Source organism: Eulemur rufifrons, chromosome 30, assembly GCF_041146395.1.
Source record: "Eulemur rufifrons isolate Redbay chromosome 30, OSU_ERuf_1, whole genome shotgun sequence".
NCBI classification, from domain to species: Eukaryota; Metazoa; Chordata; class Mammalia; order Primates; family Lemuridae; genus Eulemur; species Eulemur rufifrons.
Genome location: NC_091012.1, coordinates 36835717 through 36907805, shown reverse-complemented (window position 1 = coordinate 36907805; position 72089 = coordinate 36835717). Strand labels below are relative to the sequence as shown.

Here is a 72089-nt window from a genome sequence, read left to right as displayed (position 1 = left end):
CAAAAACCTCGTAATTCAACAGACAGAATAGTTGATAATGAGGGAGGGAGGAGAATTGAGTGAGGTGTGGGGATGACAGGGAATAAATAAATTAAACAAGATACGGACGATGATAAATATGCCATAAGCTGAGTTTGATTAAGTCAACCCTCTACACCCAAGGCACTAGCTAAATACAGGAATAAATAAACATATAGAAATGCTTTCCTAACCTCTTGTGGACTCTGCTTCAAGCAAAGGACTGCCTGCCCCTCACCTCTTAATTGATATTTTCCAGCTTTATCAAGATATAATTGACAAATTAAAATTGAATATATTTGAGGTGTTCAACGTGATGTTTTGATGTCCGCATACATTGTGAAATGATCACCACAATCAAGCTAATTAACACACTCATCACCTCATATAGTTACCTTTTGTGTGGTGAGAATACTTAAGATCTACTCTTAAGGTCTACGTTCTTATCAAATTTCAAGTATACAATACAGTTGTATGAACTGTAGTCACCATGCTGTACAATAGATCCCCAGAATAAATTCATCTTATAACAGAAAACTTGTACCCTCTAACCAACATTTCCCCAATTCCCCTACCCATCCTACCCCTGGTAATCTCCCTGGTATCTACCCTTCTACTCTCTGTTTCTATGAGTTTGACTTTTTTGGATTCTACATATAAGTAAAAGTCATGCAGTATTTGTGTTTCTGTGTCTGGCTTATTTCACTTAGCGTAATGCTCTTCAGGTTCATCCATGTTGCTGCAAATGGCAGGATTTCCTTCTTTTTCAAGGCTGAATAATATTCCATAGTGTATCTCTACCACATTTTCTTTATGCGTCCATCCATCGATGGACACTTCGGTTGTTTCCATATCTTGGCTGTTTGCACAATGTTGCAACCAACATGACAGTACAGATATCTCTTCAGGATAGTGATTTGATTTCCTTTGGACATATAACCAGAAGTGGGATTTCTGGATCATGAGAGTTCTATTTCTAATTTTTACCTCACCAATTCCTTTATGAATGAGGAAACTGAGACCCTGATAAGAGAAATGACTTGGCCAAATTCACACATTTAATTGCAAAGCTTGGACTAGACCCAGGTCTCCTAGGAGTCCACGACTCTTTTACCTATACCATGCACACTCATTCAGGAGAATTCTCACTGGTTTTGTGGTTGTTGTTTTTGTTTTTGTTGTTTGCTTCTTAAATGAATTTGACTCCATTGAATTCTGCTTTCTTTATGATTTTTTAAAATTTAGAAACAAAAGCAGGAAAAAGGTATGCTGCCCTACCTTGCCTATATGGAGAAAGAGTCATTAAAAGCAATAAAACTTGCCTGATACCAAGCGTTGTCAACATTTTTTAATCTAGGGCATAATTTTGAATACTAGAATTTTTAGCAATGTGCTTGAAAGGATTTTAAAAATTTAATAAGTAAGTCAGTCATAATAACAATGTCATCTCTGCTTGTACTCTAATAATGCCTCACAGACCCTAGGAAACATGCCTCAGCCTTGTGTCACAGCTCCAGTATAGCAGTTCCCTGCCCTAACCGTGCTCACTTATATAACCACGAGGATGAGGCAAGTGAGAAGGCAGTCTTTCTGTGTGATACTGTTCTGTGATCTTTGTTTGGTTTTTACATTTTTTAAATTATTAATAGCTTTATTGAGATGTAATTGATATAGTATACAAATGTTTAATGTGTACAATGTGACGAGTGGGGACACAAGCACACACCCATAAGACCATCACTGCAACAAAAGTGTAAACATATCTGACACTTCCCAAGTTTTCTTGTGTTCCTTCTTTTTTTGGTAAGAACACATAACATGAGATCTACCCACTTAACAAATTTGGAAGTGCATAATACTATATTGGTTACTATAGGTACTACATGATATAGCATATCTCTAGAATGTATTCATCTAGCATAACTTATACCTTATACCCACTGAAAAACAAACTCCTATCTCCCCACCCCACTCCCAGCGCCTTGGCCTAGACACTTGTTTGATGTTGCCGCACACCTCTTCCCACTTACACTGAGTTGAATTCCAGTAGCCTGGTCAACTCATCACAATGCTTTGCATGCTTGGTTATAGCAACAATACATTGCTCCTTGGCTTATAAGAAGGGCTCAAAGCACCCCTGCTGAGAATCACTGCTCCATGCTCTGAGAGGAGGGAGTGCTCAACAGCACAGGGTTTGGTATCAAAGAGGCTGGAGTTTGAATGTCACACCCTGTCACTGTGTCATCAACCTTTGATAAGATACTTAAGCTTTCTAATTCAATCCAACAAACATTTATGGGGGCTGCTATATTCCAGATACTATTCTAGATGCTTGGGAGAACAGTAGTGAACAAAACAGATGAAAATCCCTACCCTCACGAGGCTTACATTCTAAGGGGGGGGGGAGATGGATGACAAACATTGAACATAAAAAATAAGTAGACTGTGTGATGTATTAAGACATGGTAAGTGTCATAGACTAAAGAAAAGGTTGAGCAGCATCCTCAGGCATGGGGCTGCTGGGAAAAGGGTGCAGGCTGCAGTATTAGTAGGGTGATCAGGGTAGGCCTTGTCAAGAAGGTGACATCTGAGCACAGAGAAAAGGGAACTAGCCACATGGCTATCTGTGATAGACAGAAGCATTGCTGGTGAGATCAAGGAGTGGGGAAGTAGCAGTGGAGGTGGTGAGGAATGGTTGAATTCTGGATATATTTTGAAGGTGGATCCATCCTGATTTCATAATAGATTGGGTATGGTGAATGAAAAAAAGAAAGGTGTCATGATGACAAGGTCTATGACCTGAACAACCAGAAGGATGAAGGATGGAGATACTGCCTACATCTGAGGAAGGGTGTAGTTTGCAGCACATTTTCCTTCTTTCTTACCTTTTAAAAAAAACTCTTTTTTAAAAATTGTAAATTGACAAATTATAATTGTTATGTATTATGAGGTGCAAAGTGATGTTATGAGATATGCACATAATGCTTTCCTACCTTTTCTTGTGGGGAAAGATCTGGAGCAGTGTTTTGGACGTATTGAGATGTTTATTGGAAATCCCCATGGAGATAATATAGAATAGGAATTTGGATACTCAAGTCTGAAGTTCAAGGGAGAAGTTCAACCTGGAGATATAAACTTGGGAGTCATAGGTATAGAGATGACCTACAAATGTACGATACCAGATGAGACCACCTGGGGAGTAGACATAGAGAAGAGATTAAAGGACCGAGTCCTGAGACCTTACAATGTTAAAAATCAGAGAAGTGGCATAACCAGCAAAGGAGACTAAGGAGTGATGAGTGAAGTTAGAGGAAAATCAAGAGAATGTGATGTCCTGAAAACTAAGGGGAGAAAATGTATTAAGGAGGAGGGAATGATCCACTGTCTTTAAAGGCTGTTGCTGGGTCAAGGAAGATTATGATTGAGAATTGACCTATGGATTGGGAATATGAAGATTACTGGTGATTTAGTTGGAGCAGTTTTTGCAGAGTACTAGAGGCAAGAGTCTGATTGGAGTGGCTCAAAGAAAAAATTGGACAAGAAAGAATCATAAGAGAGACAACTCTTTAGCGATGTTTGCTGTGGATGGGGACAAAGAAATGAAGTAGTAACTGCTAGATGAAGCTTCAGTTTTCCCCTCTGTAAAAAGGGATTGATAGTATTGTCTATCTCTTAGGATTACTGAAAGAATTAAAAGAGATTCAATAAAAAGTTTTGGAATACTGTGATAATGCACACAACGTGTCTCTCACATAGTAGGCACTCAATAATGGTAGTTATTATTTTTTATAATGTTTATGCCAGAATCAAAAGCATATTCCAATCGCTTTAAAAATCATACAGATTTTCATGTCTCAGACAAAGAGATGATGAGTCATTGTGTGGGGGAGCAAAAAAAAAAAAAATCTCAGAATAAGTTTTGCTGTAGTGCACATCAAACCACATCTCACATGATGACCTCCAAAGAACAAATCTGCTGAGTTTTCATCGCATTTGTGTTCCCTAGGATGCAGTAATTATATGTAACTACCAGAGGCCTAGGAAAAAAGCTTCTTTCAAAAACACAATCTTCTCTCAAAATGGGACAAGCATCTCCATTAGCAAGCATATCTCTTGAGTGTGACAAGGCCATAAACTTGCCCTCCTTGTTTCCTGTATATACATTATTTTTTTCTCTCCCTCGCATCCCCTAATTGCCAAGTTAAATGTCATGGAAGTAAACCGGCTTCTGAGAATTTTCTCCTGCCTAAACCAATGCTCCTAAAATCTTTTCAAGGTAGTGAACAAACAGTGTTACATAAGCTATGAGTTATGAAGACCAAGCAGACCTAAAGAGAGTTTAGTTGTGAAATAAAATAAAACTTAAAACGAGTTACCCTGACAAGTATATATTGCTATGCATAATTGCAAGGGTGCCGTATTTTAATTAGGCATAAGTGGTGAGCCGTTGGCATGAGAGATTGGAATTAGTTATTCTTTTACACAGCTGAGCCTGATTGCATCTTTCCTCTTTATTAATTCTCCAGGCACTAATATTTCTATTACTGACGAGGATGTTTTCCAAAACACCACATTCTATGGTGTCTGTTTGTTTACTGGTTAATTCCTTCCTACTTCAAAGGAAAAGATGTCCTTCCTTTCTAATATGTGTCCTGCTGTCACCTCCTCAGGGACCTCCCTCCCTTAATGCCCTTTCTTTCTCTCACCACCCAAATCTGTCCCACTGTGGTCAGCATGCCCAAGCCTCTAGCATACTAAAAGTCCTTTTCTAGAGCTTGTATCCTCCTCAAGACACCACCTCATTCTCCTGTCTTCTGTCACCAAACCCCTCGTAGTCTCTAGCTTTTCATTTTGTAGCCATTCTTCCTTCCCCTGTGTCACTGAAACTCCTCGGGCAAAGATCACCAAGCACCTACTAACTGACCAATCTGCTGATTTCCTCTCAGCCCTCATCCTCTGCAAGCTCTTGCAGCATCCGAGTCTCTTGGTAAACCCCTCCATCTTGAAACTTTGTTCTCTCTCAGCTTGACGCCATTCTGACCTGGCTCTTGTTGGCTTTTCCCATTGTTCTCTCCTGAGTCTTCTATCCTTGCTCTGGATATTCTCCCTGGGAGATGTAATTCACTTCCATGGCTTTCGTGAATAATATGCTCCTCACTTCCACATCTGTATCCCCAGCCCAAACCTCTCCACTGAACTCCAGCTCTGTATTTCCAACTTTTACTAGGCATCTGCACCTAAATTACTCATAGGCGACTCCAACTGAACATGTTCATACCCAGACTCATTATCTTCATCCCCTCAGCCCCAGCCTACACCACTGCCCAAGCTAGAATTCTGGGAGTCATTCTCAACTCTCCCCAATCTCTGGCCACTCACATTCAATTTGTTCTTCAGTTCTGAAATGCCTCTGGAATCCTTACTCACTCTCTTCTTCTTTTTCATGTACCACGGGCTTGGTTCAGGGCTTCTCCATCTTTCACATGAAGTCTCTTCTCCCCCTCCCAGCCCCCATCAGCTCTACTGACTCCAACCACCACTGAGCTCCTTGGCCTTCTCTGAATGCCCAATAATCTTCTTACAATAAGGATCAGAGTCTAGTTTACATTTCTGAAATGTATTTCTTATATCATAGAAAATGTCATCTGCATTCAACCTACAATATATGCAGGCTCTAAGCCAATTATGTGACATAACTGAATATTCAGGGCATGGAGGCTCTGGGGCTAATGGGTTACAATGTGCTTTGCTGCACTAACAGGGCTCACATGAGCCCCTTTGGGTCCCTGGCTCTCCGGCCTGTGATCCTTTCCCTCTGCCCCTCTCCAAAATTATTATGCAGATTATAAAAGAGACACTAGTAACTGGATAACATTCAGACAACTCCTGCCTTGCTCTGTGCAATGGAGATTTGTAAAAGGAAAATACTCATTTTCTTACCCAAAGCAAAATGGACCCCCACGATGAGCTGGAAAAAGTAGCCCTAATTCCTAGCCACAGCCTTTCCCAGTGCCCCTCACTTGGCCCATTTGCAGAGAATGGATCTGATTGATTGTGGGGGCTCACTGTTAAGGATTATTCAGATTTAACAAAGGAGTATTTTTAAAATGTCTCTGTCTCATTGTTACAATTTTTCTTTCAGACAAGAAATCCTGGCAGAATATGGTATTTCTTAAATCTTTCCCTAATTTCTCCAGCCACAGCCTACATGTAGATGTTAACTGCATCATTCCTGGGTGATTATAAGTTCTCTCCACCTCCATGTTAGTCTGCCTCACTCCTTTTCTAAAGCCATTCACTCATTTTTTTTCAGTCAGCCTGACAGTTCGTCAGTCAGGCAACAGCTGTGCATTGGCCACTGTGGTAGGAGGCCCTGAGACAGGGAGGGAAGTATAAACTAAATCAGACACTCCCCACCAGCGCCCCGATGCAAAGATCCACAATTCAGGGAGTGAGACAGACACCTCTGCCTGGAGAGACGCCCTTCTCCTCCTCTCTGGGTGAGCAATTCATCTTTCAACATCTAACTCAAATATCACAGGCACAGTTGTTTGCTGCTCCTCTGTGCTCCCTTGGTGCTTTGTGTACACCTTCGCTGGGGCGCTTGCTGCATTGGATTGAGTATTCTCTATTATCTCTAGACAGAGACCTCCCTGAGGACAGGGACCATGACAGACTGTGCTTTAGACATGTAGGGCTTAGTGCACCGGAGATGGCTCAAACAATGTCTGTCAAATCAAATAACACAAGATGAGTATGAGGTGCTGCTAAACCGAGTTGGAAGCAGCATGCATTGGAGGACAGGACCTCACTTTTACTCTGAATGCCTTTCTTCTCCAGCCAGACTAACCTGCCTGCCATTCCACGTATAATCGGTGATTCATCTAGCTCCAACTCCCAGAGACTCTGTTTTTGGCTTCTTTCCCTTCTGGAGCCCAGGGCGTCTCAAATCACGTGAGGATCTTACTAAAAATGCAGATTCTAGGGCCGGGCGCGGTGGCTCACGCCTGTAATCCTAGCACTCTGGGAGGCCGAGGCAGGCGGATGGCTGGAGCTCAGTTCGAGACCAGCCTGAGCAAGAGCGAGACCCCGTCTCTACTAAAAATAGAAAGAAATTATCTGGCCAACTAAAAATATATATAGAAAAAATTAGCCGGGCGTGGTGGCACATGCCTGTAGTCCCAGCTACTCGGGAGGCTGAGGCAGGAGGATTGCTTGAGCCCAGGAGTTTGACGTTGCTGTGAGCTAGGCTGACGCCATGGCACTCACTCTAGCCCGGGCAACAGAGTGAGACTCTGTCTCAAAAAAAAAAAAAAAAATGCAGATCCTGAGTCAGTAGGTTTGGAAGTGGGGCCTGGGACTCTGCATATCTAACAAGCTCCCAGATAAGACCTATGCTGCTTGTCCAAGAACCATGCTTCTAGCAGCAAAGACTCCAGCTAGCTTTCCCTGTTCTCAGGTCTTCTAGTCACTTAAGTCAGGACCACCATGTACAGTTGCGTAGAAATGCATGGTACCCAGGCACCCAGCCAAGGAGAACAGTGCTCATTGAAATCCAAACCTTGTTCACCAAGCCCTGCACCCTGGTACTGGCCACATCTGATGGGTGGAAATGACACATTCCTCCCCTGTTTCCACTTCCCACAAAGGTTCTGTAAGCTACCTGCACCCTCAGGACTGCATCTATCAGAAGTGAGCATGTTTTTTTTTTTTTTTTTTCTAATTCACACAAAAGTGCCATAAGGTCCAGCAGCCCTGGCCATGGGTGACACCTCAGCCCACCTCACCATTTATCTTTTGCTCCTTTCTGACTGATCCCTCCGGTTGATGGTTCTGTGTATGATTTGATTCAGTTCTGTGTCTTTCATGTGTGCCCCAGTGTTTGCTGATATGTGGGAAACAACAGGATGTAAAAGAGCACTGCATTCTTCATCAAAAGCCTTGGGCTCTAGCCCTGGCTTCTTTTTGTCACTAACTTCATGACTTCAGGCAAGGCACGTAAACCCTCCGAGCCTGGTTTCCTCATTTATCAAATGAGGATTGATGAGATCTACTTTACCGGCTTATCTGAGTTATTGTAAGGATCAAAAGTGATAACCTAGGGGAAAGCCCTTTGTAAATTGTAAGGTTCTGTACAAATGTTAAGGCTTATTACGAAGGGGTTAGGTGGCATATCTTTAAATCCCTTTGTAATTCTCCCCAGCATGGAAGCACAGTGCCCTGCACACGGTGGCTTCAGAGCCTACTACTGGTTGACCGACCACAGGAAAGAGTGCTCTTTGAATTCTTTCTAACAAAGCCCAGCTTACCTTGGTGAATAGTCTTGTGTGCTAACTTTTGTAGGAACTGTAACCCAACTCCATCAGCTTGCATAGTCAGCAAGTAGATAACATCTATATCCAATCACAACAATTTCATGGGAATTAGGCAGTAGAGAAACACCAAAGTGAAGACACCAAATTCCAAATGGATGGTTTCAAGAGTAATCTTGCACTGGAAAATTTTTTTTTTCAGATTTGGAGGGTTGACTCACCTGTTTATATGCTAAAAAGAACCCACTTATTTTGATTTCTGAATACTTTCTCTCCTAGTAGTCAAACTTATTATGGAATAAAACATTTTGATAATTGCTTTTTAATATGATGAGAGGTTGGAACCTTTCCCAATGACAAGGAAATGAGGGAATATAATGGAATGATGTCTTGTAATTTTTATAAGTTCCAAATAGCAAATGAGAGTCATTCATTTATTCACTGAAGTTTCCTTCCAGAATCACAGAATTACTCCTACACAGCAATTAGAAGGGGAAGATGAATGTTTAAGCGTTAGCTGTAACTTGTCTTTCTGGGGAGGAGGGGACTAGATTTCAGCTGTTGGCAATGGGAAAAGTTAATTAACAAATAGAAAATTTTAGATATTACTTTTCTATATTCTGAAAAGGTTTTCTAAGTTGAGAAATTAAGTGGGCCATCACTGTAATTTTCAAAGGATTTCTTTTAAAAAAGAAGCCAAGGTAAATAATCTAAACCCTTATGTTTTAACTGTTAATCTTTGCTTTAAAAAAAAAATATGGTTCTTTTGGAGGACGTGGTTTCTGTTTATCACTTTTCAAAGTCCATGGCTGGGCAGCTCAGCGGGTAGCAGCCACGCATTCAGTCCCTCATAGGCCTCTCAGCTTCTGTTCGTCACAAGGTAACAGCCAAAGGGAACTGGCCAACAGACAGGGGAGGGCTTCAAACAGAAGCAATCCTCACTTCTGAAGAAATCACTCAGAGTTGATGACTTACTCTCAGTACCATGTTTTCTTCCCACAAGGAGAGATTTGTAGCCCATCATGAATTACTTTCTTGATTGCCGGAAAGGGCAGAACCAATTTCAGCGTTCAGTTGCAGTGACTTCTTTATCTCCCCTTCCTAGTCCATTCATGTTCCTCCTTTTCTGATGGAGTTGCTGATTTTTCTTTCTTATCTTTCCTTTAACTCATCTGGGTATATTCTCTCTCTCATCTCTTTCTCTCTTTCTCTCCCTTACAATAGGCCCCTTCAAATCCTCTTTAAAAGTTGGTGGCTGTTCGATTTAAGGACAGCTGACTCACTTAATAGAATATCTCAGTGGGCAAAGGTTACTTCATCTTTTACCTTGAAACTTTATTTCTTTTTGACACTTCTCTTCTTCGTCTCCACTTGACATTTTTTTTCTCACCTATGTCCTTTACCAGTTAGCTCTGAGAAAGGAATAACAAAAAATTAATGAAAAAGGACAACATGTCTGTCAGTATCCTGTGTTTTTGAGCTTTTCCAAGAGCATCATTGTTTTGCTGAGTGTTGTGTGCCAAGAGTGAAAAAGCAGAAGATGGGCTTTTGAAGGTGTATTTTGTTTCTTACTGCTCTAAGCCAAGAGATTAGTTGTTACAACAAAATCACTCATTTGCTGTCCTCTTCAAAGACCTCCCTAATCCAAATATACATGCTTTTCAAGCCACATCAATTTTTTTTTCTGGAAAAAGATGGTGTGTAAATAAAATAGATATATATATATATTTTTTTTTTTGCCTTGCCTGCTATCTTAATGTTTTATATGCCATGGGTTGTCTCCATAATTCATTTGTGAACTCATCATTAAATAATAATTCATTCATTCAACATTTATCAATAGCCCACTTTGTGCTGGGTCCTTTGCCAGACCCTGAGGGCACAAAAATAAATAGGGCAAAAATTCAAAGTCCCTGTCCTCAAGGAACTGGGTATCAGGGAGAAACAAAACTGCCCTCAAGGAGCTTACATGTCAGTAAGAGACACAGACACATAGACAAATCACTACAATATAACATATAATTTATGTGCTATGAAGGATACAAGTAAAGTTTATGACAACACAGAGGGTGCAGTAAGGAATTCTAAGTTGGGGAGGATGAGGAAGGCTTCACAGAGGAGGTAGATTGATCCTTGAAGGATGAGTTGATTTGCAAAGTCACAAGGTGTGGGAGAAAGCATTCCAGACTGAAGGAAGAGCATAAGGAAAACCATGGGGGGATGGAAGTGTTTGTTGTGTGCATGTGATTAGATGAGGGCAAGATGACAAGAGAGGAGGCTGGAAAGGAAATTGGAGCACTCAGAAGACCAAGCTAAGGTTTGTAAGGATCACTCAGCACTCAGAGACCTTCTCAATTGGCTTTCAAACTTCTTTCCATTCTGTTGCAGTTGTTGTCTCACATGTTCTGCCCCACTGCTATTGGTCGGGAACAGTGACTGAACTGGTTTCCCTGGCTTGATTCTCAGGACTCAATAAGGACTTGTACTTTGGCCTCTTTCTGCTTCTGGCAGCCTTGGGCAGCCAGCCTTAGCCTCTAGCCACCTTAGTCTCTAACCCTTGGGATCCAAAGCCAACCACCTTTGGCCTGTATCTTGGTTAATTCTCTGCTCCCATCCCCAACTTCTCTGCATTCCAAAGGAGGGGCAGAGAGCAATGTATTCAGACAGGGTCTCTGCTAATAGCATGGTGCTGTGGGACTATGACTAGTGCAGTCTACCTTCCTGTTGCTAGAGGCTGGGTGGGTTCTTGCACCACAGATCACCCCAAGAGGCAGAATAAGAATGGAATTAATTTGATATTTTAGAAAATTGGGTTTTGAAACCTCAAGATTCTAATCATAAGGACAAATATCACAGTAGCATGGCACCAGCTGCTTCTTGGAGAATGAAATAGGAAAATGTGAATGATTGAGGGGCAATAAAGATGGGCTTATTTTCATTTGAAATATATCTCTTTTTCCTGAGCTCTTAAGTTATATAGGATGTGTGGAAAAGTTTAAAGACACATCATTGATATCTTTAGGCATTTTAGTGTAATAGTTTATATTTTATTCATTGCTATTTTTCTTAACTTTCTCTTCCTTTCTTCTAAGGTAGCATAGTGAATGACCCATAGTGTGGGTTTGGGTTGAGTAAGATGGATCTGGATTTGAATTCAGGTTCTGCCACATATGAGTCATGTGACCTTGAGCAAATCACTAAATTTCTCGAAGCCTTAATTTCTTCTTCTGCAATATGGAAACAATATGTAGTACCTGTCTTATAGGGATGTTGTGAAGATTAAATAAGGTAATGCATATAAAGCATTCAGTACAGTGCCTGATACATAGTAAGTGTTCCATAAGTATCTATTATTGCTCTTGGTATCATTCTCATTATCATTTCATTATGCCCCCTCTGATATCTTCATTCCCAATTCCATTCTTACGATGCTGTCTCTTCAATATCCCTAAGGTTACCAATATTAAGGAGGCTGAGAGATTCAGAAACCTTATAGGCTGAAGTAAGTAGAAGGGTCATTGGTCATCTCTACTTAGAAGTTCAGTACTGTAACTGACATCAGTGAGAGAACAGCCATTGATCATCAAGTCTCTATTCATCTCTCTGATATTATTCCCAAGAGATGATCCAGGATTGATGGATACGCAAAGCTATCAAATATGTCCTCAAACTTTTCCCTACCTCCTGTATACCTAAAAAGCTCAGGAAAAATATGATCCAGACTTAAACAAGAAACACCTGTTTCATTGTTCAGAGTTACTTATATAACCTTGTAAGGCCCCATAGTTTCAAGGGAGCTGTTACTACACCCTGGGATTCCTGCCCCCCAAAATGTAGGCACCCTAACTATTGAGCTCCTATCTGAGAGCACTGGAACTGACTTGTGTCAGACAGGATTGCTGCTTTGTCCCAAGGAATAATATTTGTCAAGCCCAGATAACCGGACTTTTCATAAAAGTACAGCACCTTCTCATATTCAAAAATATTCTATCCATTTTTAATATCCCAAGCCACTGTTAATGGAGCAAAGTAAAGGGCCACACTTATTTAGTGTGAGTATTTAGTTATGTCTGGGTTATTTAGAAAGTCTTGTTAACTAATGGTGCAAATGTACTGCCCCATAACCATTGTTTCCCAATTGACTCTCCCCCTTTAGGTTTCCCCATATAAACAATTATTATAAAGCAGCTGTCATTCTCTTCTACTTAATAGTAGTTTTGGGCAAGTAGTGAGAGGTGCTTTTGCAAAATAGTGTCAAGCACAAATTGACCACCACTCATGTTAACATCCTAAAAAGTATCAGATATAAAATATGATGACTTGGTGCTCATTTCTGCAGCACATATACTAAAATCGGAACGATACAGAGAAGATTAGCACGGTCCCTGTGCATGGATGACACGCAAATTCATGAAGTGTTCCAGAATTTTTTAAAAAAACAAACAAAATGAAAAAAATATGATGACTTGAATCATATCCCATGTTTCTCTATCCTTACCAGTATGAAGGAACTCACATTGCCAATAATAAACTACATCTATCTAGCTTCCACAGACTCTGGGACTCTTTAGGGGATGCCTCACATGTACTGGTAAATAATTCCATTTCCTCTGAGCATCTGCTGGGTATCTCTATATTTGCTTGGTACCTAATAGTCATGACTATCTCCCACTGCATCTGGAGTACTGAAGTTACACAGTACTCTGCTTCCCAGTAGGAAATGAGGTCTTGTTTCTCTTTTGGTTTTGTTGTTACACCCTATCAGAGGGGAATTTAAGTAGAGATGTTGAGTCTCAATACTTCCCAGAGGCTTTTGTTGACATATAGATGGTCTTTAAAGCCATGGGAGCAGGTAATCTCATCTAGAGAGTATAGATAGAGAAAGAGGGGTGCTAGATTGAGACTCTAAGAAATCACAGCATTTAGAGGTCAGGTAGAATAGGAGAAGCCCACAAAGGACACTGGAAAGGAATGACCAGTAGGAGGAAAACCAGGAAGTATGATGTGACAGATTCCAAGAGTGGAGAGAGTTTCAAGAAATGAGTAGTCGATGCTCTCTAATGCTGCTGATAGGTCAAGTAATTTTTGGATCCTAAAGTGTCCCTTGGATTTGGCAAAATGAAGATTGTTGGTGAAATCATTCAGAACTGTTTCGGTGGAGTGGTAGGTAACGAATCCAGATCTGAGACAGCTGAGGAATGAATCGTAGGTAAGGAAGTGGACATAGCATATGTGAAGACAACTATGGAGGAGTTTTGCTGTGAAGGGGAGCAAGGAAATCTTGGAGGGGATGTGGGGTTATAGGATTTTTTTTAAAACAGTGGTAGATAATAAAGTATGTTCAAATGTTGATGGTAATGTTCTAGTAGAGATGGAGTGATTAAAGATGTAGGAAAGAAGGAAATAAGTAAAGAAATCAAAGCCTTGGGTGAATGAGAAGTGTTGGGATACAGGTCACAAGTGGTGACTTTGGGTTTTGTAGGAAGAGGGAGATATCTTTCATTGTATCAAGATAAGAGGGCTGGTGTAGATTAAGACAGAATCATGAATTTGATGATGAGAAGATTCATTCATTCAATGAACACATACCAGGCACTATTTTACTCTATATCTGAGGATACTGTGAAATAGACAAGTCCTCGTTCTCATGTAATGGAGTTTTCATTCTAAGGGAGAAGACACATAATGAAAAATTTAAGACATCTAATATATAATAGAATTGCAGAGAGAGGTGAGTGTTATGAGGAAGCATAAAATATGCTAAAGGGTTAATGGGAGATTGTGTCTATGGGGAGTTGAAGTGGTTATTTTTAAAAGGGTAGCCAAAGAAGGCCTCTCTGAAGAGCAGAGACCTAAAATAATGCAAGAAAAGAATGTATCAGGGAAAGGGAACAGTGAAGGAAAAAACCTTGGGGAAGGAACATGCTAGAAGGACTTGTGGAAGAAGGCAAGTGTGACTGGAACCTAGTGAAGAAGAGTGGGAGTCAGGGTTGGAGAAGTGGGCATGGGAAGCTGATGAACACCTTGGTAGGCCATGGCAAAACCTATAGGTTACATTCCAGGGGCAGTGGGAAGCATTGGAGGATTTTAAGCAGAGTGACATGATCTGATTTACTCTTTAAAATGATCATGCTGGCTACTTATAGGGAATGGATTATACAACAGCAAAAGAAGCATAATACTTGAGGTTTTGGCAAAAATATTAAGTGAGATCAGTTAACATGGCTATGTGCTTTCTTCCAGACACGTTGAGCTGCTCAGGAGCTGGTATAGAGTAGGTGGAAAGTTGGGTTTAACCACTGTTGAGGTTTTGTCAGGAAAGTCTGATGGAGGGAGAGAGGGGTCAGTCATTTGAGGGTATATGCAAAGGGGTGATCATAGTATTGGATTGTGGAGTCTAAACTGGGTAAGGAAGCAAGTGAAGACATGAGAGTTTCACCTGGTCAGTAAAAAAGTCGTAGGCTGAAAGTATTGGAGGTCCAAGCAAGAGTCAAAGGATGGTTGGAGTGGAGGAACTAGAGGAAGTGAGCTGGAAGGGTTGGAAGTGGTAATTAGTGAGATGGTCGAAGTCAAAATTTTGCATTTTTTGATAACAATAAAGTCTAAGTTATGACTACGGGAATAAGTGGCTTGAGTGGGGTGAAGGCAGACGAAGAAAAAGGGAGAAAGTCATGGATCTGTGTGGCCAGGGTGTTGGATGGATTCTATACTTAGATGTTGAAATTACCAAGAATATCCAAGAGTTTAGGCTGAGCAGATGGTAAGTCAGGTACTGAGATCTTTAATGAACAACTAGGAATGACTTTGGGGATGGGAGATAACTATAGTAAAGAGGAGATTCTGGTTTAATGGCTTCTATTATCTCAATAAAATATAAAGTGAGGTCATCAGCTGAGAATGGGGAGGATATGAGGTTTAAGGAGAGAGAGGGGAAGGTATGAAATAAGCACTTTGGAGAATGAGAAAATGAATTTACCAGGGAAATGTACCAAGATCAACTTGCAGTATTAAGTGCCATTGGATATTTGTGATCATAAATTTAAAGTGAAGGCAGGCATATTAGTTCCGTGATTGTCTCCAGAAACATGTAGTGGCCGAGTTCCATCAGAGTTGGGCTTTTTGGCAGTATTCGATATGGGGTAGAGGGAGAGGGACGGAGGGGGAAGGCACAGATAATAAATAGTTCAAGGAACCTAAGCTGGATAAGGAAAGGAGAAGGGAGGATGCTGAAGAATTGAGAAAAAGTGATGGGTCAGTGGGTTGGAGGTCACAATGAGGTCAAAGAATTTAGACATGTCTGAATCCTAGCTTAGATTCAAACCAGAATGACTCTCCCTCCACATACTCCATTGACAGAGACAAATCCTGGCATCTACCCAGCTAATTGGATCCATTGTTGATTTAACAATCAACTGTTGATTGTTAAAACATTTGTACAATGGTTGAGACAAGGGCATATTTGAAATTACTGGGTAATTATACAGCCTTTGGTTCTGCTTTAGCTAAATAAAAACAAGTCCTAAAGACCTAAAGACCTCCTAAAATCTATTGAGAATAAACTTCAGGATGGTCAAGTCCAATCAGAATTTGGAAACATTGTTTCCTGAGGTCCCACCAAACATTAGAAAATTCACAAATTTGGGTCATAATCACAAAGAAATTTGACTGTGAATCCTTGCACAGTTTTGCTACTGAAACTTCAAAACTCCCAACACCCTGCTTTACAATAGTACACTCTGTGGAGGACCAAGTTCTTCCAGGATCTGGATTAGAGAGCATTTGATTAAGATCACTGTGGGTAACAGATGCATTCTTCGATGACTTCAAACTCAAGACCCAAGGCATAAGTTTGGGGTTTTTTGGCCCTCTTTTTCCTTAGGGTGAGTCTTCTGTCATCCTGAGGCATGCCTCCGCCTCCCCAGCCAGAGGTTAAGGCAGTCTTTCAATTTTGTTTCAATTCTAGAATTTTAATCCTAGTATCCTAGGAGACTGTCAGTCTCTAAATCCTTTTAGTAATTCCTCTCAAGAGACCCAGGGGTCATCATATAGATGACTTTGTGTTCTGGCCTGTCAGCTCAGAGTTTCTGATGTGAGTTTGCAGATCAGGTTCCTACGGTTACCCTTCCTTCACTTAAAAAAGCTATCAAAGTACCAAGGGATTTTTTTTTCTAAGCTAATTCACTATGACTGCATGCTAGCCAGTCAATCGGTTAGAAAGGTCTTATAAGGGAAGTAGCATAACATGAGTTAGCACATAAACTCTGCAAGTAAACCGATCTGGGTCCTGCCACTTATTAGCTGTGACCTTTGCTAAGTATCTAACTGGTAAAGTCTGTTTTCTCACCTATGCAATAGAGCTAATGACAGCTGTGATGATTAAAAGAGACAACCCACATAAATTACATAGCATTACGTATGGCACATTTAAGTGCTCTACAAATGTTTGTCATTGTTATTACTGCACTCCGCTAGAACGCAAGCACTACGAGAGTGGGATTTTTGTCTGTTTTATTCACTGCTGGATCCCCAGTGCCTGGAATACAGTTTGGCACATTGTAGGCTCTCATTATTTGTTGAATAAATGAATAACACATGTCTTGTTTCTTATAATTCCCACAGGTAGGTATATCTAAATGTCTATTAAAACCAAGAACTCTGGAATATTGTGGGTGGAAGGACCTGAGAGATCAGGCCAACATTTTCATTTTCTGTCCAAAGTCATAGAATTTGTTAAAGGCAGTATGGATGGTTAAGACCTCAGACTCCAAAGCCAAGCTACATAGATTCCAATTTCGAATCTCCCACTTACTAGCTGTGTGACTTGGGCAAGTTACTACACTACTCTGTGCCTCATTTTCCTCATGTGTAAAGTGGGGATATGATAATAGCCCTTAACTCATAGAGTTTTTATCAGCATTAGATAAGTTAACATACGTGCCTGGCATATAACAAATGCTATATGTATTAGCTAGGAGTAGTCGTAGTTACAGAGTAAGGGGTTGCCCTACTTTCAGTTCAATGACTATCAGTTGATTGAGTTAGGTAATTCTCAGATGGAATGAAGGACATGTTGCCAGGTTTCTAGAAAGTATGTAATTGCTTTTGTGAGAGATAGAGCAGATTCCTCTGCCTCATATCTCTATGCTATGTGTGGTGGCTCTTCACTGTAACATTTAGATTTCAAATGCAGCATTGTTTACCTTGTCTTATGAAATGAGAATATGTACTTTTCTCGGTGCTGGAGGTATATTCTGTACAAACACTACTCAAAGTCTTTGTCATCTTTTAATTCTTAGTGTCTGACATGTATTAAAGTTCAGTTAAATATTCGTTATTTGTTGAGTGAATGTACCTTTCTTTATATCCTCTGTACTATGATCTTGCAGAGATAGCAGGAGTCAGCAAAATTTTGTAAAGGGCCAGATAGTAAATATTATATTTTAGACTTGAGGGCCAGACGGTCTCTGCCATAGCTATTCAACTGTGCTGTGAAAGCCGTCACAGACAATGCATAAACAAACGGGTGTGGCCGTGTTCCCATAAAACATTTTTTTTTTGAGACAGAGTCTCACTCTCTTGCCCTGGCTAGAGTGCCATGGCGTCAGCCTAGCTCACAGCAACCTCAAATTCCTGGGCTCAAGCGATCCTCCTGCCTCAGCCTTCCGAGTAGCTGGGACTACAGGCATGCACCACCATGCCTGGCTAATTTTTTCTATATTTATTTTTAGTTGTCCAGCTACTTTCTTTCTATTTTTTTAGTGGAGACGGGGTCTCGCTCTTGCTCAGGCTGGTCTCGAACTCCTGAGCTCAAACAATCCGCCCGCCTCGGCCTCACAGAGTGCTAGGATTATAGGCATGAGCCACCGCGCCCGGCCCTTCTGTAAAACTTTATTTACAAAAACAGGTGGTGGCCTGTCCATAGGCCATCGTTAGCCAACTCTTGGTCTATAGGGTGGCAAGAGGCTTAGAGACAAAAACAAATAAGAGCAGTAAATGTAGTTAGGAACATGTACTCAAAGGTAGTGAGTACAGCATTTACTTTTCATTTAAACTATTGAATGGAGGTTTAAGCCATAGACAAATTCACCTGAATTCTAAGCTTTTCTATTGGATATTGTCTGGATCCGTTTTACCTATATTGGTAAACAAATCAAGCAGCAGAGAAGGAAACAAAATTAACAAGCCATAAATTAGTGTGAAGGCCGAGAGTGCAGTGGTTCCGACTTAGCGCTTATTTATTCTTTCGAGTTCTTATGCACACTTGATTCTTTTTGCGTGCCAGTAGTTGTAGACCACATGACTTAGGGTGTAATTAGTCACTGGGTCACAGGGACAGTAAAGCACTAATGGAGAGTCCTGCTTGTTTTTTGCCTATTACTTCTACCCTCGAACCTACATAATACTCTTGCTTTTTAAAACATGGCAGAAAACAGGGAGGGGTACTTACACATTCATTCATTCAACAACCGACTGAGCACCTATTCTATGCCAATGCTTATGGGAACCTAGAGGAGGAAGCTAAGAGGATGAAAAAAACACACCATCGATTCCTGCTCTTACAGAGCTCACAAGCTAGTAGGGGAGACAGACCTGCAAATAGGCAATGACACAATACGGTGTGGTATTGTTAATATCTTTGGAAAGCATTGACTAGTCCTAGAATTTTAAAATTATATGGTATATTGTTTGGATACTAGAGACTTATGTTGTTACTTGAGGAAGTTCAGACCTGGTAGCTGGTGTAAGTAAAATTAATTACTATTACAGCAGTTAATTTTATATTAATATGTATATGGATATCCTTTCAACCAAATTTCATTCCTAGAAAGAACACATACAGAGAATAAAGGGTTTTCCTAATTTGGTTAGCTTATGAAGTAGCCATTAATGATCTGAATTTGCTTGACATTTGTGGGGAAAGGTTGTCTGAAAGAGATGACAAACACAAAGCAACCTGGGAAGAAGCAGAGACCTCCGTTTCTCTCATGATCAATACTAGGCTGCACAGAACAGGACGCAGAAAGTAAGGGGAAAATATCACTTGTTATAAATATGTGTCATGACTAACTGATGTATCTGGCATTGGAGAATAATTGGAAATTCTATTTATGATTCCATTTACACGTCTATTGTCAAAATTAATGATTCACTATAAGTAAGAGCTTTTGCCTATATTCATTACCAACGCCGCCTGCGTCTAAATTAAAATGTGTTTGTATTTCCACAAATCTTGATTTTCATGGCAAAATCCAGACTCAGTCAATTTTTATGTGCTAAAATTTCTGACCAATAGCCTACAGTCTTCCCTAAGTTAAGAAATTCTTACCCTTCAAAAGAGACATTTATCTATAATAGGTTTTATTCATTACTGAATATTAATAGATACAAAAAAAATCTATAGCATGAGGAATGACAATAGAAAAAACTGAAGTATCCATCATTAAGAAACACAAAATAAGCACACATTGAAAAAATTAAAATTATTTTTGTAAGGGTAGTGCACCACATGGTGCAAATTCAAAATGTACAAAAGGATATACGTTGAAAATTGTTCCTGTCCCCAGCAAGTAAAGCATTTCCTCATTAGTTTTTATAGCTGTATGATATTGTATTGTATGAATTTAGCATCATTTATTTAATCACTCACCTACTGATTTATATTTAGTTTTTTTCTAATATTTTGCTGTTACAAAAAATGCTACAGTGACTAACCTTGTATGTAAATAATTTCACACATACATAAGTACATCTGGAGAATAAATTCCTAGGTCAAAAGTCATGTGTATTTTCATATAGGGAAAATTTATCTTCTACTAGCAATGTACAAGAGTGCTTATTTCCCTGTACTTTTACCAATGAAATGTGTCATTAAACTTTATCAATGTTGTAGGTAAAAATGGTATCATGGTGGAGTTTAGATTTGCATTTCTCTTATTATTACTGAAGCTGAGCATCTTTTTATATGTCAACAACAATTTGCATTTGCTCTTCTGTGAACTGCTTGTTCATCTTCATTTATTTTTATAAGGCTTGTTGGTCTTTTTCATACTGATGTGTAAACATGATTCATTTAGGGAAATTTGCTCTTTAGCTGATATTAATCCTCCCCCCGCCCCCGCCCCAGTTCATTTGTCTTTTTACTTTGTTTAGATGATTTGTGCCATGCAGAAATTCTTTATTATTAAATATTATGTAGTCAAGTGTATAAACCTTTTGTTCTATGCTTTTTGAGTTTTGCGACATATTTAGAAAGGTGTTCTCTACATGGAGAGTAAAAACAACAGACATTTATTTAAACAGAATCTTGGTTCATGAATCTACCTGCTACAGAGTTTAAATACTATTTTACCTGTAGCATCTTTATATCCGACCTCCAGCACTGAATGGAATGGGCTGAGTATAAAGGATTCTGCACAGGGAACCTTCAGTCATGAAACCCACTTGCTGTGGAAATTTGATTCACCTCTGTTGTTTAAAAACCACTCATTATTTGTCTGTTATGAATAAAACACTGTGCTAGGCACATTGTGGGATACAAATATGAAACCAGAAGAAATAGACGTCCTCCAAATCACTTGCACTGTAGTGTGGGAGATAGGTAAATTTTTAAAACATGGAGGAGGTGAAGAGGAGAGTGGTATGAGTGGTATGCAGGAGTGAGTAGTAAGGCTCAATGCAGTTTCAGTATAGACCTAGCTATTACTGATTACTGATGTTCTTATCGTGTAAGCAGGAGTTGACAAGCTTTATCTTTACAGGGCCAGGCAGTAAATATTTTCAGCTTTACAACTATTTAATTCTCCATGAATGAGAGTGGCTGTGTTTCCATGCAACTTTATTTATAAGCACCGAAATGTGAGTTTCATGTATTTTCACATGTTGTGAGACAATATTTTTTTTATTTGTTTTCAAGCATCAAAATGTGTAAAAAATACTTTTAGCTCATGGGCCATACAAAAACAGATGGCAGGATGGATTTGGCCCACAGGTCATGGTTTGTCACCCTCTGATGTAAAGAAATAACTGTGAAATTTTATCCCAAAGAGAGGCTATCAATTGTTGAAAGCCTCAAAAACAACTTAAAATTCATTGTTTTATTTAAGTTTTGCAAAAACAATCTAGAAGCAATGAATGGGGAGGCCATGAACATGTGACCTGCTGCTGTTCAGCTGGCCACTGCTTCAAGGTGGAGAGGATGGAGTTCTTTGATTCGAATTCACCGATTCCTTCTGTTAAACTGCCTTTCACCTAATATTTCTGTCAGAGAATCTAGAAACTATGGTGATTGATGCCATAGAAACACACAGCGAGCGAGCAGGGTGATGAGCTTGTGGATTGTGGCATGGCTGAGAGGGAAAAAGCTTTTTAGCTGCCAATCTAGAGGCAAAGTAATGGAATAAAATGCAATGTAGCTAGCATGCAGGGAGCTTTACTGTTTACCGAGCACATATATTATCGCCTTTACTTTTACTCAAAAATCACGATAACCCTGTAGGGTAGATATTTTTATGATTTTATAGATAAGGATCTGAATTTTTTCTTACAGCACCATTTGCATTTCCAGTGTCCCTCAATGCTGAGGCGAAGACCACAAGTAACAAGTAATAATAGTGAGGAAGATGATGACAGTAAAAGTGTACTATTCACTGGATGTTGGCTGTGTTCCAAACACTGAGCTAGGCAATAGTGCTTAGGATCACAAGCTTTGGAGTCAGGTAGACCTAGGTTCAAAGCTTAGTTCTGCCACTTACAGCTTTGTGACCTGGGGTAAGTTAGTGAACTTCTCGGAATTTTAGTTTTCTGATCTGTAAAAGGCAGGCGACGAAATACTATCTACCTCTTCTAGCTATAATATGAGATACTGAATGTAAAATGGTTAGCATGGTGTCTCACACATACTAAGTGCTCAGGAAATCTTTATTACTACTACACAGAGCTTAAAATAGTGAGTGATTAAAATAATTTAAAAATCCGCATACTTGGCATTCAGACCGTTTTTTACGTAGTCAAGTTTATCAACCAAGTTTGCAAATTCCTGGAAGTTGCAAAATAGCAGAAAGAGTTCTGTGTACCTGCACCCAGCTTCCCCCAATGGTGATGTCTTATATAGCTTCAGTACAATATCAAAATCAGAAAATTGACATTGGTATAATACTGTGAGCTAAAGTACAAATCTTATTTAGTCATCACTATTTTTTAACCTGCATTCACGTGTGTGCGTGTGTGTGTGTGTGTGTGTAGTTCTACGCAATTTTACCCCAAGTATAGATTTGTACAACAACCACCAAAATCAAGATACAAAATTATTTCCATTACCAAAAAATAACTCCCCTGTGCTACCTCTTTGGATTTGTACCTAACCCCCATCCCTGTCCTATGGAAACCACTAATCTGTTGTTTTGTCATTTCAAGAATATTAGATAAATGGAATCATACAGTATATAACCTTTTGAGATTGATTTTGCGATCCATCCAAGCTGTTGCAAGTTAGCCGTAGTTCATGCCTTTTTATTGCTGAGTAGTAGTACATGCTGTATGGACACACTAGAGTTTGTTCAACCGTCACCCATTGGAATACAGTTGGACTCTTTCCAGTGTTTTGCTATTACAAATAAAGCTGCCATGAATAATAGTGTTAATTTTTTTGTGTGGACATAAGTTTCCATTTCTTTATGCTCTGGAGAGTGATTGCTGAGTCATATGGTAGGTATATGTTTAAATTTACAAGAAAACAAAACTGTTTTCCAGAGAATCTGTACCATTTACCATTCCCACCAGCAATGTATGAGTTGTTTGTAGTAGTCTCTTATTATTTTCTTAGTGGCTTCAGGATCTGCAGTAATATCTTGTTTAATTCCTGATATTAGTGATTTGTCGTCTCTTTGTCAGTCTTCCTAGAGTTTTACCAATTTTGTTATCTTCTCATCCCCAGAACTACTTCCTTCCAACTTTCAGGGTTCCAGGTGAAAATTTACTGTCATTTGAATTGTTGTTTCTCTATAAGTAATATCTCATTTCTTTCTATCTGCCTTCAAGATTTTTTCCTTGTCTTTAGTCTTCTAGAGTTTTGTTTTGATGGGTTTTTTCATGTATTTCTTTGGTTCTGTCCTATTTGGGGTTTGCTTAGCTTGTTGAATCTGTAAGACTATGTCTTTCTATAAATTTGGGAATTTTTTAGCCATTATTTCTTCAAATATTTTTTCAGTCTCACACTCTTTCTCTTCCCTTTCTGGAATTCCAGTGATACAAATGTTAGATCTTTTGTTATTATCCCACAGGTCTCCGATGCTCTGTTAATTTTTCTCCCTATTTTCTCTCTGTTGTTCAGATTGGGTAATTCCTATTGATCTGTCTTTGATTTCACTGATTCTTCTCTCTGTTGTCTCCAATCTGCTATTGAGCCTGTCCAGTGAGTTATTTATTTATTTATTCTATAATTTCTGTTTGGTTCTTTTTTATAGCTTCTATTCCGTCACTGAAATTTCCCCCTTTTCATTTGTTTCAAGAGAATTCATAATTGCTTGCTGGAGCATTTTTATGATTGCTGCTTTAAAACAATTATCAGATAATTCCAACATCTGAGTCATCTCAGTGTTGGCATCTGTCGATTATCTATCTGTTCTCATTCAACTGTGATTGTCCTGGTTCTTGGTGTGATGAATGATTTTATATTATATCCTGGACATTTTGGATACTATGTTTGGAGAGCCTGATTCCTATTTCTCTTCTTTGTTAGCAGACAGCCATTCTATTTAGGTGTAATGCGTAGGTTCATGCGAAGGTGGATATTCAGCTCCCCACTGGGCCCTGCTGACACCACCTCTGCAAAAGCGAGCGATCCCTCATGCTGCTTCACTGCAGATGGGTGGGGTAGAAATTCAGCTCTTTCCCCTTGACTCTCTGGCAAAGGCAGATAGTTATCTCACCCTGCCTCATTCTACCTTGTTGATACTGGATAGTGGTGGAGCTTAATCTCCCTACTCACTCTCACTGACCTGAGGATGGGTAGCAAATCCAAATACAGACTAGACCCACTGTGCTCTAACCTTGCTCAGTCTCATTGATGCCCAGTGTGTGTGAGGGTGGAGGCTCAGCTCCATGCTGAGCTCTACCCTGGCAGGGAAATCAGAACACTGCTTGCTTCCTCTGGGCAGAGGGTAGAAGATGAGCTCCTTACTCAGCCTTGTTAAAACCATGAGGGCTGGGGAAATTTTTCAACTGGTATTTGGCTGGAGTAGGGCAAGTATTTTCGGATTCTTTTTTATTCTGCCAGGCCACCCTTTTCCTGGTCTTTCAGCTGAGAGGGGGTGGCAGCCTTCTCCTGGAGCTCTTTTTTGTCCATGCCTGTTGGCAATTCTGGGTTGCAGTCTTCTCCAACACCCTGTCCCAGATATATGGAAAGCATTGAGGAAACCAGTGGACTCACTGCCATGAGATCCTCAAGTCCTGAGATCTCAAGATAATCTATCTTCTTTCCATCTTTCAAAATCTTCCTATGCTTGTTTGTTGTGTTGTATCCAGCATTTTTTAATTGTAAGAGGGAGAACCTGGGAGGAATGGGCTACTCCATCTTAGGAAGAATCAGAAGTCAGACCTTCTTTTAAGACTATCTGTCTAGGCTCCTAAATTTGAAAGTGTATACCGTAACTAGTGGAGAAAGTGATGTCTTTGCCCTTGCTCAGTAGCATTCCTTTTAAGTATGGCAGTGCGGATACATTGGTGTGGGTAGTAATGACAGCAACACGATTAACAGTTACTGAATGCTTACTAAGTGGCAGGCACTATTCTAAGTACTTTCCATTAAGGAATACCTGTCATAGGTCTATAAGCTCTTATCTATAATACCAAAATCCAAAAGGCTCTGAAAACCGTAAGTTTTAAAAACTTATTTTGCCATCATTTGATGGCCAAATCTGTCCTGAAATGGTATTAGGCTACTTATGGTCTTTCTGTATCCTATTTAATGTGAATATACGTACATTTCACTGTAGAACTATTAATGTGTTTTCTTATAGGATGACTGCCCCAGACTCCATTAGGGATGTTAAGAAATGTAGAGTGTATATACCATGTTACCTTTCTAAAATCTAAAAATTTCTGAATTCTAAAATGCAGCTGATCTCCAAGGGTTATGAAGATTGTGTACTGGTACCAGCTTATGTGCCTGCCTGGAAGATTCCATTAAGGGAACACTTTCACTAATGCTTCAAAGCTCTTTCCAAACTCTACCTAAAATAACAAAACTTAGCACAAAAGTAACAAAGAGGTAAATCCAGGTAAACGGGCTAGGCAAATGTCCATTTTATCAAAAACCTGACCTCCCTCTCAGGTCATAGGCTAAATGCCTGATCACAGTCTGGTGCTATTAAACACTGAGACTCAACTCTTTTTTTTCAATAATCAAAATGCAAGCTTGTACAGGTCTAGTGGCACATATTCATGGAGGAAGCATTAGAACTATTGATAGGGAAGCTCAGAGTCAAAATCCTACCTCCATTCATTTTCTGAGGTGGCAGCATACATGAGAGTTCTAATAATTTATTTTAAAATTAACATTAGCCCACAGATATAAGACAAGTGACCTGCCTTACATGCACAGATCCCTAAACTAGAATATGTCCTGGCAACTAAGCTCAGTTCCATTGATCTGTGTGGGGAGCCATGTTCATTTCATTCATTCATTCATTCACTTAACAAATATACTGAGAACCTACTCTGCATAAGCCACTGGAATAGATGCCGTGGGCCCAGAAATAAACAAGATAGACATATTCTCAGATGTATTTGCCAAGCAACATCTTGAGCTCAAAGTAGAAATTAAATAAAGGATATTTGTGCTGCTTCTAATTTCCTGAAGATTGAATTATTCATTCTATTAGCTAGTGAGTTCCCAAAGTGTCTTATGATATGGCATTTCCAAGGGGAAAAGCATGAAAAAGAACACTGTGATTATAATTCTATTGACATGATGCTACCTCTTCACAAGAAAAGAGAAAGATGGAAAGGGAACAGCTATCCACCCAGTGATTGGATCAATATGGTTTGTCCCCCCTGCACCCTACTTTGAAGGCACCAGCTCATTCCTAAGGGCGAGAGCTGTAGGCCTGTCTTCTTACCAGGAAATGTTAATTTGACTCCCAGCTGCAGACTTAGACACATGTCCAGGCCCTAACATTGGTTCTCAACTCTCGCTACACATTAGGGATCACCTTGAGAGATTTTTAAGAATATAGATGCCAGGGACCCACACCAGATCCATTGATTCAGAGCTGCTGGGAGTGGGGCCTAAGCATAGGGATCTTTTCAAAGTTCCCCAGATGATTCTGAGGCACAGTGGGGACTAAACCACCGTAAATCTAGCCTAACCTGCTGATCATGGTTATATAAGTCCACTCTTGTGGATCAAATTGCATAACTAGGTTTTGTAACTGTTCTACTCACTACGTGCCAGACACTGTAGTAAGCACTTTACACACATTGTTTTGTTTTATCCTCACAAAGTGTTTGAGTCAAGGGGTTGCTTGAAGGACAGGGAGCTTTAGCCCTCCTCCCCCATCTTCATCAGATCCCTGAAAACAACTCCAAAAAATATGTATATATTAATATAATGAAAAAAACATTGTACTTGTTAGTATATTCAAGATAAAGTCCTCTTGGCTGTCCCCTCCAACTAGACTGTGCCTAAATCACTCCTATATGGAAATCCAGGAGCTGCCACTGCCTCAAAACAAGAGACTTTACAGTTGAAAAAAAGTTGAGTCACAGGGCAGTTAAGTGATTTGCCTAAAGCCACACAGCTTGTAGTAGAGTTGAAGCCACTTTTGTTCACCAACTTCACAAGGGCTGGTGCAACAGACTGGATTGTGTTTCTCCAAAATTCATATGTTGACATTCTAACTGCAATGTGACTGTACTTGGAGACAGGGCCTATAAGAAAGTAATCAAGGTTAAATGAATCATAAAGGTGGGGCCCTGATCCAATAGGATTAGTGTCCTTATAAGAAGAGACACTAGACAGCTCATTCCTTCTCCCTCTCTTTCTCTCTCTGCCATGTGAGGACACAGTGAGAAGGCAACTGTCTGCAAGCCAGGAAGAGAGTCCTCACCAGGAACTGACCCTGCTGGGCCTTGATCTGGGACCTCCAGTCTCCAGAACTGTGAGAAAATACATGTCTGTTGTTTAAGTCACCCCATCTATGGTGTTTTGTTATGGCACCCTGAGCTAACTAAAACAGCTGGTATCATCATTAGTTGTTACTGTAGGCCCAGCATCTAGCTCAGTGCCTATGCCTGGCACATGCTAGATGCTCTGAATGAGTGGAAAGGCTGCAAGGCTGTGCTCTATACCACTCTGCACATACCTTGTCACAAGGTCCAGACGCAGGCCCTCCTTGCACCTCTGTTCTAGTCCCTACATCTACACCTCTTCCCGGAGCCTGGTGCTCTACCTAGGACTCTGGTTATTATGATCTGACTCAGTTGTTGCTGGTTCTGCTATTCCCTCCTGCTTAAAGCTATTGGATGTCAAAACACACCACACCAGAGCCAGTGATCACAAGTAATTCAAAGGTTCATCACTATATATTGGTCCCCAGAACCAGGCATGTGCTCTTGCTCTCTCACTCTCTCTCTTTCTGTGCCTGAACATCAGAGAGCCCTCTTGCCAGTGGGCCCTTTCACTTGGAGATTTCTCTTGCTTTGCCTAGCTCCCTGGGGTGGGGGCGGGGAGAAAGAGAAAGAGAGAAACAGACACTTGGCCCTGGGGGAGATATATGTTTGTGTGTGTGTGTGTGGATGTATGTATGTATCTATCTATCTATCTGTGGAATAGGAGCCCGCCTGCAGAATTTTTGAATAATGAGAGGGCGGCCTAATTTCAGGCCATCATCCTGGTGTGGATAATTGGAGATCAAAAGAAGCAAGGCAGGTTGCTTCAAAAGGGACTTCTAGGGCATAGTGAGTGCAGCTGGGGTTTCTGATGGTTTCTGACCTGACAGATGTAAATGGTGCTATCAAATGTCATTTTGCTGGGAGTGACTTAATATATTCAACTCCATTTTCCCATAATTCACCCCTGACATTTGGTCTGCTGTGCCAGGACTCTTGGAAGTATACTCACATGTAGGCGGTGCTTGGTTTTCCATACCCAGCTCAGTATGGAAAAGTCCATCTGCAGCAGGAGGGACCCTGGAACAAGGTGCACAGCCAATCATCCCAGGCTGCAGAGGACACCTAGGAGAACCTGGGAGTTTAGGGCATCTTGTGTAAAAATTGAGTTATATCGTTAACTGTTTTGATTTGGTGGTACATCCATTGGGCTATCTGTATGGTCAATCCTAAGATATTCTGTAGTTCTGAGACACTTTCCCCTGAGATTTAGTGGTTGGGGAAGGCCAAATCTCAAAGTTTCTGGCACTAGCAACAGGTCTGCAGCAAACGGAGAGGGGAGAACATTGCCTTTATGATTTTGGCCCCAGGGGCCCTTAACAGCATCCTTTGTTTAAAGGGCTTATTTTGTGTTTGGTTTGGTGGACTGTGGTATTTGGACTGGCCTTATAGCTGCCCAGTAACTCTAATCTCTCCAGGGCCTCTTTTACAGGGGCTGTTTATCTAATTAGGGGGAGCGGGGCACCCTGCAATCTGGGGAAGCACTCCTAATAAATAGCCATCAGGCATCTGCATCTAGGGAGGCCTCTGCCAAGCTAATAAGGGCATTGCTGCCTTCTAAGTATTCATTAAAATGGTAGACCTATTGGCCCATACCCATTCCGCTCAGCGGTTGTCTGTCTTCTCCTAATAGGGTCTTGTTGCTAAGGGCCCTAGTACTGAGTACCACAGTATTTGTATTTCTGTTTTTTGCCTTCTAATTGCCATTTTTTTGTGGCTGATAATTACATAAGCTGCTGGAACTTTTACTCCTCTTCTTCATGGCTTCCTCTTCTGGGAAGTCCCAGTTTATGTCCTCATAAAGGCAGCAGCACTGCCTTCCTTGGATGTCTGTTTTGCCGTGGCAGCTAGGGTACATACTTTTGTCTTGGATTTAACCAGGCCTGAGCATGCTGGGATGCTGGAGTGCATCGTACTACCCAGGCTCCTTGGTAGTTTGCATTGCACATGGAGTGCACTGGTGTCCTGTGGCCTCTTTGGGGGTGACGGACTTAGGCATTCAGGGCTGTATTGCATCAAAGATTTTGCCACATGGCACCAAGGATGGTACCTATACCTGGGAGGATCTGGGCCTTTGTGAAGAGGCAGAGGCAGCCACAACAGCATGAGCCTTTAGGGCCTTACAGGGTCTTCTGTAGCCACCCCCCGAAGTGGATAGAAAACTCAGCACACCACAGTCACAATAGCCAAGGGGAGCTCCCTGCAGTGGCAATTGGGAGGGAGCCAGGGCTCAGGCAGATCGATGCTACTTCACCCTGAACAGGGGCACCTATCAGAGTGACCACATTCTCATGCTTATGGGTCCTTCTGCAATTCAGGCTACGTAAGACCCTATACAAGCAACAGAGTGTGCTGCAAGTAAGGGCAAGCTTTCGCCAGCAGTCAAGGGAGCTGTTATAAACCTTTTGGGTCTTCGCGCTTATTCAGCTAGTAAGCCAAGAGCAAGAAATGAATTGTGGCCAACCTGAACTCCACGTCATCCTGTTGCGATGCCACAACACCATCCTTAGCTTCTTGTCAGCCTGTCTGGATTTCTCTTGTATCTCACCAGATTCTTCATTGCCCCTGTAAACCACACCACCACCACCGTCAGAGCCTCCCATTTTTTAGGCACAGATATTGACTCCACTGCCAGGGGTGGGGAATCTGCAGCCTTGGGGCTACATGTGGCCTTCTGGATCTTTGAGTGTGGCCTTTTGACTGACTCCAAATTTTTTATTTTTATATTTATTTTTATTTTATTTTATTTATTTACTTTTTTTTTTTTGAGACAGAGTCTTACTCTGTTGCCCAGGCTAGAGTGCCGTGGTGTCAACCTAGCTCATGGCAACCTCAAACTCCTGGGCTCAAGAGATCCTCCTGCCTCAGCCTCCCAAGTAGCTGGGACTATAGGCATGTGCCACCATGCCCGGCTAATTTTTTCTATACATATGTTTAGTTGTCCATATAATTTCTTTCTATTTTTAGTAGAGACTGGGTCTTGCTCTTGCTCAGGCTGGTCTCGAACTCCTGACCTCGAGCGATCCACCCGCCTCTGCCTCCCAGAGTGCTAGGATTACAGGCGTGAGCCACTGCCCCGGGTCTGAATCCAAATTTTACAGGACAAATCCTTTTAATAAAGGTGGCAGGTTCCCCACCCCTGGCTGGGCTGGCCTTTGCTCTAGGTCTGAAGTAAAGAAAAGCAGAGGTATTTACATTCAATACTCCTGAGTGTCATCAGCTCCTGTTTGTCCCAAGCCCTACCTGATCCTACTGTTTCCCTTGTCTTGCTCCTCAACCACCACAGCCCAGGGCAGCTTAAACACTCAGGAAGTCAGTCCACCAAGAGTACCTCCCCCCTTTGGCACCAAGACTAGGAATGGAGAATATTCTGGAAGAAGTTGTACAGGGAAGGCCTGCTTTAAAGCACAGAGGTTCTACCCGCCTTCAAGATGTCTGGCTCTGGGGCGAGGTGACCAGACCACAAGCCACAGCCAACAGGAGCTAAGGCAGACTGCATATGTCACCCCTATCAGGCAAAGTGAACTGCTCCCCTGGGGACTTTCCACTGGCCCCTGGCAAGGTGGCAGAGCACCAAATCCTGAGCTACAGCCTGGCGTTCTAGGGGCCAAGTCAACTTCACAGCTATAAAGATAAGCCAAGGAAGGCAGAGAGGGGAGGAGAGTGGCACAAAGGGAGGGAGAGAGAAGGAGGAAGAGAGGGAGGGAGGAAGGAAGGAAGGAAGGAGGGAAGGAATTAAAGATTGGGTTCACACCATGACCTCCCCTTCCCTGCCCCCAAGCAGACACAGAGGACTGCAGCCACCTTGACCTTAATGTCTCCTGAGCACTTTAAGGCTGCACCATGTCCTGCCCACCAGGCTTCCTTCAATGCCAGTAGAACCTCATGGAAAGGTTGGTTTAAATCATCCCTGCTTTGCTGCACAGAGACATGGCTGGGAACATATATTGCAAAGCAGGCCTTACAAAATCCAAGGAATCTGAGCTGCCTTGCTCAGGCTGGTCTTGAACTCCTGAGCTCAAGCCATCCGCCTATCTCTGTCTCCCAGAGTGCTAGGATTACAGGCGTGAGCCACCATGCTCAGTCGGCAGTCTTTAAATGGAGACCCTGCACTCCATGGTTAGAGAGAAGGCACATCAACCCCATCCACCAGGGAAAAGTCACCTGCTGACCTAACATAGCCACAGAAGTCTGTTAAGGGCTGAGGACAAGGTCTACATTGAAAGAGCTCCACAGCGTGGGGCTGGGTAGGGTGCCTGGCACGGCAAGGAGGAGCCACGGGACACTGAGGAAGGGCCATAGCTGATCAGCCAGGTGAGTGGGCAAGGCTGATGGAGCTGCTACATCAAGGTCCCGAAGAATGGATCTGGCACCCCAAAGGGGGCCCGATTTGGCAGGGAGAAAGTGCACTGTGTACAATTCCCTCCCTGACCTCCACGGCAGCCACACACGAGCAGCTACATAATTTGCATGACCAAAATGAAAATGTAGGACCCCTTGTTCAAAAATTAAGAATTTCAAGATGAAGACAGCAGAACATTATACCAAGCACAGGACCCTTCTAAGCATTGGGCCCTGTGTGTCAATGAAGCTGGCCCTATAGCTGGAAAAGTCTAGAAATTTCCAGAAGGAGCTGCCGGAGGGAGGGAAGAGTGGGACCCTTAGCAGGAGGGGAAGGTCCACCCACGTGGTATGAGGTGCCAACTCTTCCATTGGGTATGACCAATGGCAGGGTGAGGTTAGAGAAGGGAGGCCTTGACCTTGGCTCCCAGGCCAGACTCCCATCAGCAAAGAAGTAGTAACTAGTAAGAGCTACAAGACAGAAGGGAGGAAGCGAGGCCAAAGTCTTCCCCAGCAACCAGAGGAAATGTTCCTTCTGAGCACTGGCTCATTCATTTTTGACTGGTTTTAGTTTTAGAGAGTTTCTTATAAAATGAGACAGGGGTGAGAGCAAAGGGAGGTAGGATGGATGAGGAATGGCACAGCTACCCTTAAACGTGGCCGGCATCAGCAGGACTTGGAGTCTATGTTGTTTGACTTGAGGTGCACTTTGAAATGACTTCTATGCGCCACAAATCAGTCAAACTCTTTCTCTACCTGTAAGTACTTCAATTCCATCATTGCCAGTTCATTCCTGTGGCAAATACTCAATTATCCCTGGGCTGCTTCCTACTTTGGGCCCTTGTGAAAGCCCTAGAAGAAGCTGTCTACTTACTCTGATCGTTTCCCTTATAAACCAACACACACTTTTCCCTCAGACAAAGATAAAGCAGCAAAATGAAAAAGGCCTTAGGTACCCCAGGCCCCTAACTCTGTAAGACCAAGACACAGAAGTGGCAGTAAAAGGAGAAAGGCAGGCAAGTGTAGAGTGAGTGGGAAAAATAGAAAGGCCCAGAAAGGAGGTGCTAGTGGGGACAGGCCAACAACTTTTCCATTACTTTTCCTACCAGTCCACAGAATGCTTTCAGAGGTCCCTAAACAGGGCCAGCCTCTTCAGCAAACCAGTCTCCAAGCTGCCTTCCAGCCCACCATGCAAGACAAGGATCACTACTGATGCACATTTTTCTACCACAAATCACCACCCACATTCATCCCTTCCACACAGTTAAAGCTCAAGGATGATAGAAAAGCTGTGAGTAATTCCAGGCACCTGCCTCTGTGAAGGCAAGAACACAGCTGCTGTATCCCAGAAAAGGGATCTCCTACACCCTGTACGCAGGGCCAGCACGTGTTCCCCACTGCTTCTACCATACTGTGGAGGACTAATGTCAGAGCTCTCCATCTGGCCTTCACAACAGTCCCCTTCCCATAGGGGCAGCCCCTGTGAAGGGGGAGCTTGCATGGACAGGGCAGTGAGTTTGTCTCTGCTTGTTTCCACTGTTTTCTTGACTAATACCAAGTCTCCTTGTCTGGATCATCCAACCCATTCTCCCTCTGAGCTTCCTCCCAGTCACCTAGCAAGGGGAGGATGTCTCCTGATCCATCCTCCTTATAATCAGTGCTCAATTGCTTCTATTGGAAACAGACCAGGCTCTGGAAAAATGAAAAAGCTGATGGCATTCCCTGTCCCCAGACTCTGCAAAGGCACAAATGCAGTTGCCCTATCTCAGTCTATGTGAGAGAGAGGAGAGGTCTGGAGAACCCACAGTCTACAGGGCAGCAGCAAGAAAATAGAGTAATGGAGAATGTCTAGAGTGTGTACTGATCCTTGTGTAAAGAGGACGAATCAATTCAGGAAAAGTTTGAATCCTTATTTTCTGGCTTCTGCTTTTATGCTTCTCAGTCACGATCAGGTATCCTTTTCAAGTCTTCGTCATTGTATGTCATTGAGTCACTCCCAAAGACTCAAGGATTATTCCTGGCTTTATTTGTTTTAGACACCAAGATAGATGGTGTCTCCTTGTCCATAGATACAGCAAAAAGAACAAACATTCCCTAAATCCAATACCCTGGCCCTAAAGGCACCGATAGCTGCTTTCGTGTAAAGGGGAGCTAAGAACTGGAGTGAAGCGGAGAACTCCAAGCCCTCAGGCCTGTGAGAAATGGAATCTAGACTCTAGAGGGCTATAGAGTGACTATGTTGGCAAATTGTTCCAGCTTCAGCAACTTATCCCCCTCTGCTACTCATGGTTGTTGTGATCATACAACCTTTTCAAGATCTGCCAAGAGATCATCTTTGAGATTACATAAGTAGCTTTGTATACTGATGTGCACTCAAGCATGTGGTCTGTGAGAGAGATCTCTAGAACAGTTGCCCTTGTACCAAAACTTGTTATGTACCCTAAAAGACAAGGAACCTTGGAATGGGGTGGGGGGGTTCTTGCTTTAGCAGCCTTTTTCTCATTATGCCTCTGTTCACCAACCTCAGGCTAATCAGGGGAAGTTCACGTCCACCCTGGACCCCTAGTTAGCTAAGGGCCATGAGACTCAGACTGGCACCGAAGTCCATGCAGGACACTTTAGGGTGATACAGGCTGGTTGTGCAGGGATCTCCCAGCTTAGTCCTAGCTCTTCCTAAGTGCCCCTACTGGAGCTGAGGCAAAGCACTCCCCACTGGGAATGGAAGCGGGCTGGCCCCCTCGCTTTTACATGTGCTAGGGGATGCAGGGCGCTAGTTGCCTCATCACTCTGCTAGGAGGAAAGTGGAGAGTATGGAAACCAGGCATCTTAGAAGTAACAAAGGAAAGAAAGAAAATGTGAATTGAAGCACAATAACATATTCACAGTGCCATAGCAGTTTGTTTTGCTTGTCAGGAGCCCACGGTTCACTTCTTGTTATTACAGTATTTGTGTGTCTCCAGAGCTTCAAACTATCTTTATTATTCACAACTATTAGCTCAGCTCATCTACGTATTTATTTTCCTAGGATTGATGTTTAGTTTGTATCTCATGATATATGATGTTTTATTATGCAGGTCCTCTGCACTTCTGCTAGAAGTGTGTTTTAGACCTCCAAATAATACTCAGTAGTAAGACACCCTGGACCCAATACCTAGAGCCTGGAAGTCTGTCTTCTAAGAGAGGGCTGTTTGGGGGCTAAACACTGCCCAGGACAGTCACTATTCTCTTGCACCAGACTGTAAGGAGTTTGCATGACCTGGGAGAGGGACAGTGCAGATTCTGTCATATCTCAGACTATGACATCCTCCTGTCCCCATTCCTGGAACCATGGATCTCCCACCTTTGCCCAGTCCACAAGACTAGTCTTGGCTTTGAGGCAGAGGAGTATAGAAAGAGCTCTAAGCCAACCAGCCTTCTGGGCTCAGCTTCAAACTGCCTTTCTGACTTTTGCAGACTCTACTTCTGCACTTAATTTAGATGACTTCAGCCCTACTGTTTTTCTACCTTTTCTAAACATGGGTCCAAGTCCTTCCCTTGATAATTTACCAAATATGCTTCATCTCCCTCCATAGATGGGTAGTTCTGTTGTTTTTCCAGGGGGATGGAGGTGGGTGAATCATAGGTCTGGGTGTTACTGTGAGGGTCTGGAAGAATCCCTTAAAACAGTTGGGGATCACCAATCCTCATTCTCCCCATTCTGTTTATCTCATCTTCTCTTATTTACATACTCCCAACTCCCACCTCCTCCTAGAGTCAGTTAAGAAGCTCTAGCTTCTCAGCTTCATTGTCTACCATCCCCTCCTCAAATACGAGACTGACTCGTAGAAACCAGACCACATTCAGCTAGTCAGAACTGCCCAGGGCCTGGGAGGTCCCAAGACAGTGCCAAAGGAATCCTAGTTGAAGGTCATCCAGGTCACTAATGAGAAAGATGGGGTGAGGAAGGGATGAAGAGAGGTTGATTAATGGGTACAAGTATACAGTTAGAAGAAATAAGACCTACTGTTTGATAGATCTTTCTAGTGTAAAGAAAAGGTAAATATTTAAGGTGATGGATATCCCAATTACCCTGATGTCATTATACACACGTATCAAATTATCACATGTACCCCAAAAGTATGTACAGCTATTATGGATCAATAAAAAATTTTTAAAAGACTTAGTGTTCAATAAATAAGTAGGGTGACTATAGTTAACAACAATCTATTGTACATTTCAAAATGGCTAGAAGAGAATAATTCAAATGTTCCTAGTATATAGAAAAGATAAATATTTAAAGTGGTGGATATTCCAATAACCCTAATTTAATCTTTACACATTATATGAATGTATCAAACTATCCTATGTACCTCAAAAATGTGTACATCTATTATGTATTAATATTAATAAAAAGGAATTTAAAAAAGGAAGATCAGGGTCTCAGAGAACAAATCTTTTAAACAGCCAAATCTGCCCCTACACTGTGCACCAGGTTCCTTCCCAAAAAAGCCTGCTCCAGCGTTGACTCAACTGTTATCAGCCTTCATTCCTTGTATCTGATTTTGTCCTGCTTCCAGCTTGTCCTGTGGTTCCTCCTTTTCTGTCTGGCCTTAGATGAATAAAAAGAAAATGGAGCTTGGTACTAGAAAGCTCTGGATTTGAATTTTGGCTCTTCCACTTACAGATGTGTGTGACTTTAAGCAAATTTCTTTACCTTCTGAACCGTAGTTTCTTCACCTCTAAAATGCAAAAGAATATCTTCTGCCTCTCAAAGCTGTCTCATCTCAGGATTAAGTGGGATAAGATACATAAAGAATACATAGCACCCAGCATACAGTAGGTGCTCAGTACATTGGCTGTTACTCCGTCTCAAGATCAAGTCATTGAGGTGGCCACTATTCCACCAATGTGTAAGGCTGGTGTGGTCTACTGAGAGGACAAAGGAAAATGTGTATTTTGCTCTTCATATTGGAACCTAGGCACTATTTTCATTTTATCTACAATGCTTCCTTCCACAACTATGTGGCTTTGCTCCCCTAGCGACAGTCTTTTTTATTGTCTTGGCCCTAAGAACCCCCTTTTGAAGCCCCTCCTCATTCTCAGTCCCTCACTATACTCCAATAAGCTCTGCTTACACTTGGCAGGCCCAGAAAAATGGGAACTTGAAAAGCAAAACAGGATCAGGTCCAAAAACTAAGTAAAATTCAGAGACAGTGTGGTCGTAAGATGACGTATGGGCAGGTCAAAGTGATGTTCAGAAATGATTCCAGGGACACAGCCAGTCTGCCATGGTATACCCCTTAGGTATGGTTCAGTGCACTCTTCAGGGATAAGGTGTACCTTGTATGTTTTTAAAGAAGCCAAGCTAGTCCAGACACCCACTTTAATTCACTCAAGTGCACAGCCCAACCCCAAGTATGGTGTGGCTGTTGTATTCCTAAATTGTCAACCAAAATATATGAGAATGCCCCCGGGGATCTAGTCTGAGATTGTGGAGAGGGAGGTCCAAACCGATCGCTCTTCTGCTCAAAAATTTGAAATAACTTCTTATCGCCTGTTGAATGAAGTGCAAACTCAGCCTACAGCATTCAGATGTTTTCCACAAGTTAACCTCAACCGACCTTGCCAGGCTGATTTCACCTTGCTTCCCTATCCACACCCACACTTCAGCCACACGGACTGTTCATTCCCTGAACATGCCCCCATACACGCCCACCTCTGTGGCTTTGCTGCTTATTTTTATTTATGACTTCTTTTCTGCCCCCCATCTCTACCTACTGAAATCCTTCACAATCCCTCTGAAAAAATGGACTCTCCCATGAATCCTTTCCTGATCCCTCAAGCCTCCTTCAACTCTTTCCCCTGAACCATCCTTTCTATCTCACTTGCAGCATGAATTCTAGCTTGAGCCTGAGTTGTGGCCCTTGCTGGGTTTGAATATCGTAGGCAGGTCTGGTAGATTGGGGGAATCGTGGTGGGGCTGAGGGCCACTGGGGAGATCGGGACTTCTGAGGGGAGGTGACAACAAAGCGTAACAGAGCTGACTCAGACACAAAGCCCAGGTCCGAAGTAGGAAGCAGCGATTTGCAGTGCAATACGACGGCTGTTATCTGCATCTGCTCCCAGCCCAGCCTCCCCGGATGCAGGCCTGTGTCCTATCCGGGGACTATTTGCATCCATGAATGAGTTTCATGGCAGCAAAAGGCATGAGATTCTGATCCCCTCTTCCTAACAGGGCCCACGAGGTCAAGGCATAAATGATTCCTAATGGCCTAAGATGGTCCAAATGAGGCCAAACTGCAGAGAAGGAACAAGTATGATGCTCTGAGAGGACATTTTCCATGGAGGGAGAATCAGAGTCCAGTCACTGGAGAAGAGTTCTGGTTCAGGACACACAGTCATCCTAGACACCCAATGGATGCTCTTCAAAGGCAAGAACTGCATCTAAGCCACTGAAGAGTGGAAACCCTCAGGGATCCAGGGAGTTTTTCCCCTAGGACATCTCTGATCTGAGTCTGACAGAGTACAGATGACACCTTGAGAAACCATCTTGATGAGGATGGATCAAGTCAGCATTCTGCACTGGAACCAGTTAAAACTGGTGGCTTGGCTGGGGCCACCTCTGTCTGATGGGGTAGTGGTGAGGAGCACACACTCTGGAACCAACTACCCGGGTTCAGCTTGATAACTTCATTTGTCCTGTGCTTCAGCTTCCTCATACATAAATGGGGATACCAGAGTCAGTCAATTGAGAGCAGCAAGTCGGACCTCCTTAATGTCAGTAGTTGTGAAGTCCATTTCAAGGGGCGAGACTAAGTTACCAATCACCCAGCAGGCTTCATCAAACAAGTAGAGGACTGATTCATAAGTATGTGGATATGTGAAAGCGACTCTAGAGACTCCTGGGTCTTCTTAAAGAGAGCAACTATTAGAATTCTTTCTAGAAAAAAAATGAATGAGGGGTCTCAATGCCATTGTCATTTGGATATTGAAGGATAAGAGACCTTATTTTTCATTTGCAGGCTTATACTACCTTGTCATGCTGGCAACACCCAGCAGACCAGTGGTGACCACTGGAGAGGGGCTGTGTGCTTGGTGGACAGTGGAAAAGAATATGAGGCATGGCGGAGTGATGTGGGGACTGTAGGGCAGAGTGTGGGGCACCCAGTAGGACAGCAGTAGTGTCAGCGGGAATATACTTGATTCTGAGCACAGGGAAGACCCTATCAAAGACCCTAGAGGATTAAGTAATTGATACTGGCTAGCTAAACCTTGGCCCCAAACTACAGGTAGGACTCCCATCCTTAGGGGCTCCTAGAAGTGCTTGAAGTGAAGGACTTTGCAAAAAGCTAAACATCCTGTGTGAGCAAGTATGTGTCAGAGCCAGAGAAATTCAGATTTCCCAGTTATTTGTGTCCTTGCCTTATCTCTTTCATTAATCTCTTTGGGGACAGGTGCTAAGTCTTAACTCATCTCTGTATCTCCCAAGAGCCGGAGCCCTAGTCCTGGCAGAATGTTGTGGAGCCTGTGGGGCGGTCTGATGCCCACTGAACCAGCAGCAGTACATGGAAGAGCAGGTTCCACCCTGAGCACAGATGAGACTTGCTAGAAATGTCTCACTTATCTCTGTCCCCCAACGGCATCTAGACCCCTGGGTTTCACTTTTTTTCCCTACATTTTTCAGCTTCATTCAGGTATAATTTATGCACCTTAAATTGACCTATTTTAAGTGCACAGTTTGAGTGTCAATAAATGTATACAATCACACAACTATCATCACATCACATAGTTGAGAACACTTCCACCACCCCAAAGTTTTCCCTGTGCTCCTTAGCAATCAGCCCCGCTCCAACTTTCAGACCCAGGCAGCCACTGATGTGTTGTTCATTACTTATGGTTTTGTCTTTTCTAGAAATTTCATACTAAGGAATCATACAGTATACTTGCTGTCCTTCATTGCATATGTTTAAGGTTCACCCATGTTGTAACACATATCAATTATTTGTCCTTTTTATTGCTGTGTAGTATTCCATTGTCTGAATAAGCCACATTTGGTTTACTCATTTACTAACTTATGGATATTTGGGTTATTTCCAATTTGTTTTTATGAAAAATGTTTCCATGTTTATTTGCATACTCGTCTTTGTGTGGACATATGTTTTCATTTATTTTGGGTAGATACCTAGGAGTGGAATTGAGGCCATATGATAAATGTATGGTCTTCATTGACTTGAAGCACCTAACAGGGATTAACAAGTAAGAGGCTGAAAGTAAGCCATGTGACAATGGGACACTTGATTAGGGGCATGAGAGAGAATTCCAGGAAGAGGAAGAAGATTACTGAGAAAATAGATGGAAATGCATTTACAGGAAAAAATTCATCTACTTTATAATTTGTACTTCAGTATTCAGGAAGCCTAAACATTTATTTTATCTAATACAAAACTGTCTCAATCTATTATAATTGTAGAACTTCACCTTGATCACAGCATACATGATTAGGCATGCGTGGGTGGACAACTACAGTGATAAGGGCATCTATAAAGGCACCTAAATCTGGGCATAGCTTACATGGTTGTCCACTTTTACAAATCCACTAAGTTTAATCATTACAAGAATTTGCCTTTAACGAAAAGTTCCACTTAAAAGATTCAATAGGAATTTCTACTCTGTAGAGGCTACCATTGCGTAGTTGTATTTATTTTATCCACCCTCTACGGAAGCCATTCTGAATAGTAATCTCCTCTTATAATATGAAACTGATAAGGTTTTGGGGTGAGAGATTATGAGGGAGAACAGAGAACTCTGTGACAACAGGAATCACTATTCCATAGACACACAAGTCAAATTGTATTCTCTTATAATTGATCTAACCCAGTTAATTGATAACAAAGAAATCCATCCTGTTTCCTGGCACAAGAGTATAAAAGAAGGAACCTCTGTAATTAGAGACTTAAAGATTGAGAATTCTGGTTATTCATTTTTCAGTTCTCAAATACAAAAACAGATTTAGAGTTTGAGGCAGAGAAAAAAAAATTATCCACTTTCATCTTCCACCCATTGGAAAGATCACCCCAAGCACTCTGGGCAATTTGGGCATAGGTATCTTAGAGTTCAGTAAATCTGGCTTACTAGGGATTAAGATAGGAGAGCCAGCTCCAGGAAGATTTTTTTTTTTTTTTTTGAGGCAGGGTCTCAGTCTATCATTGGGCTAGAGTGCAGTGGCATCTTCATAGCTCACTGCAACCTCAAACTCCTGGGCTCAAGCAGTCCTCCTGCCTCAGCCTCCCAAGTAGCTGGGACTATAGGTGCACATGACCATGACCAGTTAATTTTTCTATTTTTTGTAGAGATGGGGTCTAGCTATGTTGCTCAGGCTGGTCTCAAACTCCTGGCCTCAAACAATCCTCCTGCCTCGGCCTCCCAAAGTGCTGGGAGTATCGGCGTCAGCCACTGTGCCTAGCCTCCAGGAAGATTTTTGACGTATCTATCACAGCACAGAGTACCTTTTTCTTTGATGAAGACCCATAGGAATATCTCTTGGACTTCAATATCAGGAAAAAGCATGATTCTCCTGAACAAAGTGATTATTTTTATCCTCCATAAATGGTTCTCAGAGTGTGATCTTGACCAGCAGCATCCATATCACCTGGGATCTTCTTAGAAATCCACACCCAGACCTACCAAATCAGAAACTCTGGAGGTGAGACCCAGCAATCTGGGTTTTGATAAGCCTTCCTGGTGATTTGGATGGGCGCCAAAATTTGAGAACCACTGTACTGTTTAACTGGTGGCTGAGAAACTTAGAGCCAAATTTGCAGCCTTTCTCTAGCAACTGTTTTCTAACTCATCTCCCCACCACCTTAGGGGCAGAGAAGTGTTCATTAGCACCCTTAGATCCCCAGCTCCTTGGAGATTTAAAAAAGATTTTGACAACACTAACTGAATTGGGCTGAACCAGAAAACCCAATTTCAGAAAATTGATAATTTATTTGTTCAATGTCCAATAAATACTTCCTCTGAGTTAAAAAACCACATTAGGATTATATTACAATTGCTTAATCTATAACAAATAGTTGGTTTTGAAAATCTTGGATGGTAATATTGGCCACTTATGCACTAAAAACCAAAAAAAAAAAAAAAGAGGATTTCCTCATTTTGTATAGGCTAAGTGCCCTTCAACTTCAGTTACAAATGATTAATTAGGCATGGTTATGTTTTGTGAGTGAATTATAAGTTTGTAAAAGAGGTAGAAAAGTAGATATAAAAGCAGGTGCATGTAAATTATCTATCATGAATCGCTGGGTAGCCTGGAAATCTCTTGTTCTTTGGTTAATAGAACATTCAGAAAACCTAAATCGGCCAGGCGTGGTGGCTCACGCCTGTAATCCTAGCACTCTGGGAGGCCGAGGTGGGTGGATCGCTCGAGGTCAGGAGTTCGAGACCAGCCTGAGCAAGAGCGAGACCCTGTCTCTACTAAAAATAGAAAGAAATTATATGGACAACTAAAAATACATATAGAAAAAATTAGCCAGGTATGGTGGCACATGCCTGTAGTCCCAGCTACTCGGGAGGCTGAGGCAGTAGGATTGCTTAAGCCCAGGAGTTTGAGGTTGCTGTAAGCTAGGCTGATGCCACGGCACTCACTCTAGCCAGGGCAACAGAGCGAGACTCTGTCTCAAAAAAAAAAAAAAAAAAAAAAAAAAAAAAAAGAAAAAAGAAAACCTAAATCTATGATGCCAAATGAGCAAATGTGGCTCATTTTCAGGAACTGAGTGTTTTTCAGCTCTTGTCACTTATTTTTAACCTTTCAGAAGCCAGAGTGAATCTGTTTCATCTCAGCTCTACTTCTGAGTACTTGTGAGACTTTGGGTGAGATTTTTCCCCCCTCTGGACCTCATTTCTGCCTCTGCAAAATGACAGCATTTAATTTCATCATCTCTGGGGTCACTTTCATCTCTGATATACTGGGACTCTGAAATTCTAGGGATCCAAGACCCCCACTGCTCCAATTCTACTGCTCTCTCCTGACCTCTCCTGAGCAGAAACAAGAGGGAGAGGGAAAAGCACTCCAGTGGCTGCAGCCTGCTGAAAGCATGACTGAGATTTTGGGAATTCAGATTATCTCAGGAATCACATACAAGCGTTTATTTCTTACAAAACAGCGCCGTGTGGAGATTGGCTGCAGTGTGAATTGGGAGATACTATTTGCTCTTTGCTGAATGATACGCAGGAATCCCAGAGAGATTTTATCATTAGTTTGGTAAGAACAAGATGTGAACCATAAGGAGCCCTTTTCTGTAGAGACCATCTGAAAGAGCCAGCCCAGTGTATGAAATTACCTAAGTGTATATACTTAAAAGCTTAGGGATTTGGGTTTATGCAAACACCCTCCCCTCCCCATTCCCCTCAAAAACAGTTATTTAGCTGAGTTGTGCAAGCTGAGGAGATAATTTCATAAAGAGTGGAAGATAGATGTGGTTTGGGGGCCTCAAATTAACCCAGTAATTGATTCAATTCATCCACTTCACTTTCTCTGTAGAAGTGATTGCGCCCACTCTGTCAGTATAAAGAGCAACCTTTGTCCTCTCCTCCCTTTCGCCAGCTAGCCAAACACTTTGCAATTTTTCATTTCATTTTCCAGACAACTTTCTAATATGGTTATATTTATAAACACCTCACTACACAAAGTTTCTCCTAGCTGAGAGATTATGCATTGCATGTGGTAACTTCAGGGAATATTTCTTAGCAGGTTTTATTATTAACTGCCTTCAAACTGCTCATCTTCTGCTTCCAAACAACCCCCTACCACACACACAAGTACACTTACAGCACGTGCTCACCTTTTCTGTACAAAGGGGCTTTTCTGGGTGGTACTGAGGTGATTGCCTTAATTGTCTACTTCCTTCAGATCAGGTACACATCATCTACATGCCTGTCATCTCGGAGTCATCTATGACATGTCCTCATCAGAAAATGATGATTTTCATTCTTAAAAGCGTTTTTGTGTCAGGACCTCAAGCAGTGGCATTCTGTACTGTTTTGTTATGGAATAAGGTAGGTTCATATTAACCATTTCTAGAGAGAGAACCCCTAAAGAGCTGTTTTTAAAAATGTGGCATTAAAACAGAAAAACAGTAAAACTGGTTTTATAAGGACATTTAGAGACAAAGCAACTGGTGGTTTGCCTGGATTTTTCATCTCTTATAGGTTGCTTTGATATTGTACAGCACAGCCCCAGTAATAAACACAGAGTTGGGAATTATCATGTGACAGAGTAGGTATTAAGCCTAGTTCACCTGAATTATTGCTCCTCGGAGGTGACATCAGTCCTGTCAAAGTGTGAATGATTGGTTGCTTCAGCACTTCTCTGATATTAAATCTCGAGAAGTGGATTCAAGTTTGCACTTCAGGGGGCATCTAAACTTATTTATCATGTAAAAGAAAATGCATTAGCCTACCATGTGATTGCAGAGGAGATAATATAGGGTTTTTCTCGAAAAAAATCGACAAGATCTATATAGACCATTCTGGAGAGATATGAAGACAGGGTGATTCTAATAAACAATAGGATGATTTAATAACACCTAATTAGTCCAAAGGTTCCCCAGCAGGGAAGAACAAGCAACTGCAGAGCATTTCCCTGGCCCCCTCCCTCCCCCTGAGTCAGGACATGCCAATAAAACTCCTCCACCTCCCACTCTTCTGTGCCAGATCGGTAAGCATTTAGCCAAGCATGCTGGGAGACACAGCACAACTGAAGGAAAGGAGTATCCGGATGTCTTGGATTTTCTTTCCATTCTGTTCTGTTCTGTGCTCCCAATACCATCTCATTACTAGACGTAGGCATTAGACGTGGCAATCAACTGCATTTGAACTGAGCAGAAGAAATATTAAAGACACAGTCTTCAGAAGAGATGTCTCAAAGGCAGCCTCATTCACCTAATGAGACTTTGATTTCAATCACAAATGACACAGAATCATCAAGCTCTGTGGTTTCTAACGATACCACAAATAAAGGACAAACCGGGAACAACTCTCCAGGAATAGAAGCATTGTGTGCCATCTATATCACTTATGCTGTGATCATTTCAGTGGGCATCCTTGGAAATGCTATTCTCATCAAAGTCTTTTTCAAGACCAAATCCATGCAAACAGTTCCAAATATTTTCATCACCAGCCTGGCTTTTGGAGATCTTTTACTTCTGCTAACTTGTGTGCCAGTAGATGCAACCCACTACCTTGCAGAAGGATGGCTGTTCGGAAGAATTGGTTGTAAGGTGCTTTCTTTCATCCGGCTCACTTCTGTTGGTGTATCGGTGTTCACGTTAACAATTCTCAGCGCTGACAGGTGGGTTTCTTTTCTCTGCTATATTTGCCAGGATGTGAAATTAGGCAAAAAGAAAGGAAAGCTTGTACTTAGGATTTACTGGCTACTATTCTGCTTTTCTCACGCTGTGTAACCTGGAGGTAAGATTGGAAAATCGGGTGGCATTTTAAATAAAAGTTGATGTAGGAATGTTAAAATTCTTGTGTTAGCATCTGAGGAGAGGTTGGAATTGTATGTTTTAGGGATAATTTATTCTTTTTGAATGTAATTGTTTGCTTGGAAGAATGCCGAATGGTGTTTTTATTTTCCTCCAGTTTAAGTAAGGCAAATCGTTCCAGGTGTAAAAGAAAAAATTCATGCTTTATACATTAGTGCAGCCTAGTGGCACAATATAATCAACATGAAAATATCAGCATAGGCGTGAAATTGACCACATATGCATTACTGTGTATCGGAAGAATGGTTAGAACAGAAAAAATGATGCAAGCATCTAATTTATTTGAAATTCATCAAATTAACTAATGGCAGAAAAGCGGTGAGATTTTCAGCTCCCCGGTAACTCAGTGTAATATCATCACTTAATGTTTTCTCTATAGGCATTCAATGACATTACCGTTTCCAGAGAAATAAATTAATCCTGCTTGACTTTTAGAGCTCTATGGAGACAGCGTGTGAGAACCTCTCACAGTCAGGGCGTTCAGACTCTGTGTTAGGATATTTTCAGTCTAAGTACTGTGTTTTTCTGTGTTCCTATTGTAGAATGATAACTGTGAAAGCATGAAAAAAATCTGAGGCTCCAAATGTTAAAAGTGATGCTTTAAAAAGCCTGCAAGAAGCCTGTAAGTAATCAATGCTTGGCAGTACCAGAAGGAATAGCTTCTTCAGATTCTGAATACGAGAGGAGGAAAAGCTTTCCCCGTGTCTTTTTCGGAATTTGCTTTGACTGGTCTTATATTTTATTTGAGGGCAAACTTGTTTAAAGGCTGCAGATTTTAAGGTGGATTTGTCCGAATGGGAGGCATCTTTGCGCCGGCACAGGGGCTTCCGATTGCGTCCTTACCTTGCCCTAAGTCTGCTCGCTGATCGGCTTGGGCATCAAATTAGCACTTATGAGCAGGGAAGAAATTAACCCTCTCCTCTTTACTGTGTAAACCCCTGGAATTCTTTTCTAGGAAGGTTGATGACTGCTCACTCATGAAGAAAGGAAAATTAATTCGGTTTAACATCAGTCACTTATACAAAAAGGAGGTCTTTTAGAACACTTAAGGTAATACACAGGTAGTGAATTACTCTCAATCACACATAAAATCATGCCAAAATAATGTTGATTTTCCTAAACAGAGGGTCTATATATAAAGTTATAAAATTGCAAATCTGGAATATCTCAAAGGAGTGAATAAGGTAAAAGTGATTACCACAAATAAAAAATACTGGGCTGTATAACATGTACTTAACATGATAACCAATTCTAGTTGGTTAATGTTGACTTGGTCATATACATATGGATAGGAGGTAGAACTGGATGACCACTAAGGTCACTTCTAATACTAAGATTCTCTAATTTTGATATTTATTTCGACCTCTGCTTCTGATTATATGTTTCCAGATATAAGGCAGTTGTGAAGCCACTTGAGCGTCAGCCCCCCAATGCCATCCTGAAGACTTGTGCAAAAGCCGGCTGCATCTGGATCGTGTCTATGATATTTGCTCTACCGGAGGCTATATTTTCAAACGTGTATACTTTCCGAGATCCCGAGAAAAACACAACACTTGAATCGTGTGCCTCTTATCCTGTCTCTGAGAAGCTCCTGCAAGAAATACATTCTATGCTGTGCTTCTTAGTGTTCTACATTATTCCACTCTCTATTATCTCTGTCTATTATTCTTTGATTGCTAGGACTCTTTACAAAAGCACCTTGAACATACCTACTGAAGAACAAAGCCATGCTCGCAAGCAGGTATGTATTAATCAGTACTCATGCAAATATAGTTCAAATTTTAGATGTGAAATTCCTACTTTTGCACAGTGAGCAACTGTGTATTTTCCTGTGTATAAACACGATAGTAGTGTAGTATTTTTGTTATGAGGATAGGTTCTGGTTTTAATTCCTCTATCACATACTACCTGAGCAATCTGGAGCAAGTTACTTAATCTTTCTAGCCTTTCAGGTTCCTCATTTGTAAAATGAAGACAAGAACTAGGTGATATAGATGAAATGCCTAGCCTAGTTCTGGTGCCAAGTAAGCATTCAATAGATGGTGGGACTACTATTATTAGAGAGAGGATAACTGAAGTTTGGGAGTAGTCAAAAGTTTTTATCCCTTGGAATATTAAGGAACATTGTGTAAAGTAAGACTATAAAGCAAAACATCTTTTGTTTTAGAAACAGAGTAATAGAAATGCACAGCATGTAGAACTGGCAAGAGCCCTTAACATTATTCAATGCCAACCATTTACACACAGAGGAACAAACTGAGGTGGCGAGTGTAGTGCTGATATCTAGAGAACACAGTGACTCACGGAAGCTTGATTAAGACCATTGCCGAGAGTCAGGTGTGCTCTCCTCTCAGAGATATGGACAGAGTAAAAGGGATAATGCCAAAATATAGTTCCATTTTATTTTTTAAAAAACATTTCTACTTCTGAGGAAGAGGGAGAGATGATTCCATTTACCTCTTGAGCAGTACACAGAGAGCTATGCCTTTTTAAAAAGCTAGCCCATTTAGTTGGTTCAAGAGCAGTGCCCATGAGGCTGAAGTAGCGTATGTAGTGCCCACGTGAACCGGTTATCTTTGCTCTATCTCTGGCCACAGGCTATATATTCACCTAACCTGGCTCATTCTCTTATTAATAGATGCAGGTAGGGTTATTTTCACATATGAAGGACAGCAACATTTGGTTTTTATTCACTTGACTATATGGCTAGAATTCCTATAGATTAAAAACAATTTTTGATACCAACTTGGCAAATTTCATAAACCCCAGAAGAATATTCTGACCTAGTCAGCCTCTGCTGATGCAGTAAAAGCAGCTTTATATAGCGTTTTTAATTAAATTAAGTTTTGGAGAATTCCACAACACGCCTTGAGTTAACTGGAAACATCCTAGAGTATCTCAAAATTGGGGGGTGGGATGTCTCTGAATTAGAATTAATGATACCAAGATCATGGGTTACCATGCCAATTAACTTGCTGTTTTCTATAGCCACAGGCTGACTCCCTGCACATCCCAGCCAGTTAACTCATAAATGCACGTTCAAAGGGAAACCAGCTTGTTAACTGTAAATTTCTATGTAAATTTAGAGGATGACTTTTGAAAATCTCTGCCAGCTAAATGACTTTTTTTGTTGTCACCATTTTTCTTCCCCCTGTAGATTGAATCCCGGAAGAGAATTGCCAAAACAGTCTTGGTGTTGGTGGCTCTGTTTGCTGTCTGCTGGTTGCCAAATCACCTTCTGTACCTCTACCACTCTTTCACTTACCAAACCTATGTAGACCCCTCTGCAGTGCATTTTGTTATCACCGTTTTGTCTCGGGTTCTGGCTTTCAGCAATTCTTGTGTAAACCCCTTTGCTCTCTACTGGCTGAGCAAAACCTTTCAGAAGCATTTTAAAGCTGAGCTATGCTGTTGCAAGGCAGAGATGCCTGAGCCTCCTGCTGACACCCCTCTCAACAACCTGGCTGTGATGGGAAGGGTCCCGGGTGCTGGGAGCACACAGGTGTCTGACATTAGTGTGACCTTGTTCACTGGGTGTAGTGTGAAGAAGGAAGAGGACAGGGTCTAGCTTTTCCATCAAAAATGGTATTTTTCCTCCCAGCGTGTGTATTCAACTCTAAATTTTTCGCACGTTGTGTGGTGTCCGGATTTTTGTTGTTCGTGAATTGTGTTGAAATCTTAGGAGAGAAGATTCCTGTAAGTAAAAGACAAACTCTGATTTTCTTCAAAGTACAAACAGTAATGTTACTGGGCTTTCTAAATAAAATGAAGCCCCACCAAGTGTAGAAAGACAAGTTTGTCTATGCCAGTGAATTGTAAGGGAGGTTGAATAGGGAAGGTGAAATACACTAGATGAAACTTTAAAACCTAATTTGTTTTCACTGTATTTATGATGCTTCTAACTTCTCATATGCTCATGTGATTGGCATAAAATTGTGTTTGTGTTTGTTATGTGGTGTAAATCTAGAGATTATACTTTGTATGTGAAAAGGGGATCAAAAAGAGAAAAAAATCTCTTACGCAGTTTTCTTTAAAAATAAACCTTCACAGAATGACTGCCCCTTTCCATTAATCTCTATTCCATCGTAACTAAATCTGTACAAAATGTTTTGGGGTCAGTGAGCATACAGTAGTAAGGATCCGGAGCAGAGTGCTTGCTTTACTTGGGTCAACACTTACTGACTTAACGTTCTGCTTACAACTGCCATTGATTAATGACTGGGCAAAGTTACTGTTCACAAATATTGTAAAGAACTTGCCCTATTCACAGGCAGAATAAGCGGCCACCATGTCATTTGAGGGCTCCAGAGGAGGACTCCTGTTGAAAAAATCCGCGAACCCGTCAAGTGTCTGAAATTCTTCTTTTAAGGAAATTCATTTTTTTTTTGGTAAGCAGTGCCCTCTTTCTAAAAACATGCAGAAGTACCACATGAAATCCCTAACACCTGGTGTGCAATTGTTATCAAACCATCTTCTTCCTTGATGGGAGTGTAAATCCTATGAGTAAGACCTAATTAATCTCCGCCCATGGAAATTAGATGGCAGGTTCTGATTTTCTATTCTCTGCTCCTACTTGCTAACACTATGAGCTTGTTAATAATTGTTATTTCAAAAAACTGTTGTCGACAGATGTGTCAGATTTAGATTTGTGGCTTCAGAAATTGTTTTTTGGGAGCAAATTAAAGCATATGTTTGGCACTATAGTTAAATTTGTATTTAAAAAAACTTGATTTTTGAGTGTGCTTTTGGTAGTTTTGAGCTTTCTTTAAATGGCTTGTGTAGTAATGAACTTTTGCTAATGATATGGCTCAAAATGGAATATATATTAACACTAAACTTTAAATTTCTGTAAAATTGGTTTAAAGTGGGGGTGCCGATACTGTATTAATATTAGGTGGACATTGTAATAAGTGGGGGGAACAAATAAAATGAAATAAAGTTTTAAATGACTGTGTGACTTTATATTCTAAAAACAACATTTATGACAGACTATAATTGACAACCCATTTTAATTCCAAAATTTATTTTCAAGTCACAGAATCCCAAAATATTTTTATTATTTTCCTCACTCTGAGTAAAAGTTACATCTTTACTCTTCTAAACATAACATTTTAGAAATAACTTGATAACAAGTACCAGATTACAAAAGCCAAGAGATCCTGCTAGCAGTTCATAAAACTGGAGCTCAAAGAAACTTTCATTTTTTTCATTCTCAGTAATACCTCGGTGACATATTAGGAAAATATAAAATAATTTCCTAAGTGGCTTTATAAGGCATCAGCCACCTCCCATCCACAGTTGGAGAATTGGGCTTGAAATTCATGGCTTTGCTTTGAATTTTTTGAAGGGGGTGGTCTCTCTTTTATAATAACAGATTATGCTTGTCAGTGCTAACCTTACAGGTAGGCCCCAAAATCTACAATTTCTTTCACACTGACTATTGTGGTGTCAGAAATGTTCCTACAGAAGATCTCATTTCTTTGGAGAGAGTCCTAAATGGGGGGAGAGGTGGGTCATAGGCAAAATAAATTGTGTACATGTCTCAATTTTATTCAGGGTCTTCCCTGATCCAAGACTTAAAATATGGACCATAATACAGTAATACACTACAAAGCATGAAAACATGGTCACAAAGTTAGGTATAACCAAAACATCCAGCGGTCAAGTCTTCATCATTAATGGTGAAAGAGCTACAAAATGTTTTAACACTGGCATATCTGCTGGAAATAGCAAATTTGAGTTTAAAGAATTTCTGCAGTTTGCACCATCTTAGGTCAGGAATTCATCAATCTTTTTGTCAGGACAAAAGTCTTTTTTTGTTTTTATTTCCACTAAGTCTTGAGATTGCAAGACATGGGGATAGGAAAGTTCCTGAACAGAGTGGGCTTGAAGGGGCCATTTTTAAAAAATCTAGTTTGGCATAGTTCAGTAATTTTCTAGAAAGAGTTCCTAGGCTACCAGCCTGAGCAAGAGCGAGACCCCATCTCTACTAAAAATAGAAAGAAATTATATGGACAGCTAAAAATATATATAGAAAAAATTAGCCAGGCATGGTGGTGCATGCCTGTAGTCCCAGCTACTCGGGAGGCTGAGACAGGAGGATCGCTTAAGCCCAGGAGTTTGAGGTTGCTGTGAGCTAGGCTGACGCCACGGCACTCACTCTAGCCTGGGCAACAGAGTGAGACTCTGTCTCAAAAAAAAAAAAAAAAAAAAAAAAAAAAAAAGAGTTCCTAGGCCAGGTAGGTGCCTTTTTCAGGCAAGCAGTCTCTGCTTTTGTAAGTCGACGTATATGTGTCCATCAAGAAGGCTGTGGCCTATTATTAGGCCAGGAATACAACACCGATCACCCCTTACAAAGGTAAGAGAGAAAGAATGAAGTAGGTATTCAGAGAGAAGCCAGCTGTCTGGGTTCCAACCGGCTCCTTTTCCAGGTCCAGCAGCCCCCCATGCAGCCCAGCTATATTGTGGTCTTGTTGTTCAGTAGCCACCCTTACCTTTATAGCCCCCCTTTCTGCTGTTACCTTGAATGTTTCTGTGATCTGCGAAAATTCTTGGAAAAGACAGGTAACGAAGACAGAGATGTTCCAGATTACCTCAGCTACTAGAGAAATGAGAACAAACAGGAACCAGGCCTCATGGAGACCACAGCATTGATAAAATAAAATTGTCAGGTCTCATGGCCAAACAGAATGCCATTGTAGGTACAAGTGTGCTTAGCTCCCAATTCTGCTGCTCCACTAGTATGGTGACTCAGTGACCCTTCTGCTGCTCCTCTCACCCCTAGGGAACTTTTCCACAGCAGGCCTGCACTCTGCCTTTTACCTTCCCTATGTGAGCGTCTCCTTGCTTCTGTACTGCTCTGACCATGCTCCTGTCTGTCCCATACTCCAACTGCCCAGGAGAGGCTCTTACTGGCTCAAATACCAGCTAGGATGCAGAGCTACCATGCCAGGTCACCGTACAGGCCTCAGGGCAGCCTTCCAGCCAGGGTGGCTGGGTAACATGGGACTGAGGTATAAGGAACCTTCTTGGTCACCTGCTCAGAAGGGAGCTATGGGTACAGCAGGCACTCAGAGTACCATGTGCAGTAGGGTGGTGTCGCATATTATCACCCATGCTGTGAGCTCCGGAATGAAATGGGAGCCCAATAACACATTGCTGAAAACAGCTGTATACTATTTTCGGATCCAGGAAGAAATATTTAGCAATGTTTAAATGAGCCTAATAAAATTCACATTATTATAAAAATGCATGTAAGTTCAGTTCTCCAATATATCCTACCAGAACGAGAACTTCATGGAAAAAAAAATGTAATTGAAAATAAAAACAAACCCAAATTACTATTAAAAAACTGTTGACATGGTTGAAACCATAGATTCACAAAGCTGGTATGCGGGGAACCAGGATTTTCTATAACCGGTACTCAACTGCTATGTTTAGAAGTAGAGGTCACTGGGATAGTAGAAATAATTTCTTCCGGGAAGCTTTTCCCCACCCTCAAGTCTGGGTTATGATATTTATGTTTATAGATAATGGGCTCATTGTTATTTTTAAATGAATTACTATTTTTTAAACTTTTTAAAATTTTTGTGCAGCAAGTATTGATAAACATGGCCCACATAAACAAAAGCTCTTTGGGATCTGCAATAATTTTTGAGCATAAAGGGGTCCCAAAACCAAAATGTTTGAGAACTGCTCTCTTTCAGCATCCCGTACCTCTCCTATCATATCATCTGCTAACCACCATGTGATGTCCCCTGAGCTGTGCCTGTCTTGTTGACTGCTGGGTTGCCAGAGCCTGGCACTTAGTAGGGGCTCAATAAATATCCACCCAATTAAAAAATACACACCTCCTGATTTTCAGCAATGTAATATCTGAAAACAAAGTTCTGTTTAGAGCAAAAGCATGTTGTGCCTTTCTAAAAGAAAGACAAAGAAACGGAGTTAGTTGGCCAGCAAAACTGGTGTTTACACTGGGATGTTTACGTTTAAGTCTGGGGTTTGAGCGCCTCTGAATCCTGGAGTACAAGAGGCAGGCAACTGCTGCCCCTCCCACCCTTCCCACAGTCGAACTCCAGCCAGGGGAAGGTATGAGACCGACAAAGGAGGGGGCTGAGACTAAGAAAAGAAGGTTGGCCCTTGCACCCCTCGTTCGTTCATTCACTCACTGCACACTAGACACCAGACCCGGTGCCAGGAGCTTTGGTTACCAAGATGAACAAAAGCCGGCGCCTATCCCAAAGAAATCGTAAAGAAACAAGTAAAAAACGCAGTTCCGGCGCAGGAGGAAGGGCCTTTGGGCGAAGGAGGCGCGTTGTTTTCTCGAAGCCGGAGAAACCTGACCTGCTCGCCCCACCCACTCCCCCAAGATGGCGTTTGCCGCGACACCCGCCCCGGGGGCCATTCCTACGCCTTCCTTCGGGTTACAATCCAGGCCCTGCCCGACCCGCCCGGGACCCCGCGGAACTCCAGGTCCCTGCGGCACTGCAGCACTGCGGCCCTCGTTCCATCCCGGGGCGGTCCCCGGTGGGCGCCGCCGCTCGGCAGCAGCACGCCCCCTGGCTTCCCTCCCCCGGGCCTTGCGCCGCGTACCCGCGTCGACGCCTTTCTACGCCACTGTGGGCGTGTCGGCGTCACCCGTGACGTTGCGACGCGCTTACAATGGCGACTGCGTCAGCCTGAGCGGGGCTTAGTTTTCAAATAATTGCCTGACATTGCTGCGGGAGCTGCAGTCGCCTCAAAGCCAGTCGGCGGCGGCGGCAGCTGCAGCAGCGGCGGCGGCGGCGGCGGCGGCGGCGGCGGCGGCGGCAGCGCCGAGGCCCGGTGGGGAAAGCCAGGTGGGCGGCGGCGCGGCCGATGTCGGAGCAGCAGCGCGCGCGCGCGAAGGGCGGGCGGAGCAGGGGGCGGCGCGGCGGCCGAGCGGCCCTGACTTCCCAGGGACTGCTGGGGCGGCACGGGGAGGCGGGCCAGGGGGCGGCAGGGCGCGAGCCGACGCGCCGATCTCCCTTTCTCTACTCTCCAGCGTCATTTCGGCCTCTTTCCACGTCTGGACCCTGCCCCTGGGCTAGGTAGGAAACATGAGCGGCAACAACTTGGATGGGAACAACGAGTTTGATGAGCAGTTGCGAATGCGAGAATTGTACGGAGATGCCAAGGACGGTGACATTCAGAACGTTCCCGACGGAGAAACCGATTCTTTCGGGCAGCAGCCTGCTGACACCCCCTACGAGTGGGACCTAGACAAGAAGGCTTGGTTCCCTAAGGTAAGAGAGTGGCACGGGCGCCGCTGCAGAGCGGGCCGTCTGGCCAGCCTCGCGGGGCACTCCTTTTACGTTTGCTTTGTGAGGTCCTTGGTCCTAGCCCCCATGGATAGTGACGCTTTTTTTGTTGTGTTTACTGCAGAACCGATGGGTAAAGCAATGTAAATCTTTAGGGTGGTGTCTTAAATGTAATTAATTCTTTAAGTCTCTTCTATGTCTTACTAATTTTGTCTGTGAAGGTCACAGTTGGTTATTACATTGATGACTGCTTTTTATTGCGAAGAGGAAAAACACCAAGAGCAAATTTAGTAGCTCTTCATATCTGTTAGCCAACCTCACTTATCTTAGGAATTCACGTGTTTAGCTTATGTACTAAGTGCAAAATGCAGCTTCTTGATTTTTTACAAAAAGTAGCCATTTACATATCTTTGCTGATTGAACTTTACACCTTGCTTTACTTTCCTACTAAATTTTGTCCCTAGGCATATATGTTTGAACCGTGTCCCTAGGCAAATATGTTTGAACCATATAACCACAGGAAGATGACTGGAGATGCACAGAATATACATGGAAAAGATCTGTGTGTATTTGTTTGAAGTATTTGGAAATTGAGTATTTTATTTCAGCTGGAAGGAAAATAATTGGTGTTAAACTTGATTCTGTAAACTTTTTAGTAAAAGTACTCCGAGTCTACGGGTGGAAAAAAGGATACTAATGGCACACTAGTTGGCTTACAAGCCAATAATACAAAAACATGTCTCCATTGTGTGATTGGACTTTTATTTTAAAAATTCTTCACTTCAACCTTCCTATTTTGTATTTATGTATATAACACAATTCCTCCACATTGTTAAAATTTGCTATTTCACTTCCGTACTGATAGTGTCAGTTTGAGTGCAGATACGTTTTTTTCAGCCATCTGAGTACTTTTAACAATAGTCTGACAATGGATTATTTTGTAACTCTATCTTTTTATGTTATTGAAGCCCATACCTCTTCAAACTGAGTTTTAAATTTTCCCCATTCCTGTGGTGTGCCTAATATTGATCGGTATGGTGATATAACTACATTTCTTTCATTGTGCAGTAGTGTTTTCCTCCCCAAATCCAGGAAAATAGATATGAGCTGGATTTGTACTTAATTTTATCCTATACTAAAGGATAATGTGATTTACTTAGTGACAGAGTTAAAATGAGCATTTAGTTTTACAATTATTAATCCCATTCTTTATACACCACATTAGAGTTCCATTCTGTGTGCTCGTATATCTTTGTGCATATATATAGTAAAAGAAAAGTGGATTCTGTGGTTAGATTATTAGTTGGCTGTTGATTTTGATTCTGTTTTATTGTTATCTGGCACTTCCTTTGTTATGTGTATTTGTAGCCTTAGTCAAGTAGACTGCAGAAAGGTAGTAATAAGTGAAACAACTAGAACAGGTGCCACCATCACTTAACAATGCTTAAAGGGTACCTCAGACTTTTGTGTTGATCATGTAAGTACTTGTGTCTTTTTATTGTTTTATGCACAATTTCCTCTATAAGGTGACTATTCTTGCATTTACACGTTGGTACAACTGTTATCCACAGAAACACTTCTCTGTTAAGTTGTATACCTGAATATGCTGTAATATGACACAATTTAAACTTTTTATGGGCAGAAATAATTTGAATTTTTGTATGTGTGTGTGATGAATTCTTATTTAGATCACTGAAGATTTCATTGCTACGTATCAGGCCAATTACGGCTTCTCTAATGATGGCGCATCTAGTTCTACTGCAAGCGTACAAGATGTTAAAACTAGGACTACAGAGGAACCCCCGCAAAGAAAAACCCCTGAACCCACTGATCTCAGAAAGAAGGGAGAAAAAAGAAAGTCCGAATCAGGCAAGTGGTTCTAGCTTACAAATTTTGAGTATGTGTACATATAGTTTGTGGAGAATTATAATAGTTTTGAAGGAATAAGATGAATTTTTTCTTTAAGGTAGTGTCAGATAATAAAGAATCAAGATAAACTGGCTGTATTTCTTTCCAGACAGGGCTCTAAAACTAATTATCTGTCAAAAGTTTCAAATAATTTGAAACTTGGGTAGTGATTTGAGTTAGTTTGTTTGTCTTGGTCTTCTAACGATAAGAGAAGTTCTAGAATTTTCAAGAAACTACCACATTAAGATTTTATAATGTATTTTATTTATTTTATTTTGATTTTTAGGGTGGTTTCATGTTGAAGACAACAGAAACACAAATGTATATGTGTCTGGTATGTATACCTTTTAAAACAAATTCAGAATAGGAAATAGTTGATTTTGAGATTTTTCACAAAGTGATTTTTAGTTTTCAGTTTCTCTAAAGTCCGTTTTAATCACTGTATCATTTTTTTTGTTCAGCCATTTATATTAGTCAGGAATATGTTTGTTTATTACAGAACCGAAAAAAAATTAAATATAACTTGACATGCCATCTTTTTTGCCTGTTGTAGGTAACTTATGGCAGTTTACCCCTTCAGATTCAGTGAGGCCTTAAGCAAAACATCATTTTAATGTATATTTGAACACATAAAATATGAAATTTCCCTAGTTCTGTAGATGTGAAATTTTTATATATACTTAGAAAACCAACATTTCACTCACCTAAGTTGTAGATTTGTAATTGGTAGAATGCTACGTAACTCTCACCTTTATTATAGATGTCTTTATAAATGTTTTCTATTTTTCCTAATATTACAGGTTTGCCTCCAGACATTACAGTGGATGAATTTATACAGCTTATGTCCAAGTTTGGCATTATTATGAGAGATCCTCAGACAGAAGAATTTAAGGTCAAACTTTACAAAGATAATCAAGGAAATCTTAAAGGAGATGGGCTTTGCTGTTATTTGAAGGTTAGTTATATGCCCAAATAAGTTTCTTGTATCTCCATTTTTAACTCAGGAACCAGGGCTGTAATTTTTATAGATGATAACCAAGACCAAGAACTATTTAAAACAGGATATCAAGAAAACTGAAATTTCATTTGGTACTTGTGTGTATCACATTGGTAAGGTTATTCACTTGTTTTAAGAAGATACGTTATCGTGTTAAAGTATTATATAAGTATGTGACTGGGGTGCTTTTGCCTTAAAAAAAATCTCACTGTAAAGATTTCTTTATTGATGCATATAATCAATTCAGAATACATTTTAAAAATCAAGAAGAAAAACAATGACATTTTACTTCCCCATTGGAATGAATTAAACCGGGCCTCAGCAAACTCTGGCCCACCACCTGTTTTTGTAAATAAAGCTTTGTTGAATGCAGCCACACTAATTCATTTATGCATTTGTCCATGACGGCTTTTGTGTTTCATCAACAGAGTTGAGTGGTTGTAGCACAGACCCCTTGTGGCCCACAAAGCCTAAAATATTTACTAGCTGGCCCTTTAACAAAAGGACTTTTCTGACTCCTGACTTAGACCATAAAGGAGACATTTGTGCTTACTGTTTTAAAATATTTTTTTGAATGGGAGAGAAGAGAAAGTGGTGTTAACAGAAATTTGCAGAACTTCATGTCGTCATGGTACAGGGAAAGCTCAGTGCCAAAGGCAGTGATCATTTCTGGAACACCTGCCACCTTAGGAGTGTGTGCTACGCATTATTGCAGGGAACAAAAGAAATGGGCACGATCATGGCATGCATATATGTCATAGAACCTGAAAATAATTATAAAGTAAAATCAAAATGATTTAACAGCATTATAAATACCACAGGCGTAGTGTTAGTATACAATAATTTCAATGGGTGGGAATTAAGTGGGTAGGATTAAGCTGACAGATTTTTGGGAGATAGGTTTTTGACCTGGATCTTAAACATGATGGGTATAGGACATGAGCATGACCATTTTAGAAAGGTGGTTTTGTAATGTTCAAGTGTAAGGAGATTTGAGAATTCTGTAAATTCTTTAAGGTTTATTAAAAATCTATAAAAAGATTCTTAAAGGGTTTGATTGGATTTTTTAAATGGAGTTTTGAGATACTTTATATGTATAATTTAGGACCCATAAAAGTATAAGGTTGTCAAACCAGGAAATTGAGTTCCATAAAAATACAATTAATTGTTTCAGGATCCATATTTGATGTGAGCAGCTGAGTTCAGTTATCTTTTTGTGTTCTCTGCAGATCCTCAGAGCTTTGACTTGTATAGGACTGATAAATTCCTCTTTGTGTAGGACCCAGAATCCATATATGTGTTCAATGCACAATATAAGCCATCAAATAGTTATCTTCTCAGTGTATAGTAGACCTACATTTTAATTGGTGAACCAAAAAATTAAAGGCTGGCTGTGCTATTCTCAGTTCTTTGAGTCATCTAGTCTTTTAAGTAGAAGTATTATAAGATTTTAAAAGTGAAATGCACCTTCCAAATCATGCAAGTTCACTCCACTTATGAGAAATTGGGGCTTTAAGAGGCAGAATTACCCAATAACGATATAATTTATTGGGCTTCGTACCATATGTCAGTCCTTATCTTTTCCATGCATTATTTCATTTAATTTTGTCAAGAACTTTGTGATGAAGGTATTATTATTTTCATTTTACAGATGAAGAAATTGGGCAAGTTGCTCAGGGAGCTTGAGTAACTTGCCCAAGTTCACGTAGCTGGCTAGGGACAGCTATGTCTCAAATGCAGGTTTCCTGATTTGCATTCTAGAGTTCTCTATCCCAATGTAGATAGTTACATTTGAATTTTTATGTGTGTATAATCATCGTTCATCTAAAAAACTCCTGAAGTTTCATTTCTTTGTGTAACTTACTGTAATTTTATCTTTATAAAGAAAGAATCTGTGGAACTTGCATTAAAACTCTTGGATGAAGATGAAATTAGAGGCTACAAATTACATGTCGAGGTGGCAAAGTTTCAACTGAAGGGGGAATATGATGCCTCAAAGAAGAAGAAGAAGTGCAAAGACTATAAGAAGAAGCTGTCTCTGCAGCAAAAGTATGTAATTTTTTCCTTTTTAGAAGGTTTCATATAAATACTGTAGAGCATATTTTTGGTATTAGCTAAATAGTTTTGTTTCATCAAATGTGCATACAGATTATTTTGAAAGAATTTCATTAGATCATCAGACACCTTTAGTAATCTATACAGTGGGATGATTTGGAAGTGGTGGGGTTTTAAGTTTTCTAGAGTGTTTATTTGTAATATAACAGAGACTTAGATAAGAGTAGCTATCTCTTTGGAAAATGCTGAACACCACATTAAATAGTATAGTTTAGACTTATATTCCAGAACCATTAGTTTATCTTCTGTGTGGCTTGAAATCAGCCATACCAGGAGCTAAATTTTTTTTTTTTTTTTGAGACAGAGTCTCGCTTTGTTGCCCGGGCTAGAGTGAGTGCCATGGCGTTAGCCTAGCTCACAGTAACCTCAAACTCCTGGGCTCAAGCAATCTTCTTGCCTCAGCCTCCCGAGTAGCTGGGACTACAGGCATGCGCCACCATGCCCGGCTAATTTTTTCTATATATATTTTTAGTTGGCCAGATAATTTCTTTCTATTTTTAGTAGAGACGGGATCTCGCTCTTGCTCAGGCTGGCCTCGAACTCCTGAGCTTAAACAATCCGCCCGCGTCGGCCTCCCAGAGTGCTAGGAAGGAGCTAAATTTTTATATACAGGTTTGTTGTAGGAATTAGAAATGATAGGTTTTATCATTATATTTACTGTGTAGTTGTATGTAGTATGTGTGTGTGTGTGTATAATGTCAAGTTTCTATTATTCTATTTGTTTAATGTGAAATATGTTAGTTTTTAAGAAATTAGCCAAACTGATAATACTTGTATCAGAGTGAATTCTAATGATACTTCTAACATTATGCTTAAACTAATGATAAAATGACCATAAAAGCATTTAGTTGTGATGGCCCATTGTTTTTACAAGAGTAGTTAAAATTGATAACCACAAATTTTGTAAACAATATTTGTAAAATTTATGATTGTAACAGAGAGTATTTTTACATATTTCAGTGCAGCTTGTTCTTTATAATGATGAAGTGCCTAAAAACCAATATAATTTAAAAATTTTTTTTTAGCCTCACAGCGTATCTTCATAGAGAGTCATAATTACTAAATAATTAGTAATTTTCCAAATGTCTCATTTGAATGTTTGTATAATCAGCCAACATTGGCTCTGGAAAAAAATACATTCTGGAGATTTCAGATACTAGGACCATTTTTTTCCCTACCCATTACTTTTATTTCAGAAACATCTCTGAGTGGAACTGTGACTGAAATACAGATTATTGTTTTGGAATCAAATAATTATTATTAAATAGTCAATAAAGGATTCTATGAGCAGCTCATTATTTCTCTCTCGGACAAGTCTGAAACAAAATTTACAGTTGGTTTTCCCTGCTTCATTGCATTAGGCAGCTGGATTGGAGACCTGAGAGGAGAGCTGGACCCTCCCGGATGCGCCACGAGCGAGTTGTCATCATCAAAAATATGTTTCATCCTATGGATTTTGAGGTATGAAGTGGTGTGATCACTGATAGTGATGCAGATAGGCTTTCTTTCACTCAAGGGAGCCTGAAGCTTGCCTCACCCCATCTCTGTCATGTCACCTCCTACTGGTTTGTGCAGTGAGCAGTTAAGGCAGGAAAATGGAGCCAAGAAATAATCTAAAAGTTTTTTGGATCTCCCTTCCCATTGTTTAGCCTAGTGTTCTTTTGAATTGTATTCCAGATAAGACTGCTTAATACCCAGACTATGGCCTCCAAACAGTGGCTACTTGGTATGGGAAACCATTTAAAACTATCATCATTAAAAGATTTATGGGAACTGCCTGTGGATTTTGAGTGCAGTTCAACAAGCATGGGCTGATTTTGGTGGAGAGTACTGGCTTCACACTTGCAAATGAAACTGTCACTTTGCTACGAAAAGTTTGATCCTTTAAAAAACTTGAATTAAATACAGCCCCTAATGTATAAATAGTTAGGGGTTGTGTTTCAGGACCTAATTTTTACAAAACTCTTTAGTGTCTGTTAGGAGGACATTATGACACTGAGTGTCCATAGAAAATTCCGAGAACAGCAAATAAAAGTGAATAAGTATATCTATTATGTGTGAATTTCTAAAAGGATTTCAAAAAGAAAATGCATGGAACGGGTCCCCTCCCCACTACCAAAAATGAATAAAGGAAGAAGAATGAGCTACTGAAGAGGTTTAAGTAATATTGTCATCAAGGTACCTTGTGTTTGCATTTTGCCTCTATTATCTCTGTCTGCTGGTGTAGACCGACGTAATCATTAGTAGAAAAACAACTTTTTATTCTCTCCTTGATTCAGAAATTTATAATAGCAAGTTATACATGAGAAAAAATGTTTATAATGTAAAATTCCAGGTTTACAAATTATCTAGTTGCAACCAATGCCTATTAGTGTCCCTTTTGTGCATTTAAACAGAGTGAAAATGGTAAAATCATTTTAGCTCCCTTACAGAGGGTCTCAAAAATGGACAATTGAGCTCCATCTCAGCAAATAGTGATCTGATAGACCTTACCATGTACCTGTGGAGTCTGGGTATTTTTTGAGGTCACTGGGAAGATACATGTGGTTTATTTATAAGGTTGCTAGGCCGGGCGCGGTGGCTCACGCCTGTAATCCTAGCACTCTGGGAGGCCGAGGTGGGTGGATCGTTTGAGCTCAGGAGTTCGAGACCAGCCTGAGCAAGAGTGAGACCCCATCTCTACTAAAAAAATAGAAAGAAATTATAGACAGCTAAATATATATATAGAAAAAATTAGCCGGGCATGGTGGCACATGCCTGTAGTCCCAGCTACTCGGGAGGCTGAGGCAGGAGGATTGCTTGAGCCCAGGAGTTTGAGGTTGCTGTGAGCTAGGCTGACGCCACGGCACTCACTCTAGCCTGGGCAACAGAGTGAGACTCTGTCTGAAAAAAAAAAAAAAAAAATATTTATAAGGTTGCTTGATGTTTCTTCTGACCAGAAATCTGGAAGAATCTTGAAATATAACAGAGGTATTTTTGACTTACAGTAATAATGAAGTATGTTTAAAAAACATACACACACCCCCCCCCAGTGGCTTTTTGAAACACTGTCCTTATCAGGTGGGACTTTAAAAGGAATGCATAGATGGGTCACAGTATCTGGTCTACATATTAATACAACTCCAGAATTTCCTATGATTTATCACATTTTATGCTCCTAGTAAATAAGTGGTTTGTTTCTTAGGTGACATATTTATTTCTGTCATTTGAGGTCCTTAATTCGCACATTCCATACTCCTACCATTCAAATGTGAATGTAAATGCAAGCTTAATTCACAGCATTGGGAATCTCTACAAGTAGAAGTTTGTTGTAATTTTATCTGTTCTTGTTTCTACCTCCCGTCTTGGTCATTGAAATACCTTGAGTCTAACTATCACCCTTTACAGACTTAGATTTTCCTAGCTTAACAAATATGCTTCCCCCAAAAAGGCAAATTTATTCTACCTTGACCCCTACAAAGGTCCTTCAGTGAATATTTTTAAAGGTAGATGTTTTGTGTGTACAAATTCCTGATTGTTTTTTTTTTTTTTTAAAGGCTTCTTGATTTAGTATAAACTTTACCATGGAGTTAGAGAGCCTTTGTATTACCCTGCTTGTTTCTTTCATGGCATTTATTATTATGTGAAATAATTTTATCCACCCTACTAGAATGTGAGCTCCATGACAGCCGGTATTTGGTGTACCTTGTTTGCTGCTGTATTCTCAGTGCATAGACTTGTGCCTGACACACAGTAGGCCCTCAATATTTATATGAAGGAAAATTGAAAGAATGATTGAATAAAACCCCTGATACTCACAAGCCAGAGTCTTTTCATTCACCCAATAGATTAAACATTTTCTTTTTAACATCTTTGCAAATGAAGGCAAATTTTCTTTTAGATGCTTATGACACAAAGAGTGGTAGGACACTCTGTCCTGGCAGTGGTAGCTTCAGAGTTCGCAGGCAAAGAAATCCTTGGTGGTATTATCTTTGTTTGCCCACCTGCCTGGTTGTTTAAATTTAAGTTAATGAAAATTTAATAACATTAAAAATTCAGTTCCACATGTGGCTAATGCAGTTATACAACATTTCCGCCACCCCAGAAAGTTCTCCTGAACAGCACTGGTATAGACATTTTGAAACTCTTGATAGAAGTCTTTAACAGGAAAACCTGCTTTCGGTTGCATGTTTTTGGGGAGTGTTTGATTTGACGAAGACTCCATGTGAACCTAAAGAACACACATTAACATTGAGCTTTTTAGTGGAAAACAAAAACTGAATTGTAGGTTGCCCTCAGGTGTCTGAAAGAAACTGGATTTTGGGCTGGGCGCGGTGGCTCACGCCTGTAATTCTAACATTCTGGGAGGCCCAGGCAGGTGGATCATTTGAGCTCAGGAGTTCGAGACCAGCCTGAGCAAGAGCGAGACCTCGTCTCTACTAAAAAATAGAAAGAAATTAGCCAAACAACTAAAAATACATAGAAAAAATTAGCTGGGCATGGTGACACATGCCTGTAGTCCCAGCTACTCGGGAGGCAGAAGGATCGCTTGAGCCCAGGAGTTTGAGGTTGCTGCTGTGAGCTAGGCTGATGCCACGGCACTCTAGCCCGGGCAACAGAGCAAGACTCTGTCTCCAAAAAAAAAAAAGAAAGAAAAAAAAAAAGACACTGGATTTTGGAGGGTTGGGTATATTTTTATTCCAAACAGTTGACCGATGTTAGAAGCAGCATACCTAAAAATACTCTTTGATATCAGGGTAAACATTGAAGGCTAATGTTTTAATGTAAACTTTAGAGGGTCTTCAGTATTTAATTCAAAGCCTTATTTAAAAATGCATTGCCAGGCTGGGTGAGGTGGCTCATGCCTGTAATCCTAGCACTCTGGGAGGCCGAGGTGGGAGGATTGCTTGAGCTCAGGAGTTCAACACCAGCCTGAGCAACAGTGAGACCCTGTCTCTACCAAAAAGAAAAAGAGGAAAAAAGGGAGTATAAAAATGCATTGCCTGGCAAATTTGAATACCAAGAGATAAAGAATCAAAATTCAGATGCAAAGTTGGGTGTCTCGTTTTGTGTACCTGTGCTGTCCAGTAGAAATGTAATGTGAGCCACATGTGTAATTTAAATTTTTCTATAGCCACATAAAAATATAACATGAAATGAGAAATTAGTTTTAATAATGAATTTTATTTAGCCCAGTATATCCAAAATATAATTTCAACATGTAATGAATATAAAAATATTAATGAGCTATGTTATACTGCCTTTTTTCCCTTTGGTATTAAATCTTTAAAATCCTGTATGTGTTTCACACAACACACCTCAGTTTGTACTGGCCACGTTTTAGGTGTTCAGGGGTCACAGGTGGTTAGTGGTCACTGTCTTGGACAGCACAAGTTTAGATTACAAGGAAATCGGAAACATGGTTTATTTCTCCCAGGGAAAAAAAACAAAACACCACCCAGGAAAAAAAAAATTCTGAGAGTTGACTGCAAAGGGTTTCAGTGCAGGAGTCTGGTTTTACTCTCAGGTTACTTGCAAATTCTTGTCTTTAGAAAATTTCCATGTGTAGCTAGTAGGTTAAAGAGTCTTTCTAAAGGAGATCACTATCTTTAAGCTTCAGGATATTATACAGCAATGAAGATATATTGGTTTTTCAAGTTGCTATAAATGAAAACAGATCTGGGAAGACACAGCTAAGATTTAATATCATATAAGAAAAGCACTGAGACATTGTTATAGAAATAAAGGTGATGCTTGCCATCCTCACCCATGGAATCACACTTAAATTTAAAATTTGTTAAATATTTTGAAGCAATTTGTATTTGTTTTTGATATAATCCTAATGTTGGGTTATGTGGTGAATAAAAGAGGCATTAGGAAGAGTTTATCAAATTCTGAAAAAGCTTTTATTGTTAGCTATGTATAAAAGGCTGAGCTGTATTCTGTAAAGTATCTGAAACTCAGTGAAACGAGGTCCTTGCCTTCTGAAAGCACATAGTCTAATAGGAGCTAACCAGACATGCACATCACCAAAAGCCACCAGATGACTTTACCATTCTGCTTTCTTCTCGGGTCTGATAATCCTGTATAAAACAAATTGAATTTTCCAAAATTAAGTTTCAGAAGTAGGGAAGCCCACAGTTCTGCCAGCTGTAGTTTTGGAAGCCTCAGATTTATGCAAATGAGTAGGATTTTATGTTTTTTACTTTGAATATGATTTCAGTAACTGCCTACCAGTTATTTATTTTTGCTTTTTGAAACACTTTAGAGGAAGAAAGCCACTTTTTTGTAGTTCCTCTTTTAGTTGGTGAGAAAAATAAAAGCCTATAAGAAAGACAGATGCATTTAAATGTTTTCTAGAAAGTGTAAGTTGACTTCAATCGAAATTCATAGATAGAATATCTTCATTTATATTTGTATGTAGTTGAAATTCAAGTTGATAATGTAGCTTTTTCTGAGTCCTTTTCATGCATTGGGACTTGGAGAAAGATTTATTGATTCCCATGGGGAATCTTAAAACCTTTTGTTATTATGGAGAGGAGAGTCTAATAGACTCACAGTTGCAGGAAAGCAACATCTAAGAATGCATTTTATTGTGTGCTTAATAACAGCTCCTTATTTGTGTGGTTCTATTGCAACGTGGTAGGAGACAAAATGAACAGGAATCCTTGTAAGGTTTGCCCTGTGAGTTAAAATGGAATTTTGGAAGCATGAAGAATAATCTTAGAACACTTAGTCAATGAAAGGGATATGTCTCTGTCTATTACAACATTTCTGTAAATAGAAGTCTATCCAAAACACAAAGCAAAGGGCTCTCATTGGTGTGCTAATGATGCCCATGTAGAACGCAGAAATTAGCAGTCTCTGTGCCACAGGATGTCCCCTGCCCTCCCTCCCTCCCTCCCTTCTCCTCTGCCACTGTAGGCCCCTTCTGCTGCCTGCCATGCTTGTCTGTTTCCTCTGTCTTAAAGCAGGGCAGACCTGTAGTAGTAGCAGTGGCTGTAATAGTCTAACTTTATTTGATTTTGATGTTTTTAAACATTTTATGGACTGCAGACAAACATAACCAACCTTAAGCAAAACCTTTTTTTTAAAAATTTTTGGATTGTCAGAGCAAGAAACTTGATTCTCGGGATTTACAGTTAAAGAAGGGGGCAAACCCATTTTAATCATGTGTATTTTTTCAGGATGATCCATTGGTGCTGAATGAGATCAGAGAAGACCTTCGAGTGGAGTGTTCAAAGTTTGGACAAATTAGGAAGCTCCTTCTCTTTGATGTAAGCTCATGGCTTGGACAAATGAATCCTAAAGCAATCATTCTTCCAGCGTTAATAAGCTTTTACCAGATGCCCCTGAATTTTAGATTAATGTTTTTATACAGGAGGTCTGCTATCTGATGGTAGTCATCTGTTAGCAATAATTAGATGAACATGGCCTACAAGTCACAGCTTTGATAGATTTGGTATGCCTTGCTTATTTGCCTTCACCATCACTCTAGAGTACATGATCAGGTGAAAGAAGGTACAAGAAAAATATATGAAATCTTATGGTTCCCCATTTGCCCACGTTTTCCCCTCTTTGTGAATTATTCTCCATATTTGGAACAATCAGGAAAAATGTTCTCCTTTGTATTTCTCCTTCTCACCCATTTTTTTACTTCCACAATTGACACACAATAATGAGTCACCATTTATTGCTTGTGTACTACAAGCTACTTTACATGTTATCTCATGTAATCCTCACAATGATTTGAGGCAGGTAATTATTATACCTATTTTACAGATGAGGAAGTTGAAACTTAGAGATTGACCACCTTGCCCAAGATCATTCAGCTGAGAGCCCGGATTTAATCCCAGGGCGATCTGACTTCAAAGTTCATATTCTTAACAGTTATACAGCCTTGCTTCTCATTAGACAGTGATGTCAGCAGAAACATTTCCTAGGATGTCGAGCTTGGTTCTTGCTAGATAAGATTAAAGAAGCAGCTGACTGCATGTCACTGGCTGGGATAAAAGGGAAGAAAGACTTCGTACATAAATCCTTTTAGTATCAGGGAGAACACTACAACTTACCTACTTTGTCAAATGTGTGGGGGTTTTTTTATTTTTAATCTTATCGTTCATTCCTTTTTTTCTTCCTGTTGTTCTAGAGGCACCCAGATGGTGTGGCCTCTGTGTCCTTTCGGGATCCAGAGGAAGCTGATTATTGTATTCAAACTCTTGATGGAAGATGGTTTGGTGGCCGTCAAATCACTGCTCAAGCATGGGATGGAACTACAGATTATCAGGTAAATTCTGTAACTGTTAAGGGCACATGAATTGTTTCGTTACCAACAAAGACTGATCTAACTTTAAGTCCCTCAGATTTAAGTTTGGGGTTTGGTTTACTCTGTTTCATGTAACAATACTTTGCATTCAGAGGACAGGAAGAGAAATATTTCAGTCCTTCAGTTGATAAATCTGAAATTTTGAGGCGCTCAGAATAGTGATAAGAAAAGAAGAACACATTAAACCAAAACGTTTCTTTTTCTTTCCATGTTACCAAGTACAGACAGAGCTCAGACATTAACTTTCTAAAGAAATGGGACATTTCTGCAGTACTGTGGTATTTGGCCTTTATTTAAATGATCTTATTTAAGGTCAACTCCAATAAATCACTATGTAAAGTTTTGAAAACTGAAGACAGGGAATTGATTTGATTTCCTGAGATGAGATGCCTTATAAAATCAAGGTACTTTCATCAGTATTAGAAATGCTCAGAAAGTTGTGACTTCTTTTTGCCTAAAACTTACTTTAATGGCAATTTTCATTTGTCCACAGGTGGAGGAGACCTCAAGAGAAAGGGAGGAAAGGCTGAGAGGATGGGAGGCTTTCCTCAATGCTCCTGACAATAACAGAGGCCTTCGGCGTTTGAATTCCGTCTGTGCTTCAGAAAGGGCCGGGCCTTCTAGAGTAAGGCATTTTTCAGAGCACCCTAGCACGTCCAAAATGAATGCTCATGGAGCTGCAACTGGAATGGCATTTGAAGAACCTATAGATGGGAAGAAGTTTGAAAAGACAGAAGATGGGGGAGAATTTGAAGAAAATGCTTCTGAAAAAGCTGCTAAAGAAGATGGCCCTGAAAAAGAGGCTGAAGAGGGCCTCCCCAGAAGAGAGTCTGAAGGAGGCCACACCAAGAGAGAGCATGAAGGCTACCGCAAAAAAGAGAATGAAGAGGGTAGTCTTAAAAAGGAATCAAAAGAGAATGGCCCCAAAAGAGAACCTAAGAAGCTCAACAGTAATTATGAAGAGAATGGCCTTGGAGAAGAATCTGAAGATGACCTTGACGAGGAGTCTGACAAGGAAGGTGGCCCCAAAAAAGAGTCTGAAGAGGATGACTCAGAGAGAGAGTCTGATGAAGACTGCTCTGAAAAACAGTCTGAAGATAGCTTCGAAAAAGAATTTAAAGAAAATGGTCTCGAGAAAGATTTTGATGAGGATGGCTTTGAAAAGGAGTTGCGTGAAGATGTTCTTGACAAAGAGTTAGAAGAAAATGTCTCTGAAAACTCCGAATTTGAAGATGATACCTCTGAAAAAGTGTTAGATGAGGAAGGCTCTGAGAGAGAATTGGACGAAGATTCGGATGAGAAGGAAGAAGATGCCTATGAAAAAGTATTTGATGATGAGTCCGATGAAAAAGAGGATGAAGAAGATGCTGATGAAAAAGAGCTTGAAGACACTGATGAAAAGGAGGAATATGATGAAGATGAAGATGAAAAGCTGTTTGAAGAGTCAGACGACAAGGAATATGAAGAAGATGCAGGTGGAAAGGAGGATGACGCAGATAAAAAGTTGTTCGAAGATGATGATTCCAACGATAAGTTGTTTGATGATGATGATTCTGATGAGAGAGGGACTTTGGGTATTTTGGGGAGTGTTAAGGAAGAAGAGCCCCTGTCCACAGGCAGCAGCTTTGTCCTCAGTAGTGATGATGATATTTAATCCTTTAAACTTGCTTTTTAGAGAGAGTCCTCCATCTACATTTGCCTGTGCTTCAGGGTAATTACTAGTAGTGTTACACAAACATATGCATAGTGATAGGATGCTGTCAGATTAATGCATCGAAGTTTTTTCATTGTTACCTGTACCTAATGGTTTTAAATATATGTTAATTGGCTGTTCCGTTAAAATGTCATAGTTATAATGCAAGTAAACTGGATATTTGTCTTTTTGTCAGATTTGTTAAGTGCATGCAAAATATTTTTCAAGGTATTCTGATTGAAGTTTGTGATATTCAACAATAAAAAGTGGATAATATGCAGAAATGGAAAACTGGTCATAAATTACTTTTTAAATTCATGCTGTTGCTTTATTCATACTAAAGGTTGGTTTTTCTAAGGACTTGATGAATCCCTTGGGAGTCTCCTTGCTTCTAGCTCATGTTACCGCATATGTCCATATGTCCTCATTTCTCCCAAACCAGAACATGTGGGTCCTAAACTTGTAAAGGAGGTGAGATAACCCTTTAAAGGACTTTTGTCTTGCCTAGTCCTTTTTTTTTTTTTTTTTTTTTTGGAGACAGTCTCACTCTGTTGCCTGGGCTAGAGTGCCGTGGCGTCAACCTAGCTCACAGCAACCTCAAACTCCTGGGCTTAAGCAATGCTTCTGCTTCAGCCTCCCGAGTAGCTGGGACTATAGGCATGCACCACCATGCCTGGCTAATTTTTTTCTGTATATATTTTTAGCTGTCCAGATAATTTCTATTTTTAGTAGAGACGGGGTCTCGCTCTTGCTCAGGCTGGTCTCAAACTGACCTCGAGCGAACCTCCGGCCTTGGGTTCCCAGAGTGCTAGGATTACAGGCATGAGCCACTGCGCCCGGCCTTGCCTAGTCCTTATAAGTTAACTTTTGTTTGCTTTCTGCCCTCTTTCCATTAAAATTAATTCTTAGATGTGCAAAAGTGAATTTCCTATGGTCCATAGTTTTTATTATTACCGAAAATATAGAGAAAGAGATTACAGTTGTTTCTTAGCATCTTTGGGCTCCTTTAGAAATTGAGTAGAGGACATCTTTCCAGAAAAAAATGTACATACACACTACACAACTTCTTGCGTACGGTTTGGAGAGGTTCATGGATCCCATGAAGGTTCACAAGTTTTGTCATGTATAATTCAGTTTTTTAGACTCATAGTACCTAGTATTGTGAGAAGCCATGTAGTCTCAATAAAATTGTGGATCTTGTTTGTGTTTTCCAAATTCAGCATTGGTGATTTGACTTCTGATGTAGCAATAAGAAGTTATTCTCATAAATTAGAAGCATTAAAATAAAGTACATTGATGTTCTTTCATTATAGTGTCTCTAAGTGTAATCATTACCCTCTAGATAGGAAAGAGTTCCTGTACTTCAAACCTGTTTTTGTTCTGAGAATTTTTTAGTTGATATCTGGTATTTCTTAAAATCTTCAGGATTTTCACCAGGGATAAGTCAGTAAATGAGGTGAAGAAAGTTACATACAGAAAAATTGCAAACCAAAATACTGTTCCCTTTAAAGATAAGCCAGAAGCATTTACACATGAATTTCTTGGAAAATTGGTTTTCTAAATGAAGGGAAGGCTTTACCTTCCATACACAGTGGTTAGATGTGTATACTCTATAACAGAAATTAGCTCTGAACATTTAGGAATAACATAAATTGGGTATCGGGCAGATGGGGGGAGGGGATGGGTGTATACATACATAATGAGTGCGATGTGCACCGTCTAGGGGATAGACACACTTGAAGTTCTGATTCGGGGGGAAGGGGGGACAAGGGCAATACCCATAACCTAAACTTTTGTACCCCCAAAATATGCTGAAATAAAAAATATAAAAAGGATCTGTGAAAGCTTAAAAAAAAATTAGCTCTGAGACCATCGGGGGGGGGGGTCATTTCATTCTTTATATTAAAATTTGGGGACTCCAGAATCTATCAAAAGAAGATGATACACATCTAGTCTGTTTTAGATATTAACCATTGTTTAGTCAAGACTCCTTACCATCATTTTGAGATGGGAAATATGTTAGGAATGTAGTAAAACTCACTATTTGGGAGGCTGCATTGTCTAATACAACAAAGCATTGCCAATCCTGTTTAGGTTACCATCTCCTGTGTGAACACGTGTGTGTGTGTGTGTGTGTGTGTGTGTGTGTGTGTGAGTGACAAGTTTGAGTTATGGGATGCTGTCCCCATATTATGGCCTCTTCTCCTGGTGTTTAAGTTGATATATACTCAGGTTCTTTTCATATAAACACACTGGAAATGAAAGTCAAAAACAGCTGTAAAATGGTAAATAATTTATGCAGTGATATAAATAACAGAAATTAACAGTCGTGAAGCACACACACAGCCACCTGTTTACTAAGTAATAGTTATTATTGGTCCTGAAAATTTATTGTGAGGGAAGAATATATCCTATTATCAAAAGAAAAA

At 40.7% G+C, this 72089-nt stretch overlaps 2 protein-coding genes and 1 non-coding gene across 3 annotated transcripts; all 3 read left to right on the top strand.

Annotated features, from left to right (window-relative positions):
- The first annotated feature begins 12653 nt into the window (after positions 1 to 12653).
- Positions 12654 to 12760, top strand: LOC138379256 (U6 spliceosomal RNA). The gene has a single exon (XR_011232037.1). It is a non-coding gene; the product is annotated as a U6 spliceosomal RNA (small nuclear RNA).
- A 31803-nt stretch (positions 12761 to 44563) lies between these two features.
- BRS3 (bombesin receptor subtype 3) lies at positions 44564 to 50310 on the top strand. The gene is made up of 3 exons (XM_069464069.1): positions 44564 to 45168; positions 46754 to 47105; positions 48522 to 50310. Exons 1-3 carry the CDS (start codon positions 44735 to 44737, stop codon positions 48930 to 48932), a joined length of 1197 nt encoding a protein of 398 aa, XP_069320170.1. The 5' UTR covers positions 44564 to 44734; the 3' UTR covers positions 48933 to 50310.
- Positions 50311 to 54340: 4030 nt separating this feature from the next.
- Positions 54341 to 69823, top strand: HTATSF1 (HIV-1 Tat specific factor 1). Its single transcript, XM_069462786.1, has 9 exons — positions 54341 to 54627; positions 56331 to 56511; positions 56837 to 56884; positions 57351 to 57505; positions 59433 to 59596; positions 61024 to 61123; positions 66829 to 66918; positions 67791 to 67928; positions 68461 to 69823. The coding sequence occupies exons 1-9, from the start codon at positions 54442 to 54444 to the stop codon at positions 69619 to 69621; spliced, it is 2223 nt and encodes a 740-aa protein (XP_069318887.1). The 5' UTR covers positions 54341 to 54441; the 3' UTR covers positions 69622 to 69823.
- Positions 69824 to 72089: the final 2266 nt, after the last annotated feature.

Bases quoted from the DNA above. Each gene is read 5' to 3' on its own strand.
- BRS3 (XM_069464069.1), top strand. From the start codon at position 44,735: ATGTCTCAAAGGCAGCCTCATTCACCTAATGAGACTTTGATTTCAATC. The intron at 45,169-46,753 runs GTGGGTTTCTTT...ATATGTTTCCAG, and splicing joins ACAATTCTCAGCGCTGACAG to ATATAAGGCAGTTGTGAAGC. The intron at 47,106-48,521 runs GTATGTATTAAT...TTCCCCCTGTAG, and splicing joins AAAGCCATGCTCGCAAGCAG to ATTGAATCCCGGAAGAGAAT.
- HTATSF1 (XM_069462786.1), top strand. From the start codon at position 54,442: ATGAGCGGCAACAACTTGGATGGGAACAACGAGTTTGATGAGCAGTTG. The intron at 56,512-56,836 runs GCAAGTGGTTCT...TTTGATTTTTAG, and splicing joins AAAAAGAAAGTCCGAATCAG to GGTGGTTTCATGTTGAAGAC. The intron at 67,929-68,460 runs GTAAATTCTGTA...ATTTGTCCACAG, and splicing joins ATGGAACTACAGATTATCAG to GTGGAGGAGACCTCAAGAGA.